The 72,089-nt window shown below is 31.8% G+C and overlaps 2 protein-coding genes across 2 annotated transcripts; both read right to left on the reverse strand.

The window, feature by feature from the left end:
• Positions 1–12,831: 12,831 nt before the first annotated feature.
• On the reverse strand, positions 12,832–15,608 carry LOC109819339 (V-type proton ATPase 16 kDa proteolipid subunit). Its single transcript, XM_020385045.3, has 3 exons — positions 15,396–15,608; positions 15,039–15,324; positions 12,832–13,366 (listed from the first exon to the last, which is right to left on the reverse strand). The coding sequence occupies exons 1-3, from the start codon at positions 15,469–15,471 to the stop codon at positions 13,234–13,236; spliced, it is 495 nt and encodes a 164-aa protein (XP_020240634.1). The 5' UTR covers positions 15,472–15,608; the 3' UTR covers positions 12,832–13,233.
• A 25,897-nt stretch (positions 15,609–41,505) lies between these two features.
• Positions 41,506–42,081, reverse strand: LOC145957936 (uncharacterized). The gene has a single exon (XM_083074367.1). The coding sequence runs from the start codon at positions 42,079–42,081 to the stop codon at positions 41,506–41,508; it is 576 nt and encodes a 191-aa protein (XP_082930493.1).
• Positions 42,082–72,089: the final 30,008 nt, after the last annotated feature.

The following is a 72,089-nucleotide window of genomic DNA, read 5'->3' on the forward strand; positions in this document are numbered from 1 at the left end:
AAAGAAATAAGATTCATTGGAAAAAAATTGACAACATTTACATGCTAGACTTAGAACATTCAATTACAATTTCTAACACCAAGTGTTTGATAACCAAAGAAGATAATATTTGGCTTTGGCATAGAAGAGTTGCACATATACACATGGATCACTTAAACAAACTTAGTAGAAAGGAGTTAGTAATTGGATTACCTAAACTCAAGTTTAGCAAGGACAAACTATGTGATGCTTGTCAAAAAGGCAAGCAAGTGAAGGCTAGCTTTAAAAGCAAAAATATGATTTCAACTTCTAGACCTTTACAATTAATTCACATGGATTTGTTTGGTCCTTCAAGAACCATGAGTCTAGGAGGGAATTACTATGGGCTGGTTATGGTAGATGACTATTCAAGATTCACATGGGTTATGTTTCTTGCAAATAAAAGTGAAGATTTCAATGCTTTTAAGAAATTTGCTAAGCTTGTTCAAAATGAGAAAAACACACATATCACCTCAATTAGAAGTGATCATGGAGGTGAATTCCAAAATGTTTTGTTCCAAAAATTCTGTGAAGAACATGACATTAATCATAATTTTTCAGCACTTAGGATACCTCAACAAAATGGGGTTGTGGAAAGGAAAAATAGGTCTCTTGAGGAATTAGCTAGAACTATGTTGAATGAGACTAAACTACCTAAATACTTTTGGGCTAATGCAATTAACACAACATGTCATGTGTTAAATAAGGTTCTAATTAGGCCTATTCTAAAAAGAACACCTTATGAGATTTATAATGGAAGGAAGCCTAATATCTCATACTTTAGAGTATTTGGGTGTAAATGTTTTGTGCTGAACAATGGTAAAGAAAAACTTGAAAAATTTGATGCTAAAGCTGATGAAGCAATTTTCTTAAGTTATTCTACAAATAGCAAAGCCTATAGAGTATATAACAAGAGAACTCTAGTAGTTGAAGAATCAGTACATGTTGTGTTTGATGAGACCAACAAGCAAGAAATAAAGCAAACTGAAATAGAGGGCATAACTGATTTGCTTGATCAACCTCCCATAGAAAATGAACAAAGTGAAATGCCTAAAGAGAGTGAATCAAATGAAACCATTGAAAAGTCAAGTGAACAATTGCCTAAGGAATGGAAAACTTCTAAGGACTTATCAATTGAAAATATAATTGGAAACATTGGTAAAGGAGAGTGACAACTAGAAAATCCATCAAGAATATTTGTAACACTATGGCTTTTGTTTCACAAGTTGAACCCAAAATAATAGATGAAGCACTACATGATGAACATTGGTTAATGGCTATGCAAGAGGAACTAAACCAATTTGAAAGGAATGAAGTTTGGGATTTAGTACCATTACCAAGTGATTATCCAATTATTGGAACTAAATGGGTTTTTAGGAATAAGCTTGATGAATCTGGAATCATTATAAGAAATAAGGCAAGGTTAGTGGCTAAGGGGTATAATCAAGAAGAGGGAACTGATTATGATGAGACTTTTGCCTTTGTAGCTAGGATAGAAGCCATTAGATTACTACTTGCTTATGCTTCAATAATGAACTTCAAGCTATACCAAATGGATGTAAAGAGTGCTTTTCTAAATGGTTTCATACAAGAAGAAGTTTATGTGGAGCAACCACCTGGTTTTATTGATTTTAAATATCCAAATCATGTGTATAAACTCAAAAAGGCACTCTATGGCTTGAAACAAGCTCCAAGATCATGGTATGATAAGCTGAGCAAATCTTTTTATTGAGAATGACTATGTTAGAGGTAAAGTAAATAATACATTGTTTGTGAAGAAATTCAAGAATGACACAATGTATGTTCAAATCTATGTGGATGACATTGTTTTTGGATCTATTAATCTCTCTCTATGTAAAGAATTTGCTAAGACCATGCAAGGTGAATTTGAGATGTCCATGATGGGAGAGCTTACATTCTTCTTGGGGTTACAAATCAAACAAATGAATGATGGAATCTTTATATGTCAAAGCAAGTATTGTAATGAATTATTGAAAAAGTTTGGTATGGAAGGGTGTAAGGAGGCTGCAACACCAATATCAAACTTATGCAATCTTGACTTGGATGAGAAAGGGACAGGCAAATCCAAAAGAGTCTCATATGAAATTTGTTAAAATAATTCTTAAATATCTAAGAGGAACAAAAAATGTAGGACTATGGTATCCAAAAAGAGTCTCACTAAGTCTGATAGGTTATTCAGATTCAGACTATGCTGGGTGTAGACTTGATAGAAAAAGTACAAGTGGTACTTGTCACCTACTTGGTAGTGCACTTGTCTCATGGCATAGCAAAAAGAAAGCATGTGTTGCTTTAAGTAAAGGTGAGGCTAAATACATAGCCACTGGCAGCTGTTGTGTACAAATCCTCTGGATGAAACAACAACAAAAAGACTATGGAACTGAGTTGAACAAAATTCCTTTAAGATGTGATAACACAAGTGCAATCAATCTAACCAAAAATCCAATCTTACACTCTAGGACAAAACATATAGAAATAAGACATCATTTTTTGAGAGATCATGTCCAAAAGAATGATTGTGTAGTAGAGTTTGTTGAAACAAATAAACAATTAGCTAATATATTTACAAAACCTCTACCAAAAGAAAGATTTAATCAATTTAGAATTGAACTTGGAATTATCAATGAGTTTTGTTTGAATTGATTGTGAATGTGCACTTGAGTGTGATTGTTTGAATAAAACTTGATTGATGTGTGTAAAAAACATTGAAATGTGGTGTATAAAAGACTGTTTTTAAAAGATGAAATGGATAAGGAATGGTTTAAAAGGTTTAAAGTAAGTGAAACAAAACTTCTCTGCAATAATCGATTATTGTAAAATTTAATCGATTATTGTAAGTAAGACTAGGCAAATAATCAATTATTCTAAAAATAATCCATTATCTGGGAAGAAGTAGAATTCCAAAAGTCTCTGGAATAATCGATTATTTGGCAAATAATCGATTATCTAGGAAGGATTGAAGGAATAAGCCTCTAGAATAATCGATTATTCTGGAAATAATCGATTATCTGGGAGCACAAATGAGACATGAGTCTCTGGAATAATCGATTATTTTTAGACTGATTTTACTGATACAAATAATCGATTATTTGTATAGATAATCGATTATTTACGCGACCCTTGTTTTCTAGACAGTTTTTGAACGGTTTTATTCGTGCCAACTCCCAACCTCCCACTTTCCTTCATAAGTTGCACCTCTCTTCTACCCAATTCAGTGTCTAGGGCTTTAAAATCACTTAACCCTCTTAGTCTCTATAAAACCCACACATTCTCTCAACTCTCACACACAAACCCTAACCCTTCTATCTTACATTCTTCTTCATCTTCTCTTCTCCAACCAAGAACCCATCTTTTACCACAAAATGGCCTCATCTTCCAAGAGAATCAAGAAGCTTGAAGTTAGGGGGAGAAAAAGACCTCTGCCCACAGGAGTTGAGCAACTGATCTCCAAATGGTTTGCTGACAAAGAGACCCAAGACTACTACTTTGAGTGGTATGCGAGTAGGAGAATCATTCCTCCAAAGACTTTGAAGTTGGAGTGGTTCAAGAGTGAGGGTTTTAGTTTTCCTCCTCTCTTGGAGCATCAAAAGCTTGGGAAGTTCTTGGAGCTGGAAGGTCCATATTACCTAGAGCTCATTAGGCTGTTCTTGTGTTTTGCCTCAAGCAATGATGGAATAATGCAATCAGTGGTGAAAGGAAAGCTCATAAATCTTGATGGACCAACTTTGAAAGAAGTGGCTAGGGTTAGTGGAATAGGAAGTATAAAGTCCCAACCCTTCAATTTTGGTGACTTTGAAGAGCTGACAACCTTTCAGGATTGTTAAAGGAACCCAGAGACCACACATTACAACAAATTTCTGGCTGGAGGTATGAAGAAAAACTCTAGGTTGATTTCTTTTATAATAGCTTGGATGCTTAAACCTAGGCTTCATAACCATGCTCAAATGTCTAGAGATGATATTTTGTTGATGCATGTAATTAAGAAAAAGGAAAAGATAGACTGGGTATCTGTTGTGAATGATTGTATCTGGAAGGCTAGGAGAAAGGAGGAATTTTTTATTGTTGTCTAGAATTTTTTAGAAAGCTGGTGTGGATCTTCAAGGGGAGAAAAAGATAATTCTCCATGCCTCAAATAAGATTGAAAAATATTCTTTGCATCATATGGGGATGCTAAAACAAGAAGATAAATGGGTGTTCAAAGGTGATGTTCCTCCAACACCAGAACCGGCGACGGACAAAGATGGAGTCCCATCTCATGATGAGGAACTGCCACCACAAGTGGAGCATGAACCAGTGCAAGAGCAAGAATCGAAACCTAAAGCATTTTCTCCGTTTGAACAGATTATGATCAATAAGCTTGATGCTGTCTTGGAAATGTCAAGGAAGCATGAGTCATATTTTCTAGCATTCTTGATCGGTTTGATAACCTTGATCATGAGATTTCAAGGATTAAGGCTCATCTTGGAATGCAAGAGGATTCGGAGTGATGCGTTTAGGAGTTTTAGAAGTTCTAGTTTTAGTTTTAAAATTTCTTGGTCAAAATTTCAATTTGGTTGTAATGATTTTAATTTCTAAACATTTGAATTTGGTTTTATTTTGGCTGTTTTGGTTTGAACAATTTTAATTCTGGTGCAATTTGAATTTAATTGTGTTGTTATATTGTGTTTGGTATGAATTTATCATGATTACATTGATTTGAATTTTGACATTACCATATTGTGGCTTGAACGTTAGTATGTATTTTTGATTGATTTGATGCACATTTGTTAATGTTTGCTGTGCATTAGAAATTATTCTTATAAGAATGTGGTTGATATAATGAAGAAACAATTGTGTTAATGTGGTATCAAATTCTCTGATACAAATTATGGTATTAATTTGGATTGATTGGAACAGTGCCTATGATAAAGATGCTTAATTGATTTCTTGTTATCAATTTAGTCTTGTGGCATTGATCTTGGGCAAGTGACTCTTGTGCATGGATCTATACATGTGCAATCTGCAAAATTTATTTCTCTATGTCTGGATATATATATACCTGTTTGTTTCTTATGTTGTCCAAAGGGGGAGAAAGGTTTGAGTTTGTTTTGCATGTCTAAATATGAACAAGGCATGATAAGCTACTCATATCTAAATAATGTGGCATACTGGTTTGCAAAACATAGTGGTTTATATGGTTTGTCATCATCAAAAAGGGGGAGATTGTTGAGATTCATAGTGTTGATGGGGGAGATTGTTGAGATTCATGGTGTAGTGAATCAACTCAGCCTTGGAGTATGAGAGTTTTGATGATAACAAAGGAGTTGAAGCTGACCAAGGACACAAACCAGTCAAGAAAGGAAGATATGAATATCATGATGTGTAATAGGGGTAGCTTATAATTTCTTATGTGTTGTATTGTTTTGAATAGCTTATTTTGCATGTGTTTGCTTTATGCATGAGTTAATCTTAATCTAAATCGACTGAGAGTGAGTGTGATGATGATTTAAAATACTTGGAAATATTTTTGAAGTATAAAACTGAGTTTTTGAAAGCTAACTCAGAATAATCAATTATCATTAAGTGTAATCGATTATTCCAGCAATAGGTGAAAAAAGTCTTGTTGTAATAATCGATTATCTGTGAAATAATTGATTATTCCAGGAAGTACTCTCTATAATAATTGATTATTCTGTTCTTGAGTGGTTTCTAGAAATTATGAAGAACAAAATAATCGACTATCCTTTAAAATAATCGATTATCTGGTTCTGAAAATATTATAAATAACTTTAACACTTTGAAACTTCATAACAGAGGATGAATTGAGAATCAAAAAGAGAAAAACTATATTGTGAAGTCTTTGTGACCTTCTTGGAGTGTTTTCTTTGTGAAACCAAGAAGAAAAACATTTTGTGAAATGCTTTGAAAAAGATCATCATCATCACTACATTCTTGGGAGAGAAAGATTAAGATTTGTCTTGGAATTCACAGTCTGATTTGTTCAGCTTCTAGGTAAATTCATTCATTTAATTCTTTGTGTAAAGTGTAAGGAAAATCTTGAGTAGGTGTCTCAAGTGGTAAGGAATTCTTGTAGTGGGTTTCTACAAGAAGTGTTTTATTGGGGGCAAGAAAGTGGTTATCTTGAATGAAAGAGTATATGCATGTGTGGTATGCTTGTAAAACTTCTTCATTGAGATAGTGGAACAAATCTTGATCAGGTTATGATTAAGGACTGGATGTAGGTCACATGTGGAGTGGCTAAACCAGGATAAAATACTTGTGCATTCTTCTCTCTTACTCTTATCTTTTACATTGAGCAAAATCTTGGTTAAGTGTTAAAGTGGATGATCTTGATTAATATGTTTGTATGCATAACATTGTGTTAAACTAAACCAAAGTATTGCATATTAGTTGTTCTTAACATTGAACTTAATCAAGATTAATTAAGAAAACATATAGGACTCATTCCCATTAGCAAGTCTTTCAAGGAACTTCTTTGAGAATTCATATTAGAAAAGTTTAAGTTGAAATAAAGATCCTTAGAACTCTGAAAAATCTTTTAAGTGTCATAGAATCCAATTCACCCCCCTCTTGGATTGAGCCATTCTTTTCTAACAAACTCAAGATTTACTGCTCTTCCTTCCTTAGAGGAGGTTAGAAATGCAATTTTTAATCTTTCTCCTAATAGTTCTCCTGGTCTAGATGGTTTTCTTGGATCCTTTTTTCAACATTTTTGGGATATAATTAGCATAGGTTTACAAATCAATTTTGCATTTTTTTCATCATTGATTAATCGGTCCAAATTATAACTCATCTCATGTTATTTTAATCCCTAAAGAGCCTGATGCTGATGAGATTGGAAACTTTCGTCCTATCGCTTTATCTAATTTTTAAATATAAAATCATTTCTAAAGTCCTCGCTGATAAACTTTCTTATATTATTGATAAAGTGGTTTCTCCTTATCAAAAAGGTTTTATTGATAAACTTGCATTACTGATTATATTGTTTTAACCTTTGAGACTATAAATTTTTTGGATAAGAACTTTTACTTTGGGAACATTACTTTGAAGATTGATATCCACAAAGCTTTTGATACATTGGATTGAAGTTTTTTAATAAATGTCTTAAAGGACTTTGGTTTTTGTGATATTTTTTGTCATTGGATTTCAATTATCCTCAAGTTAGCCAAGTTGTCTATCCTTGTTAATGGCTAGCCAATTGGTTTTCTCTCTTGTAATAGAGGTGTTAGGCAAGGGGGTCCCTTATCTTCTTTTCTTTTCTGTATTGTTGAGGAGGCTCCTAGTAGAGCATTATCGGCATTGGTAGATTCGGAGAAAATAGATAGGTTTGAAGGTGTTAATCAAGTTCTTTTACTTTCTCATGTTTTTTATGTCGATGATATTATGATACTTTGTAAATGCTCCCTTCAAAATCTTTCCAATATAATGGAATTGTTATGCTCTTATGGTAATATTGTTGGTCAGGAATTAAATTTATCCAAATCCAAATTCTATGTCAAAAGCTTTATGCCTTTAAAGGGGATTGAGCGCATTTATCTTTGTCTAGGTTTCTCAAAATGTGTCCTTCCTTTTAATTATCTGGGGGTGCCTATTTTTAAGAGCAAACCTAAAAAATAGTTTCTTTTACCTATTGTTGATAGAATAACATCCAAGCTAGCAATGTGAAAAGGGATCCTTCTCTCCTGTGTGGGACGTGTTTTACTTGTTAAATTTATCCTTCAGTGTATGTTAATTCATAGTTTTCTAGTTTATAAATGCCTATTTCCTTACTCAAATTGATTGAGTCTTGGTTCAGGAATTTTATATGGTCTGGATCAATTCATTGTTCAAAACCAAATATTGTTCCATGGCATATTATTTGTTAAAACTATGTTGGAATTTTGTTAAAGGAGAAAAGGATTGGGCTTCTATCTTATCCAGTAGAGTTTATAAGAGAAATGGTGAAGTTGTTCATTATTTGACATCTACTATCTGGGCTAGTATAAGAGATATGTATTCATCTGTTAAGATTAATTCTACCTAGCTTATAGGAAATGGTAAGAAGGTTAAGTTTTGGAAAGATCGATGGCTTTATACGCCTATTGTTAATATTCTGAATATTGATGCCTCCTTGCACTCCAAGTTGACATCCTCTATAGATTGTTTCATTTGTAATGGGTTTTGGCATCTACCTCCCTTTCTTTAAAGTAGGATTGGTGACCAGATCACTAGCATTGTCCTTCCCTTTGTTGAGGATGAAGACTCTCTTAAGTGATCTTTTTCCTCTAATGGAGATCTATCTTTTAAAGAGGCTTTCTCTTTTATTAGACAATCAAAGCCTAAGCTCAATTGGGCTAAGAAGATTTGGAATCTCCATCTTTCCCCCTCCAAATCTTTTGTTCTATGGAGGCTTATGCATGATAAACTCCCATTTAAGGATCTTCTTCGGAAAAAAGGGGTTGTTATCACCTCTACATGTTCACATTGTTAAAATGCCTATGAAATTACCGCTCATTTATTTTTTGAATGTCTTTTTGTCCTAAGTCTTTGGGACTAGTTATCTAGAATAGTATATAATAGTTTGAATATTGTAAATATTTTGGATATTCTTAATAAACCTTGGAGTAAATTAGCTAATTTTGTGTTATTGGCTACTATTACTTTTATTATTGATGAAATATGGCATAGTCGAAATCAAATAAAATTTAAAAACTCTTTTGTCAAAATTGATTTTATGAAAAATAAGATTTTATCTTTAGTGAATTCCTGTTATTCTTTTACTTCTTATTCTATGAAATTTAACATTAAGGAATTTAATCTTTTAAAAGCTTTCTTGTTGCCTTGTAGGTCAAGAAAAGTTATATCCACTACTGAAGTTTGTTGGATCCCTCCCCCCAGCTGGATCAAGTGCAATACAGATGGAGTTTTCTCTGCATACACTTTTTCAATTTCTTGTGAGATTATTTTTAGAGATAGCTCAAAAAATATGATTGGATGTTTAGATGATTCAGTTGTGGTCAGAGTAGTGTTGGAAGCGAAAGTTTTGGCAGTCATTCGTGCAATTCAGCTTGCTCATGATCTTGGTTGGATGTCTCTCTGGCTAGAGTTTGAATCTTTGCTTGTCATCAAGGCTTTCTATAGTCTTTCTTTAGTACCCTAGCATCTTAGTCTTCAGTGGTTTAATATGCTTGATTCTATTAGGAATATGAGATTTTGATTCTCTCATGTATATAGAGAGGGGAATGGATGTGCTAATAGCTTAGCGAGGTTTGATCTTAGACATCCTGGTTCTTCTTGGTGAACTACTATTCCTTTTTCATTGTTACTTCTTACTCTAGGGAAAGGTGTGGTCTTTCACACTTTAGGTTCTCATAGGGTGAGCAATGGATACCTTTTTGTATTTGTCTTTTATATATGTTTAGTGTTATGTAGTCTTTTTAATATGCTGCACATGATAGTTGTGATTTGAGGTGCTTAACCTTCAAAAATTTTAATTCACTTTTTGTTTGTAAATTTTAAAATTAATTTAAATTAAATTAGGAACAATTAATATATATATATATATATATATATATATAAGGAGGAATTCATTCACTTTATAGGAATATATCTATATAGACATACTTTATTCAATAACTCATGTTTTACATTAAATTTTAATGATCCAATCGTTGAATTTAAAGTTTTAAATTTTTAAAAAATTTGTAAACTTGATCTACGTAATAAAAAAACTTTAAATTTAACAATTAAATTATTAAAATTTGATGTATAAAAAAAATTATTGAATAAAATAAGTCTAGATAGATAAACACATATGCATGAGGGACCCTTGAGTTTATAAAACAGTGTCATCAATAGATAAACATCAATAAGCAATACAAAACTGGAACACATAAAAATTAACAATAAGAAAATAATAAATACAGCTTTTACCATAATATAATTGCATAATGTCTTTCATTCAGTTTATATAGTATAAAGTCTAAATTTTTATATTCTTTTTTTCATAATTTATAAATAGGTTTTTTTTATTGTATCTATTCAAATATTTTGATTTGATGTTAGTATGTTTGGTTTTATTACTTTCAGAATGGTTAAGCTAAATATTCGCATAATTCATCGGTGGACAATATCGGAATACAAATATTTTGATGAAATTAACTACATTGAAATATTTCTAATAGACAAAAAGGTAAGCTTGTTTACTGTATAATACAGTTTATATTGCATTTTAAAATATCAACCATTACATAAGAAAAAAAAAACTCAAGATTTTAGTTAAGAATAATAAAGATTAAGGTACTAAAATTTCTTCAAATGTGATTTATAAATAAGTGTATTGCAATATATGAATAGATATAATTCTACAATTAAATTAATCCTTTTCCTTTTGTCTTATATTCAAATGAATAATAATTTTACATTTAATTTATCAAATTTTGTTATAACAAAACACATGCTTACAACAATATTAATTATTAAGCATAGAAATTATATAATTTTCTAATTTGATGTTTTAAATTAAATAATTCACCAATTAAAAATAATAGATATTTTCCTTATCAAAGAATGAAACATAAACCTTATATTACATGTTGTAGTGTAGAAATTAATACATATTCATAGAGAATGTATGTAAATTAACTAATTTTCTATAACCTCATCATAATAGATTCTTCGATATCAAAGATTCATGTAGAAAATAACATTATTCAATAATTCTCTCAAATACCATATTAATTAGTTATATAAAGTCATTATTTTAGACATTAATTTATAAATGCTATATAATCAACTATTTCTATTAGTATTAAATAAAGATAAAAATAATTTTAAAATGTAAAAAATACACTTTAAAACTTAAAACTAATTAAAATAGTTCATTTTTTTTTATCATATCTACTATTATATAATATGTATTTTAAATCAATAACTTGTGAATTGCACGAATAGACATACTAATAAAGAATAAAACTAATAAGTTTATTGGAAGATAAATTTGTGTTTTATTTAAAACAATACATATTTTAAAATAAATCATAATCATAAATAAATGTCATATTAAACCTTTAAAATATATTCCTATCATATAAATAAAGTAAACTCAATTTTTATAAGATTTAACATTTATTTTGATATTAAATTATTACAAAGTAAACTCTTAAGTCAATTTATTGGCCAATACGAACTTAGTCCAGATGAAGTTCAAACCAGATATTTTTAATCAAAGCCTAAAAAAATCTAACCAATTTTCACACTAACCTTAAAACTCTAACGATGGTCGTTTACTGGAGTATGATATAGACGACAAAGGAATGAATTATACAACTAAGTAAGCCAATATAGCGTCACTTAAATGCAAAAATATAAAGTTCTTGAAATTTTTTTTGACCCTTTAGAGGCAGCCACATTCTATACAGCCAGATCAAATAAATGAGAACACATTTTCTAAAGGCCAAATTAATTAATACCTCGTATTTTTTTTTTTAATAAGAAACAAGTTATATATTTTCACACTAACCTTAAAAGACAAATGATGGTCGTTTACTAAAATATGATAAACAACTACAGAATGAATTCTACAATTTAGTAAGTAACCCAATATAGCGTAACTTATAAAAACAATGCAAAAATATGTTCTAGATAGAATAGGCCTTGAGAGGCTCAACCTGACTTAAAGATTATGTAGGATGATCTTAAAATGTTTTTGTTTTATTTATTAATATTAGTTTTATTTTAATTTTTTAAAATACTAGATGATGATGATGACACATGTAAAATTATCATTCATTAAGTTTGTTATTTAAAGTGAAGTTTGCGTTGCATTAAAAATGAATGAAAATCATGAATGTTAGTTTTTTTTATTTATTATAGCATTTTATTAAAGTGAAGTTTCCTATCAAATTCTTTCACCCTTTAGAGGGGGGCCACATTCTATGCAGCCAGATTATATAAATGAGAACGCAAATTTTCCAAAGGCCTAACTAACTACTACCTTCGGTACTTTTACCCTATAACTTGTTTCTCATAATACATTGGAGCCGAGTTAGAGCCATATTTGAAAAACGGAGGTTGAATATGAAAGGAGTAAAAGGAAGACGAAAACCTGATCTAGAAAATCAAGTTTTGTACATAAATAAAATAATAAAAAAAAAAGTCAATTCGTGATCTAATACATGTGCAAGGGCAGCATAAGAAAAAATTTTCGTGACCTGTATGAGATATGCAAATGGACTTCCTTAACCTCTTGATAGATGGCAAACTTAAATAGTCAGAAGCATATTAAAGAACCTCGCGTTTACCCTAGTATAATTCTTGAAGGATATTAGAGATTGGGATGGAATTATTATTTGGGAAAAATCCACCAGATCATTTGTGTCAATAAACCAGGAAGAAGGTTCTAAAGAAACAAAACTTAGTTTTTGAATAACATACAGGACTTTCCTCTAAAACCTTAACGGAACTACTTAAGGAACCCACTTAACTACACAAAATTGGTTCAGAAAAAGCACGAACCAAAATGTATGAACAAGGAGGGCATGAGACACGAGCAAGTAGAAAGTGATAAAAAGACGTAGGCAAAGGGAGAGGACCAAGCAAGAAGATAACAAGTTCCAAACAAGCAATGCAGCCATGCAGGTGACATAGGCGTGGAGTCAATACTATCACACTTCTGCTAATTTCACACCAATTGGCAGATCAATACTATCGCATATTATGCATTCCCCGTTGCAGTCAATTTAGCACATATCAAATTAAAAAAATTAATTTTTTAATCGCAAATCGCAATACTTATCTTATTTACTTCACATCAAATAGGAGCAAGAATACTATCTTGTTGATTAAAATGATATAAAGGAAGTCATATCGACAAATCATATCTCCATGAAATCAAATAAGAATAGATTTAGGGGTAGGTGGGGAGTGTTTTGAAGAGTAGAGAACAATACTAAAGAAATGGAATCTAAACATACATCTGCCTTATTATGCAGATCTCTACTCTAGTATGGACTGAGCAAATAATTAAAATAATGAGGGGCTAAGAAGAGTTTGACGGACTTTATTTCTGGATAGCCTCAATTTTATAACACGAACATAAATAGAATCACATGAGCAAGCCAAAGCAGCAGTCTGTGAGCTAACATTAACCACCTCGACTCTGCAGTAACATTCACAATCTGTGGCCGTGTACCACCACATCCGACAGGAAACTTTATATTAATCAGCCCTGGATTGACCAGCACGGGAAGAAAGGATGATGCCAACAATGAGACCGTATAATGCCAATGCCTCAGCAAAAATGAGAATGAGAATCATTCCAACAAAAAGCTTTGGCTGCTGAGCATTTGCTCTGCAAGTGTTATCAGCATGTCATATTCAAATCATTGAGCTATCAGTTATCACCATTAGTAAATTCTGAATCAACAGGAGTGAACCAAAAATGCATCATGGTGTGTTGTCACCTATAACTAACCAAATTGAACTTTTCCAAACTAGAGATACAATACACTCATTTGAAGATCTGAAGAAACCAACAATGTATCTTGCAGTGGAGTAAATTAGATTGATTACAGTTTTGTACTACATTTAGCTGGTCCTTGCATTTTATCACAAATAGACATGTAAACATTCAATCTTTATATCAGTAAACTTACATGAACTCTTCCATACTTCCCTGCTAACTTGGTAACCATTTCTTTTTCTAATTACACCAATTAGTCGATTAAACAAAATTTTCATAAATTGCTTAACCATATATTCCTTTGACAGTATCACGCCACATTCTTCATCTCTCCAAAAGTATTGCAATATTTTAAAGGCCATTATGATTTCTGATTCACAAATAATTCATTGATTGCAGCATATAGAAATGAAACACAGTTGACAATATATACAAGTTTTTAAACATCAAGAAAATTTGCTAAAAACTGAGTAGAAAGAAGCTATTTCAATGGGTATCAAAGCAGCGGTAAGTTGCACAAAGATGAGAATCAAAATATCACATCAAGTCATCCAAGTACCAAAGCTATTTGGATTCACATTAAATTATCCAAAATCACGTTGAAACACCAACTACCATGATTTTAGGCACATGTTTAGTTCTACATTGAGAAAATGATTCTAGTTCATAATTGATTTTAAGTTGAAGCAACCTGTATGGATATAGGTCGTATCCATTCCTAAACACTTCAAGACATAACCATACAAGTTCGAAATTGACTCCTAAACACCTCGCATTTATCCTAAGTTTTACTACTTGCTTTTAGAATAAAAACATCTAACATAAATCATCACTTCAAAATCAAATTTCCAACCGCTCACTCAAACACACTAAGCGAACAAAGTATTGAAAAATCACAAACAGCAGCAGTAACAATAGTAGTAACTACCAAGAAGTGGCACAAATAAGTTTGGGAATCATAGAAAAACAACAAGACATATCAATTCCTAAGCATTTTCGACAAGGTTAACCAGCTCTAGCCAGCATTTCTCAATTTCTTCACTCTAGTCCTGCAAATACAAACTTGCAACCACACAAAACACTCCTTAAAAAAAAAAGTGTACGAACTCCTCCTATGCAATACATGAATTCCCATTACCAATACCAATCACACCAACACAAAAACCACAACAAAATAAAACTGAAAACACACTCTCCCCATCACATGCCACTAAGGGTATATTTGTAAACCAGTGAAGTTAAAGTCCACTCAAAAAAAAAAAAACTAAACTTACAAACTTTTACTTTTTCTGCATCAGAACATGTGTTTTAAACAAATATCCATACATATCTATTAAACGTGGGTTTTTACTTTTTAGTCTCCACTTTCTTCTAGAACATTATACCCCTCATATGCTAAAAAAGATAATTTTGATCCTATCTGAATAACCACCCACAACGATTAGAGACTAAAGTGGCTAGAGGCCAGTAGTACAAAAATAATGAAAGCATAAAGCAGCAACCAAAACCTTGATTTGAAAAAGAGGAACGAAAGCGAAAGGTTGAGAAATGAAAGAAATACCTAACACCGGCATCGCCGACGATGCCGATGGCCATGCCAGCGGAGAGGCCAGCGAGGCCACAGGCGAGGCCCGAAGAGAGGTGCGCGTAACCGTCGAAGAGGTAATACGATTTGGCCTTAGGGTTAATCCCAGTGCTGATGATAACCGCAATGATCAAACCGTAGATACCCAACACACCAGCCATCACAACCGGCACGATCGACTTCATCACCAGCTCCGGCCTCATCACGCCCATCGACGCCACCCCGACGCCGCTCTTCGCCGTGCCGTACGCCGCTCCCATGCCTGAAACCACCCCAAATTTCAGCAAACCACAACGATTGAGGGAATTGAAAAGGGAAAGAGGAGTCGCGCACAGGAGAACACCAGGGCCGCCGCGGCTCCCAGGAACCCGAAGAAAGGAGCGGTTTCGTCGCCGCTGAAGGCAGCCATTTTTCGTTTGTTTGGTTGGTGGGAAACGGAGATCTGTGGCGGTTGCTCTCTGATCGCTACTTCCTCTCTCTCTCTCTCTCTTTTCTTTTTTACTTCTTTCTTCTTCTCTGCCTTTTCGCCTTTTGCCCAATGTTTGTTTTAATAAATAAATATTACTCCAATGGAATATGAATATGAATACATATGTGGGAATTTATTATAAATTAAATAAATTAAATTTCTAATTATTTTGTAAAATAGAATTAGATGAGACATAGAAAAAAAAATAAAATTAATTTTTTACTGTATTTAACTATTATTTTTGCAGAACGAGACAAAGAAAAATATAATTAATAAATCAATTTTTTTTATCTTTTTTTTTTCTTCCAAATTTCAACCAAATCTCCTATTTTTAGGAGGTGTGTTTTTTCTTTATAGGACTCATTTCTATTTATTTTTAAGTCTTTATAAATAACTTCTTTTTTTTTTTTGGATAATTCAACCTTTTTCAATTTATTGCAAATCATTCTTCTTCTTTTTGAATTCCCTCAAAATTACGATCTCTAAATGTCTCCAAACATATTACTAATGAATAAAAAAATTATTAATATTAACTTTTTATTAATTGTTGCTTTAAAATTGAATATCTAGAATTTGTTAAATATTTAGAAATTTATTAACTTTTATAGTTTTTTATTAATTATTAATTTTATATTCTTTTCAAACATGATTGTAATAAAGAAATGAAATAATAATCAGTTTTTTTATTAACTATAGCTTTAAAGTTGAGTGTTTATATATTGTTAAATATTTAGAAATTTATTAATTGTTATAATTTTTATTAATTTTTTTATAACATTATATTTTTTGTGACACTTTTTTTTATTAATTATTAATTACTAACATATAAAAGATAATTCGTGTCTCTGTAAATTATTTTTAAAAATAATAAAAATTATAGAATAATAGATAATTATTAAAAATCCAGATGTTTAAGGAGTGAAATTTAAAAAAAAAATATTATTTATAAAAGAGTTATTATAAGAGTAATATTATCCAAAAATGTGGATAGAGCAATTTTCCTTACTAATAGTATAGATTATTGATAGTATAGATAAGCTTTTGTTAAGTCTAATAAATAATTTTCTTGTAACATGTTTGGAAATCATTTCCAACCGCGTTTCAAAAAAAAAATCACTTATTGATTGAAATAACTAGGTGTTGTCTTCTTGAAATTTTTTTCAAAGACCCACTTATTTTGTTAAGGAGAAAAACCGGCATAAAGACATGAACATTAATAATTTTTATGTTTGTTAGAACACGAGAGTCTAAAGGCCGAAGTTAAAACATGAACTAGTGTGACAAAGTCAAGAGAAAATTTCTTTAGGTTAAAATACATTTTTTTAGTTCACATAATTTTTTATTTATTTTACTTTTTAGTTTCTATAGTTTAAAATAAATATTTTAGTTTTTATATTTTTTTTTCTATTTTTGTAATCCTTATAATTTAAGATGAATTTTTTTAATCTCTATATTTACTATTTTTTTTATTTTTTTTTGTTTTTGTGATTAATTTTATTTGTAATGTTGTCACTTTCATGTTGATGTATAAGAAATATTAATTTAATTTTGAATGTCTAATGTCAATTTATTTTGCTAGAATTATTCTAAGTTAGATTTTTCGATATTTTATATCTGTTTTTTACTTTCACATATGATACAGATTATTGAGATACATTTTTTTATTCTTACAAATTGAAAATCTCTATTACATCAATATAAAATAAGATAATGTTGCAAAAGAAATAATGATAGAAACTAAAACGATAAAGAAAAAACTACAAGTATAAAGACTAAAAATTCTTAAATTATGGGAACTAGAAGGGACTAAAAAAATATAAGCATAAGAACTAAAAAAATTTATCTTAAACTATAAGACTATAGGATAAAGTAAATGAAATTATAAGGACTAAAATAATAATTTAACAATTTTTTATTATTTGGACTAAAAATTAGAGTCAGTTTAGATATAAGTTTAATGGAAGTTTCTCTACTAAAAAAAGTTATTTATTTTTCGAAGAAAAACTCTTAAAAGAGTTTCTTGCTTGTACCCATACAAACTATTACTAATAGTTGAAATTATTAGTTTATTATGTAAAAATTATCGAAGTGAGTATTTTCTCTCACAATAACTTTTTTTTGTCTATACATAGAGAGAGGAATCGAACTTTTAACTACAAATTTAAAGAATTCAACTATCTACTAACTTTGTTATAACTTGGTTCCACATATGAGATTATTGAGATATATATTGTTCTATAAGACATTTTAAATAGTCATATGTGGTGTAATCAAACTAGACTTCAATTGATTAGATCGACCAGGGAACTAGAGTAGTGAGTGAGGAGAGTGACCAATAAGATTGAATGTGCAAATGAATCAATGATATGTCATCAATCTGACTTTAAATCGGATTAATTGGGTGAAACCGATACCGTGAAACCAAGTATAATGCACCCAAACTTCCAAAGGCATGTTACTATCGCTTAACACGTTTTTAGTATTGTCTAATCTGCATGCGTCAAGTGGCAAGGCGTGCTGCCCAAGGCTGGCTCAAGATATGCACATTTTGATACATGTAAAACAACCATTAAGTTATAAAATGAAATGTGCATTATGTAGGACTCAAACCTACTTTTTCACAATTTTTGACATTCTATTAAGGAAATATTAGGAATTACGACTACACTATAGAAAACTATAAAACAGGAAAGATAAAAATATTTTATTCATAACCATAGAACATTTTCGAAACTCACTTAAATAGTATTACCACTAGGTTTTGGGCCAAATAGACAAATAACTCATTTAGGGAAAATAACGACAAAGAAACAAAAGAGAATTATTTTAACCCTTAACATAATCTTTTACACAATATGAGCTTGATGTCAACTGCTTAGGCCTATCAATGTCTGACCTGTAAGGACTAACCTTATCCTTAATGTTAATTGGGCTCTCTATGACAAATGAAATTGGCAAGGGTAATATAAGGGGTTTTTGAAATGGGGTAGGTGGGGTGATATGTGGCCATCTAGGAGTAGAGAGTTTGGACAGTGGGTCATTATGAAATTGGCGGGAAGTGATAAGGTTGTGAAGAAGTGAAATGGGGGACAAGGAGCCATACATGGAATTAAGTGAGAAGTTTAATGGTTGATGTGTCATGGGTGGAGACCATGATAAAGCATTTGGTATTCCAAGTGAAGAAGTGTGAGGGGGTTGGATATGAAGAGAAGAAGTTGGGGGCTTCTAGCGGTGAGGAAGGTGAAGGGATGGGCTCATTGTCAGGAAATCAGGGCGATTGGGAAATACTAGATGGAGGTGTTGGACCATGATAGGGATGAAGGAAAGAGATATGGAATATTGGGTGAATGTGCGACATAGAGGGGATTTGCAACTCAAGCTACAACTCCAACTGTAGGATTACGAAGGGGCCAAAGTATCATTTGGCTAACTTGGTCAACAATTGGTGCACAAAAAACAACTTTTGGTAGGGGCGGAGGTGCAACCAAACCCAATCACATTCCTTAAAGGTATGATCTTGTCTCTTCTTGTTTTCTTGGGCAGCTATACTCTAGTGAGATCTCTGAAGATTATTTTTAACTTTTGTAACATATTTTGGCATTCTTGGAGGGTGAGTACCAAGGTAGATTCTGGAACGAGATCCAAGATACATGGAGGGGAATGTATGTAAAGAGCTTGAAACGGTGACATGCCTATGGTAGTGTGGTACGACATGTTGTGGCAAAACTTAGTAAGTTGGAAGAAACTATACTAGCATTGAGGGTAGTTAAAAATAAAACAATGTTCGATTCACAACTTCTAATTGACCATCAATTTTAGGATGATATGATGTACTATAACTCAGGGTAGTGCCTTACAAGTGGAAAAATTCCTAGTAGAATGTACTAATGAAGAAAGGGTCGCGATTTGAAGTGATAGATTTAGGCACTTTGTGAAGATGAAAATCTCAACAAAGAAATATCACGCCAAATCTTTTGTTGACACTACAAGAAAATTGATTATTATCTACGGAATATTATCTACGGAATTTTTTCCGTAGATAATGTTTAGTTATCTACGGAATATTATCTATGGAATTTTTTCCGTAAATAATTTTTAGTTATCTACGGAATTATTTCCGTAGATAATATTTATCTACGAAAATTTCCGTAGATAACTTCACCCATAGATAAATTTCGTAGGTAAAATATTTTATTTGAAATATCAATTAACATATTTTATTATCGTTTCATTTTAATTTATTGTAAAATAATTAAAATATTTAATTTAGCATCATTAAAAAAATAATCATTATAAGATTTAATTTTTTTAAAATTTAATTATTTATTATAATACTTTTAGTCACCGTATCGACCAAAAAATATATTTTTGATTAAAATATATTTTAAAATTTAGTTAATTCATTATAATATTTTAAAATAAATATTTTTAAAAATGTTATTCGATAAGTTATCTACAAAAATTTTCGTAGATAAGTTATCTACGGAAATTTTCGTAGATAAGTTATCTACGAAAATTTCCGTAGATAACTTATCTACGGAAATTTCTGTAGATAACTTTACTCGTAGATAAATTACGTGGGTAATACATTTTATTTGAAACATCAATTAACATATTTTATTATCTTTTCATTTTAATTTATTGTAAAATAATTAGAATATTTAATTTATTTTTCATTAAAAAAATAATCATTATAATATTTATTTTTTTAATTTAATTATTTATTATAATACTTTTAGTTACTGTATTGACCAAAAAATATATTTTAGATTAAAATATATTTTAAAATTAATTTTGATTAAAATATATTTTAAAATTTTAGTTAATTCATTATAATATTTTAAAATAAATATTATTAAAAATTGTCATTAGATAAGTTATCTACGGAAATTTCTGTAGATAAGTTATCTATAGAAATTTCCATAGATAATTTATCTATGGATTTTTCTGTAGATAAGTTATCTACGGAAATATCCGTAGGTAACTTATCTACAGATTATTCCGTAGATAAGTTATCTACGGAAATTTTCGTAGATAACTTCACCCGTAAATAAATTTCCTAAGTTACATATTTGAAACATCAATTAACATATTTTATTATCTTTTCATTTTAATTTATTGTAAAATAATTAGAATATTTAATTTAGCATCATTAAAAAAATAATCATTATAAGATTTAATTTTTTTAATTTAATTATTTATCATAATACTTTTAGTTATTGTATTGACCAAGAAATATATTTTTGATTAAAATATATTTTAAAATTATTTATGATTAAAATATATTTTAAAATTTTATTTAATTCATTATAATATTTTAAAATAAATATTATTAAAAATTTTCATCTTAAATTTTTTATTTTTATAAATTAATTGATGATAAAAAAAAATAACATACTAATATATGGTTTTAAATTTGATATGAAAATATTAGGATATAATTAGATAAGATTTTAAATTAGTATTTTATTAATGATTGATAATTAGAAAATAAAACAAGAGTAAATACATTTTTTGAATTTTATGTCTTAGATTGAAGATGAATAAATATATTAATTTAATTAATAATTTATTTAAAATGTTAAAATTTAATTTATAAAATAATATTTTAAAAGAGAAGGGTTATAATAATATCAATGTAACTTTTATTAAATGTGAATTTTATAAATTCAACCGTTAGATTAAAATTTTTCTACTCTTAGCTCATATATACAAAATTTTATAGTAATTTAAGATGATTTGATACTTCATTCTTGTAAAATAAAATTGACGTAATATATACATTTCAAAATATACTAAAATATGAACACTTTGATTACCTTCAAGTTGTGTTCAATTTTAACAAAATTTGATATAAAAACATATAAAGTGATATGAACTCTAAATCTAACGGTTGAATTTACAAAATTCACATTTAATATAACATTATTGAGCGGTGTAATAATTAGTAAAAGTTACACTAGTGTTATTTAAGCCCTTATCATTTTAAAATATATAAATTATTATTTAAACTTTTAAATTTATAATAATTAATTTAAATTGTATCATAATATTAATTTTAAATAGAAATAAGTAGATTGTTAATTATACAAGTAAGTATATTTATAAATAAATATTAATTAAATATAATATAATTGTTATTATTATTGGTAATATAATTATTATATATATTTTTATATTTTTATAACGGTCTGAACATACCAAAATAAGAGGGATCCAAAAATAGTATAAGTATGAGATTGTACTTAAATGAATTAATTTGTACTACTTATATTGATAACATGCATTAGCTCTTCTGTAGCCTATCTCATAAGAACTCCACAGTTAAGCGTGCTTGACCTGGAGTAGTATAGGGATGGGTGACCTTCTGGGAAGTTTCCCAGAAAATGTGCAATAAGGACAAAACATGTTGAAAAGTGAAGTGTAATGAAATAACATCATTGAGAGGCCAAATATGAGGGTTATTACATTAATAAATTTATTAAAATTAAATAAAAATTTCCTGAAAGTTATCTACGGATAAAATCCGTAGATAACAACTTTCGTGAGTTATCTACGGAAAATTCCGTAGATAACATTATCTACGGAAAATTCCGTAGATAACATTATCTACGAAAAATTTCGTAGATAATGTTCCGTAGATAACGTTATCTACGGAAAATTCCGTAGATAACGTTTTCTACGACCATTTTATCTACGGATTTTTTTCCGTAGATAATTGACATTTATCTACGGATTTTTATGTTTATCTACGGAGTTTTCCGTAGATAATCTTGATTTTTCTTGTAGTGTGAGAAGTGAGTAGGTAACCCCAAAAAATGCACATACTTGGTTAATCGATCATAGAGGACCAAATAATGGTATGGCCAAAAGAGCTCGACAAATAGGTGTGAAATCTATGGTAATATCCTCCCAGACCTTGCGTGGGACAAGTAAAGGTTGTAGCAACCCTTATTTCTTTTGAGTAACATTTTCGTTTTGTTAGCAAACGATGCAATTTTCGATGAACTGTTTGGTCTTTGTGTGTAGTCTTGTCTAGTGAAAATAAGTAACCAAACAAGCCACCATGGGTTTTACTCCCAAGTTGCCAATAAATGGGGTGGACTAGAATTCTTGAACCAAAGAAGCATGTATTTCATCTATGGTCGAAATGTACAAATAGTTGTGAAAATACACAAGGCCATGAGTAATATAAAAGAGCCCTACATATTGAGATCTACATCAATCGGTTATATAAAAAGCAATGCCATATAGAACTTTAGCAAAGTAGTGGTGCAAATGAGTGAGGATAGTGGGAACGGGTGAAGAAGTCACCAAAGGGATTTGTGAAATAGCACAGAATTGGTAAGATAGTAAATTTTCCATAATGTTAAGTTTGCAAGGTTTGTAAAAGATATCAAAACAATACCCTTATATTTTGCAAGTCCATTTTTATTGTTCTAGGGTTTGAATTGTTTGATGCATGAGGTTGCTTAAACTCTTTTGATTAATGTAAATGTAAAAATGCCTTCTAATAAGATATTGTCCCCATTTTTTGATGGCTTTTGTACTAGCGTAAAGTTCCCCAATGTAGGCAGATGAAGCTTGCAAGTGGAGGCTCATCTTTTTGCTTAAGAAGGCAATCAAGTGCCCTTTTTAGATGAGGATGACTCCAATAGCAACGTTGGAGGCATCAGTTTCAATTGCGAAAGTAGCAACAAAGTCTAAAAGTTGGAAAATCGGGGGTTGTAACAATTTTTTGTTTTCAATTTTGTAAAGGATAAAGTAGCCTCATGTGTCCAAAGGAAATTCTATAATGTAAGCAAATCGGTGAGAAGAAAGGCAAGAGTGGCATATTACCTAATGAACCTACGATAAAATTTGGTGAGCCCCAAAAAACTGTAAAGTGGCAAGAGAGGTCGTGGTTGTCGCCATTCATGAATTAACTATCCGAATCAAGAGTGACCTCATAGGTAGAGATAACATGGCCTAAATAGGACACTAAAGTAACAACAAAACACACAGAATTTAGCAAAAAATTGAATAGTGACCACTAATTCGAAAATCAATGTTAAGTGTTGTAAATGATTAGTATAAGTAAGACTAAAGATGAGTATGTCATAAGAGAAAACCAAAACAATTTTGCGAAGGTAAGGCCTAAGCAAATCATTCATGGCTAACTGAAAAGTGGATGGAGCATTAGTGAGCCTAAAAGGCATCACAAGGAACTCATAGTGTCAATGTGAAATAATGTTTTGTGAGTGTCGTCAAGTACAACCCAAATTTGATGGTACCCAGATTGAAGATCAAACTTATGTTGGTCCCAGTTTACTAGAATCTAAAAGAGGGTTGAATAGATTTTATCCTAAGATGACTCTAATTTCAAACTTCCTTGATCAAAACCTACCAAGATATCTAAAACTCGACCTTTACTCAATTTGATTTAACAAATAACAGTAGATTACAAGGTTTATTACCAAAGTATCAAAATATCAAAGTTAATGCAACGAAACATTCACTTGTAATCAAGGTTTACATTACCAATTTCTTAATCAATTTCAATTACAAGAATAATATTTGGAGTATATACAGAAATTGAAATATCATATCTCACAAATCTTTGAATTCTTTAATCAATAAATTAACAAGATTTTTAAAGAGATAAGGGTAAGAAGATTAAGAACACAGAAATTTATACTGGTTTAACCATCCACTTGGCCTACATCCAATTTTCTTTGATTTAGCACCCCACTAAATCAAAGATCATTCACTATAATATTGTTTACAAACACCTTGCACACACAATATTACAGGAATTCAAACAAACATCAATCTTGACACCACGAGATTGAAAACATACAAAAATTTTGTACCCCATAGAAATTACTTGAGAAATCCCACTCAAGATTTCAAGATCTCATATTGAGACACCTTATCTCAAGAGATACACCATTCAAAATGAAAATACAGGTTTAAAGATTAGAAAGATATCATCTAACTTCGTGTAGATATTGATCTTTCACAATTGAAAACACTTCTTAAATTTCTTTCTTCAAGAACTCATATTCTATCTTTGCACTTCTTGGTTTTTTAGAAAAATTCTTTGATCAGCCTTGATTCTTGTTTCTGAAAGTAATCCTTTTTTTTCTAATGTTCTTTTTCCAAAAGATTTTCTAATTGTTCTCTTTTAATTTCATGAAAGATAGTTATTTAAAGTGCAAGAGGTGATTCAGTTATAAAGAGTAATAATAGAGGTAATGTATTACCTGATATGGTAATATGTTACCAGCTCTTTAAAATTGAAACAAAAACATAAAACTACTAGGGTAATTGATTACGGGATATGGTAATCGATTATCCCGAGCTTTCTAAGACCCAGAATTGAGTTTCATTCTATGGTAATCGATTATCTCAAGTGGTAATCGATTATCCCAATGAAAACTTTGATTCTTTAGCCTTATTTCAAGCAAGAGAGTCTGTTTTAATCTATTGATGGAGGAGGCCCATGGGCTAAGGGCCCAACTACTAGGGCAATGGCAAGAAGGATGCATGAAGAGTGGGCCCAAGCCCAAGAAAGGCCCATCACTTTATTTTGTTGGGCTTTAGTTCAAGCCCAAGTAGCTTAGGGTAGTATAGGATTTGGGCCTTAGTGCCTTGTATTTTGTTTGGGCCTTGTATTTCCGGCCTTGTAGCATAGGATTTGCATTTAAAGGTCATTAGAATTTAGGGTTAATTAAGGTTGCATGTTCATTGTCATTAGCATGTAATTAGCTTTGCATTTGACTAGCATTTCGGCCATGTGCACACATGCACATGGTGTGACCTAAATGCAATTCAAATGAGAAGCTAATCACATGCCAAATGACAAGCACATGGGCGGATCCGGACTTGGCTCCCAAAATTTGAATTTGAATTCAAATTTTGGGCGCCTAAGGTTAAGTAACCATACCATGGTTTTACTTAACCTTAGGCTAACCCAAGTAATCCTTTAACCTAATTTTCCCTATATATATTTTAGATGGCCGAGAGTTTGTGGTCACTTTTGGAAATAATTGAATGAGTTTCTTCTCTCTAGAAAACTCCCTCCGAAAGTCACCTCTCCTAATCTCTACCCTACTTGAGCTCCTCTCTTTGTAGAGTTAGGATTCTCTAATCTTCTCCGGATTTAGCTAGAAGCACTCCTAGGTCACATTGGTTCTTCTTGGAGCTTCCGCCCTTGACAATCTTCCAAGGATCCAAGGAGAATTTGAAGGTGTTCATGAGGATTCACTAGGTGGAACCTCATCATCTATTACCAACTTTGGTAATCTGTTACCTCAGGAAGCACTTGAAAATCATTTTTCAGTAACAGACTTGGTAATCTATTAATATAGAGGACATTTGAATATCATTTTCCAGTAACAGACTTGGTAATTTATTACCCTGAATGGTAATTGATTCACAATGTTACCTTGAAAATGCTTGTTTGAATCAAGTCATATTTCTATGTTTAAACACTTGGTAGTAAATTATCTTTTCATGATAATCTATTACTTTATGTTTACACATGGAAATACTAAAAACCAAATTCTTAGTTTCTTAAAAAACAGTTCTTGAATAAGCATTCATCATCATCATCAAACATAAACAAACACACACACAAGCCTATATCTATTATAATGAATACAATATCCTTTTGTATAGGTTTAAGCAACATCTATATAATATATATCAAAACTAAAACAATCTTGAGGAGTCTTCAAGATGTCCCATCATCTTCATCATCTCAAAAACTTAGAGAATATTGTAGCATTGCCCAATTCATCTAATAGTTCCTCTATAGTAGGAATTAGAAAATGATCCTTTACCGTCACAAAGTAAAGAGCTCTATAATCCACAATAGGCATTAAGCACCATTTTTTTTTTGAACCAATAATGCAAGAGATGTAAAAGGGCTATGGTTAGGAATGATCATGCCATGGTTGAGGAGGTATTGGATGAGGTTGGTCATGTCCTTTTTTTTAGGAATGAGGTAGCAATAAGGTTTAACATTGACATAGGAGGTATTAGAGAGGAGGGTAATATGGTGATCATGGTGTCAAGTTGGAGGAAGGCTTATGGATGTATGGAAAATTGGTGAATATATGGAAGTAAAGTTTGGACTTTGGGGTTTAAGGACAACAGAATGGTTAATAAGGTGGGGGTGGGTTGGGTTCGACTAATTGGAAAATTAAAAGGTGGCAAGAGGCAATCGCTTTATGGTGCAACATGTGGCTAAATTGATGAATATGGATAATGTGGGTGGGTTATGTAGATCAATTTGAATAATAATGGGGGACTCATTATGAATAAAGGATAGACAAAAGGTGGATACTTCAACGGTGAGGGGTCCCAAAGTATGCAACCAATTCATGCCAAGCATGACATCAACATCTCCAATAGGCATTAGGTAAAAAAAGGTGTAGAATACATGACCTTGGATGAAAATTGGGACCTATTCACAAAGGCCTATACACTCAATATGTTGGCCATTTCCCACCATTAGAGAAAACTTTGGTGTTGAGGTTATGGGTAGTTGAAGGTGATCTACTAAATAGGGTTAGAGTATGTTATGGGAGCTACTGGTATCTAAGAGCACATGAATAATAATTTTATGGAGTTTTCCTTGAAATTGTATGGTCTATGGTGAAGGATGACCAATTAAGGCTTGGAAGGATAAATGAAAAAGGTTAGTGTCAAGGTCTGGTGAAGGGGAAAAACTAGGTTTAGCTGAGAGAAACAATGGCCTCATCCAAGTCATCCTCAACCAATAATAGGAAACAAGAGGTGGTGCATTTGTGTCTCGACAAAAACTTATCACATTTATAGTAGAGTCTTTAAGCCCTTTGTTCTTGCATTTGAGCTGACAATAACTATTTAAAGAGGTATATGACCTATTTGCATCTTTAAACTAATTATCTATCAAATATTTAATATTCCGAAAACCTTACCCTTAAAATAAAATAAAAATGAGATTGTTTGAGATTACCCCACATTTTTCCACCATGATACATTCATAGAATAAAGTAAAAAGGTAAAATAACTTGGGCCTTAGACAAGTTTGTAAATCCTAAATTGATTTAAGACATGAGGTTAATGTGGTTCAACACATGACATGATTTATGGTAGAGAAGTATATAATGACCACTAAATTTATGATTACAATAATGAATGGTGCAAATGATTTCTCTGGAACCTTTTGAACCAGTGATTATAAATTAAAATTATTTTTTTATATCATGTTTATTTTACATATTTACCCTTCCTTATAGTTATGAGTAGTGTTATATCATGTATACATTTTAATTAAAGTGTCATCATCATAAGATCAAAGAAGGTGGGTCAATTGATGTGTCAACAATGGGGGCAAGGAACAAATGGGAGGGCATAAGGGACTAAAGAGGGTAGGGTTGAAAACGAGGTAGGACGAGAATAGGTTTCAATATCTTCATCCTCATGTTCAAGTTCGTACCCTATATTCATCCTCATTCTCATATTCGATGGGTATGAAATTTGTATCTCATCTTTGTCCCTATCAAGTATTTGAGTATCATATCTGTCTCATACTTGTCAAAAATTAATTATATGTTTTTGTAAAAAATATATAAATAAATAATTTCAACATAGAATAGCAATTACAAAATCACATTGATTAAGTTTCATCTAATATAAATTTAAAATAAAGTACGAATTACATAAATCATAAGTAAATTAAAAAGAAAGTAAATTAAATTTTTAGAAATTTAAAGTGGGGACAAGTATAGGGTCCATAAGTATATATCCATCCTCATCCTTGTGCACAATTTAATAAATCGGTTACGAGTATAGTAATTTTCTTCCTTATCCTCGTACCTTTACTAAATCGGATATTACGAGTATGGTAATGTTCATCCTTGTCCTCGTACGTAATTTAATAAATTAGGTATTATTCGTACCCATACTTATACTCAATCGAATTGAATATTCACTGTTAAAGTTAGAATGAATTTAAACATTACTTGTGAGTACGAATTTATTTATCATCTCTGCAAAAGGGTGTAATTATTTGAGCATGTGGACAATGAAGGTGTAGATAGAGTTTTAGAATAGGTGTTCAACAATTACATGGAAAAGGTGAAAGGCTTGTTGCTCACCAATAATAGGAAATTGACATCGAAGCTTGAAACCTAATGGGGTTGGTATTGCCTCTTAACATTTTCTTTATCGAATTCCCCACTGAGGTGGGAAGAACCATGTGTTAATGGTAGTTGTGCTTTAGGAAGAAAGACAAGAGGAAAAGAAAGGAAAAGAGAGTAAAAATAAAAATCATTTAGAATTAACAAAAGCGTCAACAAAGAATTATAAAAAGAAACATTTTGCAACACCACCTTCAAGCTATTCCACACAAGCATTGTCATTTTTGTACTTGTGAAACTCAACCTCCCTATTTATGATTTCATATTGTTAAGTCAGACGAAACAATTCCCAGCAAGGTTTTGAATGAGACAAATATAATACATGTTGTTATTTCTAACAAGTGTGTTATTGTTTCAGAAAAACATAAGTACAGGCAAGTTGAAGAATAAAACAGGTGCAACTTCTCATGCTGGAACTAAGATAAAGGAAGGATCAACAAGTGTGTCAGTGTGTCATGTGAAGCATCAGACGGAAAGATCAAAAGAAACCAAGACAAGCCCAAGAAGGAAAAGTCAACGAAGCCAAGTCTAGCACAAAAAGGCAAATGATCAAGCTTCAGACGATACAGACCATAGATGTAGACGAAAGCCTCAAGCATCAGATGAAAAGGTCAAACGAAGCCAAGCATAACACAAGAAGAAAAATAATCAAAACATCATACGATCAAAAGATAGACGAAAACACAACACATACAAGACAAATCATACTACCAAGTATCAGACGATGGAAAATACAAGACGAAGAAACGTTCCATACGGAATTAAAGTCTTCCATCTTCACGACTAAAAAGATGAAAGAAAAGGTCAACCTAGATGAAAGGAAAAGTCAAAGTTTATCTCTTAGATAGAGACTCAAATTCAAGACGCAAGCGAAGAATATTGAAAATCATCTAAAGTCCACTATTCACAATGAGAGAAATCATATATCGTCTACACTCATAAGAAGAGCACACGAAGTCATCAATAGTGTGAAAAGAAAAAAAGAAAAATAGACAAGCGTGAATCCATAAGTCAAAGCAAAGCATATCACGAGAATCAGACAAAGCAAGTCAAATGATAGATAAAGTAAGACATAAGCGCCAGACGATGATAAATCAAGAATCGGATGAAGATGAGTCAAGACAAATCTCAGCATAAGGACCACACGAAGAGTAAAACAAAGCTGAATGATAGATGGAATATGAAATGTGCGCCAGACGATGATAAATCAAATATCAGACGAAGGTGTGTCAAGGACAACCTAAAGCGGAACATAAAGACTCAGACGAAGGTTGGTCAAAGGATCAGAAGAAAGTCAACTACACATCAGACGAAGGACAACACAGACTGAAAAGTATTCCATACGGAAACAAAGCCTGTCCATCTACAATGTTGACCAGACCAAAAAAGGTCAAATCATTAATGACTAATGCTCAGACAAAGATCAAGAATTGAGATGCATATGGACTACCAAACACAAGCGAAGACTGTCATGCAAGTATTTGAAGAATCAAGTCTCAAAGGAAAAATCAGGCATCGTCTACGATCATATAAAAGCTCTCAACATGATCATGTGATTAAAGGAATATAAAAAGAAGAAGAAAAGCATGCCAAAAGTAAAAGCATGCATGTGTTAGAAAAAGTACATCACTTTTTTAGATAAGGACAACACTCTACAGCTATGCGACCGAAAAAGGACAAAAAGTTCCTAGGTCTCAGCTAAAGTTAGACACTTTTGCTAACAAAACGAAGAAGACTTCACACAATGTCTATAAATAGGAAGCAACATTTAATGCAAGATCTAGTGGATGAAATGAGAAGATCGAACTAGTCATGAACGACTACATCCTGCTTCAACGGACACTTGCAACGAGAAAATTTTTACAAGGCTATATATATGTCACAACTTCAAACCTGGAAAGGTTAGCTTTGGTGAAGATGAGCGAAGAGTGATATCAAGCCCATGAAGTAACGAAACTAGAGACAGAGCTTATAGAGTCAAATGTACCATAGTGTATTTATCTCTATAGACTAAGGAGTTCTAAGTTTAACTTAGGAACATGCACCTTAGTGAGTGTAGAAAATATTTGTATCCTCTTTGTGAAAGTAAACCAAATCAAACTATCTATCATTTGTAAAGCCTGAAGAGGCTAGGGAAAGAATACTTATAAAAGTCTGGAGAGGCTTGCCAAAGAATACTCACTACGAGTCAGAAGTGGCTGAATAAAGAATACTAGCGCTAATGAGTGAAGTTAGCGGGCCAAGAGTGGTTGACAAACCTAATTGAGAGCCTAAAGAGACTAAACAAAGAATACTAGTACTAATAGCCAACTAGGAGTGGTTGATAATACTTGGGACCAAGAGTGGTCGAGAATACTCACTGAGAGCCTGAAGAGGCTAAACAAAGAATACTAGAGCTAGTGAGTGAAGCTAACCAACTAGGAATGGTTGAGAATACTTGGGACCAGGAGTGGTTGAGAATACTCACTAAGAGCTTGAAGAGGCTGAACAAAGAATACTAGTGCTATTGGTCAACCAGGAGTGGTTGAAAATACTTGGGACCAGGAGTGGTCGAGAATACTCACTAAGAGCTTGAAGAGGCTGAACAAAGAATACTAGTGCTATTGGCCAACCAGGAGTGGTTGAGAATACTTGGGACCAGGAGTGGTCGAGAATACTCACTACGAGCCTGAAGAGGCTGAACAAAGAATACTAGAGCTAGTGAGTGAAGCTAGCCAACCAGGAGTAGTTGAAAATACTCAAGACCAGGAGTGGTCGAGAATACTCACTACGAGCTTGAAGAGGCTGAACAAATAATACTTGTACTTCATTGAATATCTAGTGGAACCCTTCAATTGAAGGAGACTGGACATAGCTCAGTTTGAGTGAACCAGTATAAAAATACTTGCACTATTTCTCTATGTTTTAGACGCAATTTTGTTTAGTTGATTTATCATACTGAAAACTTCGTCTAATGCTTATCGTTCATTACAACTATCTTCAGACGAAAACCACTCTTGTTTTATTTAGTATTTTAAAGAACGATTTTCGTTTAAGGAGCATTTTCTTTGTGCAGATGATAAACTCTCAGACGCAAAATTTTTTTTGTTGAACCAATCCTGCACAGTTTCTGTTAAGCATTCAAAATAACATTTTTACTGGACGAAAAAGAGCTTCTTTGCAAAAATGTTTTTAAAATTCCTTTGTTCACACACACATATTCAACCTCCTTCTATGTGTTTTTCCGCTAACTTCACATATTCTATTAGTAAAGGCCTTACCATACTTTCCTTATATTTAAAAATAATTTATGATGTAAAAAATTGATACAACTTAATATATTCATTTAAAATAAGTCACTACTAAAAAATATTAGTAAATTATTTATAAATATTTTATTAAAATTAATTTTAATTAAAAATATTAGTAATTTAAACATTTTATTTTAATTAAATATATAAATTAATTATAATAAGTTTTATTTTAGTGATAATTTTCAAAATAAAATTATTTAATACAAAAACAATTTGTTTTAGAATGTTGAATATTTTAAGAGTTAATATGATTTATAATAATATAATTTTGTAGTTTTAATATAATGAATTGATTTTTTTCTAAGGACTTAGTCTAATTAATATTTAGAAAAATTTAGTCCCAGAACGATAATAAATAAGATAATTAAAGTCTATATATGTGAGAGGTAACCCTCACCTTACAAGTTGATTTTGTAGAGTTAAATTAAACTCATAATCCACATTCTAAGGGTTCAAGAGGTTTATGAATCAGATGTTAGCGGCTTAGAAGCATATTTCTGATACTTTGGATGAATTCTAAAGAAAGTTTTGCATGGAAGCATATTTTCTATAATCCACATTCTAAGGATCCAAGAGGTTTATGAACTAAACTCATACTTTTTATGTTTAGATAATTTCTATAAGAAATTTTCCTAGAAAATCTCATGTTGGTTTTAAAATTTGCAAAACAAATTACCTGAGAAGCATGTTTCTTGTGAATTTTTATGCAAAATCAGCATGAAAATTCGTGTATAATAAGAGAAATGCTAATAATGTGTGTTATACTATAGACCACATGAATGAATGTTCACCGTAGAATTCATCCTATTTTAAAGATAAAAGTAATAAGCAAAAATATCAATAAAACTAAATGAGGAATTCATCCTATTTTAAAGATAAAAGTAATAAGCAAAAATATCAATAAAACTAAATGAGGAAGTGAGAGAATAACTATTCACACCTTAATTTTTTTATGAAAACTGCAAGAAAATTAGTTTCCATAACATAAGTTTATAAAAAAATATTTTTTTATAAAAGAAAAGAATACGCTTAAGAAGTTCAATAAATTATCTCTATTTTTTAGAGCTACTTATTTGATCTATAAAATATAATTAAGCTCATGATCGGTAAAAGATTCTTAGAATGGTGGATTTAAGTAGGGATGACAAATATATCCGTACCCGCGAGTAATACCCGAACCCGTCCCGACTTTGACGGGAAATACCCGGTTTGACTGGGTACGGGTACGGGTACGGGTAAAACCCGATATATTAAATCGGGTACGGGTACGGGTACGAGTATGTACTTACCTGCCCCGTACTCGTACCCATACTCGTCCCCGTTCCCATTTTTAATTAAATACTCACTTTTAATTTAATTATATTAAAGAATTTTAGTATTTTTTATGTATAATTATTTATTATAATATGAGATAGAGAAATAATCTAATTATAATTATAATATAATTAAAAAATAATTTAAAAATATTATATTTTAAAAAAATAATAATAAAATAAAAAATTTGACGGGTACGGGTACGGGTACGGGTATACCCGATACCCGACGGGGACGAGGATGGGGATGAAAATCACATACCCGACGGGTACAGATACGGGGACGGGTATGAGTTTGACTCGTGGGGACGGGGACGGGTATCATGAAACCCGTACCCGCCCCGCCCCGTTGCCATCCCTAGATTTAAGCCTAATTCATCCCTACAAAACTGACTTGTAAGGTGATGATTGTTTTCTACTTATATACTATTCAATTGCCTAAAGATTCATACGTATAATGATATAAAGCAGCTCATTCGATAAACTTGAAAACAAAAATCAATGTATTAAAATAAAATCAAATACAAAATACCAATCAAAATATCTAAAATGGTGCATAGAAATGAGGATGGACCCGCGAAAAACTGAAAAAGACATTAAATTGCCTTTAATAAAAAAAGAAAAAAGTTGAAAGAAAACTACAAAGTAACACGCAGCAAAGGAAAACCTTCAATTATACAGTTATTGATGATTGATATTGATTGATGGATACATTTCGAAAACTAAATTTCAAAACTTCTGTTAATATTCACAATTTTTTTTAAAAAAATTATAGAAAAATATTTTTTGACCAAAAAGATTATAAAAAAAAAACATAGAGGAGACATATGAAATAAAAAGAAGATTGCATAGCAATTGTCCTATACTGTTCTGCCTTATTTGGTGTTCCTCCTACATAAAAGTTCATTTTGTGGCCCAAGTTGTGATTGAAAATGTGCTTGCAATACTAAAAAAAAATTCTAACAAAACTTATATTTTGATTTTTAAGTGCGATGACCCTCTTGATCTCTAAAGTGACGTTAGGATATTCATAGGATTTATAATGCTTCTTATCTTTCTTAGTTTCTTACCATTAATTAAAAGTAGTAAAATATAAGATTTAAGATATGATCAGAATATACAAGCAACATTAAAACGAAATAATGTCCAAGCCCAATATATTGAAAACGAACTAATGTTAAACTCAATCTGGCCCAATTATTTGAATGAAGGCTAGGCCTATTCAATATTGCTGAAAACAGAATTGAAAGATACATAAGTCTAAAAGTTGTAATGTTTTTTTTAATATCTATATTTATATCTATATCTACTATATAGATATATGTGTATATAAAATCCAATTTGTTAACATGGGATAAATCTAAAACTTTACATAAATTTTCATACTTTCAATAGCTTTATAAATAATATAAATTTTGATTAATTTAATCATTAAATTATGTGATATTATACTTAAGATATATATCAAGTTTTACATGTTTTCAAAATCATTTAATAGTTTATCACATTATTTTTTTTTAATGTATAATATAATATTTAAAATATATGTAAATATTTATTGTTGGATGACAAATTTAGAAAAATCTAAATCATGTGAAACTTGACATATATGATCTTAAATATAATATCACACACGTACAAGCGCACACACACGCACACACACAAACGCGAACACACACGAAACTTTTCTTTCATCATTGAATTTATAAAAACTTGCTGCTGCAAATTAAACATTTACAGCATAAAATAACATTGAATTTATATAAACTTGCAAATTAAAATAAAAAATAATATTTTTGTTTCTAAGGTCAAAATATGGTTACCATTACATTGAAGAACTAGCATTTAAAATTTGGTATGGGGCCTGAAGGATGTATGATAAAAGTGCAACAGAAACATCCACAAAATATTGATTATAATGGGGACTATTATTTTCTTGTTGCAGAATAATTATTCTTTCATTGTGCTTTTACAATTGGGCCAGCTCTACATTTATTTAAGTATAAATGAATTTTAAAATATACTTTTAAATTAATAAAAATATCTTTTAAGTGATACCAAAGATCGATATTAAGTTTTTCCATGCCTACTATTCTAAGTAGGTAATAGGATTAATAAACAAGTAAAAATATTATTAATATTCTTTATAGACAGCAAAATGCTGAATTAAATTGATTATGAATTATTGAAAAAGTGTTGCAAAAATGTTGATACAGGAAATAAAAATTTGCAAAAGAAGTTTTGATTTAAAAATAATTCTTTTAGAGTATAAAATTTGAAAGAATTTTTTTATAGAACTATTAAAATAGTATAAAAGATATAATTAAAAAACAATCAAGCTAAGAAAATAGAAACGAGAACCAAATTCAATGGCTTTGGTTATGAACTTATAAAATGAGATTACCAAATTGATTTTTCTTCATCGAAAATGTTTAGAATGGTTATAAATCGGCTTAAATATGTTTAAACTACCTCGAATTAGCTCGATTTTTAAATTATTACTTTTTAATTTTTTTTTTTAAATTACCTGACAAATTTTTTTTTTAATTTAATACCTGACGTTAGTTTTCTCTATTAAATGATGACGTGGCAAACAGACTGCCACGTCATCCAAGAGACTGCCACGTGGACATGGTGATGACGTGGCAAACACTGTTGGGTGATGATGTGGCAATCTGTCTGCCACATCATCACTTGACAGAAGGGGACCAACGTTAGGTTCTAAATTGAAGAAAAAAAATTAGTCAGGTATTTAAAACAAAAAATAATAAATTAATAGGTAATAATTTGAAAATCGACCTAATTGGAGGTAGTAATCTGAAAAATCAACCTAATTGAAGGTAGATTGAACATATTTAAGCCGCACTTGAAATTTTTTCTGAAAGTATCTTAATTCATGGCACAATATAAAGCATTTTTTACTTTTGTTTCTAGTTACAGGTGTTTTATGTCTTCTTCATCTTATTAGTCTTCACTTTTCTCCACTTCTTCATTGTCCACTATCTTTGTTGAAATTTTTGGTCCATTTTTTATGACAAACCAAAGTTTGAAGTCGATGGATTGTATGAATATTCGCATATGCTCCTTTTACTTAGTTCAATTTATGCAATCGAAATATGGTGACCTCAAAATAGGTTGTCCTTTAGTGACAATTTTCAAATTACTACCTTTAATTAGGTCAATTTTTCAGATTACTACCTGTAATTAGGTCGGTCTTCAGATTACTGCCTATTAATTTATTATTTTTTGTTTGAAATACCTAACTAATTTTTTTCTTCAATTTAGTACTGACATTGGTCCCTCTCTGTCAAGTGATGACGTGGCAATCCTTCTACCACGTCATCACCCAACAGTGTTTGCTATGTCATCACCATGTCCACGTGGCAGTCCCTTGGATGACATGGCAAACACTGTTGGGTGATGATGTGACAGTCCGTTTACCACGCCATCATTTAATAGAGGAAACTAACGTCAAGTACTAAATTGAAAAAAAATGTCAAGTAATTTTAACAAAAAAAAAATTAAAAATAGTAATTTGAAAATCGAACTAATTCAAAGTAGTTTAAATATATTTAAGCCTTATAAATTACAACATTGTCACTTTTACGAAAAAAAAAATAGTCAAGCCATAAAAAAGACAAACTACCTAATATAGATAATTGACAAAATTTTCAAATTTCTGCACTTTTAAAAAAACGTGAATGTCAATGGTAATTTTGATTCATGTATGTACGTAACTATTTTTTTTTTCCTCAAAATATTCTATGGAGGATGATACAAACAAGGGTAAAAAAAATTAATTTTGTGATATTTAATATTTTTTCTATATTGTATCAGTAACATTGTTATAAAAAAAAATAACGTTGTTACAATAAAATAATATTTAGCGATTTTATTTCAAAGTTCATGCAAAAAAAAATTGAAATTGAAAATGAATATAAAAATAAAAATAAAATGTGATACAACTTATTATTTATATAGTTTTCGAATAATTAACGGAAAATTTCAATTTTACAAAAATCAAATATCTTTAAAATAAAATAAAATGTAATAAATATTATATAAGTTATCGTTAAAATAATTTTATCAAATAAATTAATTACTTATTTTAAAAAAAAGTATAAAACATCCAATACCTAAACTTTTGATAACTTAAAGCTTTTTCTTATAAAAATATGATTACCAAAATACATCTTAATTTACTTTTAAATTTATATACACAAATGAAGATAATATTTAAAATCAGATTCATTAAAACTTATTACTTAAAAAAATAGCCATACATATTAAATTTGCATATTTTTTTAGTATATACTATTTAAGCTAGAGAAAATTGTCTTACTAGGCTTTTCATAGGTAGATGAAGAAAAAAAATACAAAGAAACATTGAAAAACAAACTGTCAAATATTTAAAAGTACAATGTTACATGTACTGTTGGTGAATTTTGCAGAAAAAGATTTCAGTTTTATTATTGAATGAGAAAGTCTTATATAAAGACTCTAATTACAGAAAATATAACTACCTACTATAACAGAAAGATATATTCTTAATATAAGAAAAACTAACTATTTTAATAGCCCCCTCAAATTGGAACATACAAATCTGTCATGCCTAGCTTGGATATGAAAGATTGGAAAACAAATGGAGAAAGGGCTTTAGTATGTATATCAACAAGTTATGCAGCAGAAGGTATAAGAATCAAATTAATGATACCCAATTGTACTTTGTCCCGAACCAAATGACAATTAAGTTCTATGTGCTTGGTTCTTTCATGAAAAGTTGGATTTTGTGCAATTTGAATGGCCGATTTGTTGTCACAATACAATGGAACAACCTTGGTGATGGGAAAATGCAGGTCCTGCAACAAGTAAATGAACCATTGAAGCTCACAAATAGTAGTAGCTAGAGCTTGGTATTGTGCTTCAAAGGAGGAACGTGACACAGTTTGTTGTTTCTTGGATTTCCATGAAATGAGAGACGAGCCAAAGAAGATAGAGAATCCGGTGATAGATTTCCTTGAATCTGGGCAAGATGCCCAATCAGAGTCACTAAAAGCCGATAGTTGCAGATCAAAACTGGAGGAAAAGAAAAGGCCTCGACCAGGAGCTCCTTTGACGTAATGTAAGACGCGAATAACAACATCATAGTGGTCCTTCATAGGATTGGAAACAAATTGGCTTAACTTGCTAACAAAGAAACTTAAGTCAGGTCATGTGTTAGTTAGATAAATGAGACGATTGATTAACCTATGATAAGACATAGGATTAGAATATGGAACACCATTGTCTTTGACCAATTTGAGATTGGGAATCATAGGAGAAGTTACTGGTTTGCATCCCAAAAGGCCAGCATCATCGAGTAATTCCAATGCATACTTTCTTTGTGTGAGGTAGATGCCTTTGGAAGATCTTGCTACTTCTAAACCGAGAAAGAACCTTAATGGTCCAAGGTCTTTGATTTTAAATTTTGCATCCAAAATTGACTTGATAGCATTGATTTCATTGAGATCATCACTTGCAAGAACTAAATCGTCCACATAGACTAACAAAACAGTAATGAGTGAATTAACAAATTTAACAAATAGAGAATATTCAGATTTTGACTGTTGATAACCCATTTCAAAAAGGGCAGAAGTAAGCTTGTGATTCCATTGGCGGCTAGCTTGCTTAATGCCATAAAGAGATTTAGTTAGCTTACAAACTTGATTTGGTTTTTTAGATTTAAAACCTTGAGGAATAGTCATGTAGACCTCTTCTTTCAAGTCCCCATGGAGAAAAGCATTATTTACGTCTAATTAATGTAGATGCCATTGTTTGACAGCAGCTATGGCTAAGATTAATCTAATTGTGGTGTGCTTAACAACAGGTGAAAAAGTGTCAAAGAAATCTACTCCCACTTGTTGATTGTATCCCTTGGCAACAAGTCGGGCTTTATACCTTTCAATAGAACCACCAGCCTTATGTTTAATTTTATAAATCCATTTGCAACCAATAAGGTGTTTTCCTTGAGGCAAGTCAGTTAAAATCCAAGAATGATTTTGTTCAAGAGCTACAATTTCTTTATCCATGGCATCTTTCCAACTTGCATGTCAAATGGCTTGGTTATAGGATTGAGGTTCAGCAGAGGAAGTCAAAGATAATACAAATGATTTATAAGAAAGAGACAGTTGGTTATAAGAAAGAAAAGCAGATAAGCTATGAGGAACAAAAGTAGAATGAGTTAAAGGGGCATGATGATTTACTATATTACAATGATAGTCTCGTAGAAAGTTGGGAGGATATCTTTGTCTGATGGAAACCCGAAGGGGAAGAATTGTTTGTGGGTTTTCAGCTACATTGAAAGATGCGAGAATATGTTATTGTTGAGCAGGATGCTGACTTGAAGCTTCAGGAGTGAGATCAGCATGATTGGTGGTACATGGGAGACAAGGACTGCAAAGATCATTATTAGAAGCAAGGGGTGTGCATGATGGAGAGTAGGGAAATATGGTTTCATAGAAAACCATATTTATGGAAATGAAGATTTCCTTAGTATTTAAGTTCATCAATAAATATCCCTTGACACCATCTTTGTGGCTAAGAAGGAGGCATCTTTTTTCTCTTGGCGCAAACTTTGTTCTATGAGCAGTAAGGGTGGAAGCAAAACATAAAGATCCAAACACTCATAGATGTGAAATGTCAGCTTCCTTGTTGTAAAAAATATTAGAAGGAGAGAGATTGTGCAATTTATAGGAAGGCAAAATGTTTATTATCATGACAACATGTTTAATAGCAAAACACCAGTACGAAAGAGGTAAATGTGATTGTAAAAGTAGATCTAGCAATGTTGAGAATGTGTTGATGTTTCCTCTCAACAACTCCATTTTGTTGAGGGGTTTTAAAACAAGACAATTGATGAATAATACCTTTACTAGCATATAATTGAGGCATGTTAAACTCTTGACCATTATCAGATCTAATTATTTTTTAGTTTTATGAAATTGTGTTTCAGTGAAAGTTATGAAATGGAGAAGATGCTGTCTTGTTTCATGTTTATTTTGCATCAATCTAATCCATGTGAAGCGATATTTATCAACAACAATGATTAGAAACTATTTGTGACCTAGAACAGAAGGGGTAGCATAAGGTCCCCATATGTCAACATGTATCAAATCAAGAACATTAGTAGAAATAGTAGTGTTATTGTTAAAAGGAAATTTCTTTTGTTTAGAGAAATGGCAAAAATCACATGTATTAAAAGAAGACACAAAAGGGTATTGTTTTTGTATATGTGAATAACATTGTCCTGATGGGTGTCCCAACCTAAAATGCCATAAAGATGATGTATCAATCTTAGAAGTAAATGTTACAGATGCAGTATTTAAAGTGGCTAAAGAGGAAGAATCCTTGTGTGTAAGGGAGTCCATGACATAAAGTCCATTTTGTGCTTTAGCAATCCCAATCTTCCTCAAAGTTTTGTGATCCTAGATAACACAATTATCAGAAGAAAAACACAAAGTTCAAGATAGAGAGGAGGTGAGTTTATTAATAGATATTAAATTGATAGAAAAGTTGGGAATATAAAGAACATTATAAAGAGAAATATTAGGAGATAATACTACAGTACCAGAAAATTTTGCTATAGAATGTTGACAATTTGGAAGAGAAACATGTATAGGTTGAATAAATTTGTAACAAGAAAAAGAAGATAAAGATGATATTTATTATATGGTCAGTTGCTCCTGAGTCCAAAATCCATGGACTAGGAAGGGTACCTAAAGATTGAGGTGAAGTGCTAACACCATGTCTGCTGACCAAGTTGGAAACGAATGTTGTAGCCTTAGGTGCAGTTGAAGGAAGAAGCACAAGCAATGCTTGAATTTGATCATCACTAAGACTTGGTGTAGTAGGGTCAATGGAGGAAGATGCAGCCACATTGGAGGATGATTTGATAGCTCTATATCCTGGGGGAAAACCATGCTTAAAGAAACATGTTTCAACAATATGGTTGTTCCTTTTTCAATAAGTGCAGTGCTTATTTGATTGTTTCTTGCCATTGAATCGAACTTTTCCTTGAGAATTTGAAGGAAGTTGTGTTTGGGTAGCCAAGACTAAAGGTTCAGGTAATATTCCAATATTCAATTGGCGTTCTTGTTGGACTACCATTGAAAAAACCTTGGTAATAGAAGGTAAGGGATTAAGAAGTAATATTTGGGATCAAACAGTAGAGTAATTATCATTAAGCCCTTGAAGGAAACACAAAATAGAATCATTGTCCCTATATTCTTTGATAGTTTTATGTGTTTTGCAAGAATTAGAATCGCATGGAGTGAGTGGGCGGAAGTTACAATATTCTTCCCAAAGAATCTTGTATTTGGTGAAGTAAGTGGTAACAGAGGAGTCTCCTTGTTTGAGAGAATGAATATCAGTTAAAAGTTGGGATATTCGAACATGGTCACCTTGAGAAAATCGTTGCTTGAGTTCTTTCCATGCATCAAATGCAGTATCAATGTAGATGATATTGTGAGCAATTTCTAGGGAAACCAAATGGATGAGCCATGAAAGAACAAGTGTATTGCAGCATTTCCACATCGGAAATTCAGGGTCATCTGAAACAGGTTTCTTGAGAGTTCCATCTACAAAAGATGCTTTATTTTTCATCTCTAATGCCATGGCCATTGAGTGAGACCAGTTATAATAATTGGGTCCATCAAGAACAGGGGAAACAAGAATGAGTGATGGATTTTCATTGGGATGTATGTAATACTCACTAGAAGTGTCAATGGCTATCATTGTTGTGAAATAAACAAGAAAGAAAAGAAAAGAAAGAGATGATGAAAAGAAATGGAAGAAGAAGAAGGGTATTTTAAACTGATACCATGGTGAATTTTGCAGAAAAAGATTTCAGTTTTATTATTGAATGAGAAAGTCTTATATAAAGACTCTAATTGCAGAAAATATAACTACCTACTGTAACAGAAAGATATTTTCCTAATATAAGAAAAACTAACTATTTTAATATGTACTTCCTCTACTAACTCATGTACTCTCCTTTAACTATGAGGACGTACTCTTTTAAAAGAATATTGGTTTGATTAATTGAAATTAATGGATAATTATAAAAATATTTATATGTTGACTTAAATTTATATAATGAATATTAAATAATTTTTAATTTTTTACAAAATATAGACTTAATTTATATATTAAAAATTTTAATTCAATAATTAGATCATTAAAATTTAATGTAAAATATGAATTATTAAGTAGAGCAAATCTATCAATACTTACGCTTAGTTCTCAAGAGAGATCCATTCGCTCAAACCGAATGATGGAAAGAGTAAGAAGAAGTGAAGAACTAGCTTCTCCTAAGCTCCTCCTAGGCACGGATCAACTTCAATGGAGATAAACCGAATGTAGAACACCTCTAGAAGATGTAGAACCTGCGGATTAGGATTCCTAATCCATAGAAGGAAGCATCCAAGCTCAAGCCTCAAGGGATTGCACACTTCAAAGAGAAGGAAAATAGGTTTTCCTAGGGTATTTTGAAGGCACTCTCTAAGACTTTCTCTCTTGGAATTTCGGTGACTTTGAGGGAGAAACTTGGCTCAATGGCTCTCAAATTTCTGAATATTCAAAGTGAATACAAATGGTGAAGGAAAACCTTAAGTAAGCACGGTTTTGCACACTTTGGGCGCCTAAATCAAAAGGTGACATGTGGGGCCCAAAATTTGAATTCAAATTTGAAATTTGAATTCAAATTTTGGCTCCCATGTGCTACTCCGAAAATTCAGGTACCTAAGGTGCATCTAAGTGTAATTTGGAGTGTCATTTAGGGTTAATTTGAGGTCACATGTTCAGCCACCAAAGGTGCAAAACATGTGACTCAAATGTAACTTAAATGGCTTCCAAATTAAACCTAATTTAACCTAATTAGCCTACTTTAGTATTCCTTGTATTTTTCTATTCTAATGACCTAATTACATTGGTCAAACAAATACAATGGAAAGGAAAAATTACAAGAATGAAAATGAGCCCAATATTGGGTACCAAAAGCCCAAAGGCCCATGAAGCCCAAAACTAGGCCCAACAAGCCTAAAACCTAAAATGCTACTCTATGTGGTCTAAAATACAAGACCAAAATATATGATACCTATACTAACATGATGTATACAAAACATATGAAAATAGCTATAATAAAATATGGCCCATGAAAAGTTCAACTTGGGCCTTCCCAGGCCCATCAAGCCCATTGGGCCCTGACTGGCCCAAACCTTCATGTCTAGCCAACTCCTCTTGGCTCCTTCAATATGTCACCTCTTGCCTTCCTAGGCATGATTCCATCAAAAAATAAGTCTTGGTAAGTTTATTCACTCAATAAATCATATTCTACATAAAATTTCAATGATCTGACTGTTTAATTAAAAATTCTTAATACATATGTCAATTTTAATTAGTTCAAATTAATTGATAATCATAAAAGCATTTTATACGTTAATTTTTTTAACGAAATATCATATGATTTTTAAATTTTGAAAAAGCTTGTTGACTTGATCTATAATTAAAATTTTTAAATTTAATAATTAAATTATTAAAATTTGATATAAAATATGAGTTATTAAATAAATTACGTCTACTAATATTTATTTTTAATATTAATAAATCTTTTCTCTATTAGTATATTGACATAAACCTATGATTCTATAAAATAATAATAGAGTGAAATAGTAGGAAGACTATTCTTATTCTTACTTGTATAAGTTATATATTATTAGTATATTGATATAAAACATATGACTCAATAAAATAATAATAAAAAGAATTAACTAGTAAGAAGGCTATTCTTACTTGTTGTATAAGTTATAAATGTTTATTCAATTGACCCCACAAGCTTTTGTGTCTCCTTTGTGATATGTCCTTTTTGCAAGTTAGGTATGAATCTTCATTGTGAATCCATACTAATACCTAATTTTATTTCTTTTTCAAGATTTTTTGTTTGCATTCATCTTTTTATTGAAGAAATATATGTATTATCCTTATTACGATTATCTCGCATCGTATATATTTGACTGAAATTGTTCTACTATTTTGGCTTTTTAGCCGATATAAATAAAATAAATAAATAAATAAAAATACAAATAAAATTTTAAAAATTTATTTATTGAAATAAATAGTTTCTGTCAGAAAACAAAAAACGCATAGGGGATGTGCATTTTTCATTTACACAAATTTTGAATTGAAAATGCACACACTTTGTGTGTTTTCTATTCAAAATTTATTTAAACAGAAAACACACACCTCTTATGCGTTTCTGTTTGAGAATTTTTTGAAATTGAAAAAAAATAAATTAAATAATATTTATTTTTATTATTTTATTATTATTTTTTTTTTACAAAATATGTGTTGTAATTTTTTTATTGTTTTATGAAATTATGTGTGAAAAAACTATAATGTTGATTTTATAATATTACACAAATAGAAAATTGACATAACACTTTAACAATTTACGTTTAGTTATTTAGCTATGCATGGACAATTTGATTTATTGTGGCCTTCAATACGACAATGTCCACAACGTTATCTATGTTGTGACTCTGTCCAATCCATTTTGTTACGTATACGAGTTAATTTTAATCATCTTTTTGCACGCAACTTGGAGCGATAAGGAATAATATGAGGGCTTTGACTTGGTTATATGTTGGCATCATTAGTAATTGGATACCATTATCCTGAATAGGCTTGAGCTATGTATTGATTTGAATACACCGGATCAACATAATTGTTTGAATTGACACGTTCATAGGCACAAGTAGCGATGACATGTGAACAAGGATATTTGTATGCTTGGAAAGCACCACATTCACAAGTTCAATCATTAAGCATTACTATCCAAGTTTGTCCACCCCATTGAGTTAGTGGATTGAATGCTTTTTCAACCTCAAATCTTGTGACTTCATAATCAAATCTATGAACAATACGAAAGGTTGCATCTTCTTGATTTTTTTGCATTGTCTCCATTAACTTACGATAATATTGTTCTCCCTTTTCACACGTTGCCACCGCTTCACCACATTTTTGATAGAAGTACTTTACTAGTCTAGAATATGTGCACTTAACTAGAGTAGTGATAGACAAATTTTGAGCCTCTTTTAATATCTTATTTATGACCTTTGACAAGTTTGTTGTCATGTGCCCGTATCTGCGATCCTGCTCATCATTTGTAATGCTTCATTTCTCTAGTGAAATTCCATCAATCCATTGACATATTTCTGGACTTACCTCCCGAAACTTTTGTAGTCTCATTTTGAAATGGTGTTTGCAGGTAGTGTACCCTGTGTACAATATGACGATAAAGTATATTTGTTAAAAAAAATAGAGTAAAATTTGTGTTTAAGTTCAATGTAATTAAATAATAAATAACAAATAACAATGTACCTATGTTAGTTAACTCTTCATTTAGCGTGACATTCTTGAAATGGTGGTTGAAGTTTCTAACAATGTGATGAATGCAATAAACATGGTATGCATTAGGTGGTTGCCAACCCAAACTTGCATTCCCTACGACAGACTTAATACTTTGATGACGATCTGACATCAAGCAAATGCCCTATTTTTGAATTACATATTGATGAATTTTGGCCAAAAACCAAGACCAATCGCTTAATGTCTCACCCTCAACAATTGCAAAATGCAATTGGAAGCACTCAAGAATTACCATTCTAAGTGATTGCAATTAGAAGAGTGCCTCGATATTTTCTATAAAAGAATGTCCCATCAATTTGGATAATGGGTTTAGTAAAATTGTATGCATCACATGCTTGTTTGAATGTCCAAAACACACGTCTAAAAATTGTCAAAAATTTTCATGTAGTGCACCGTTTAAGACATAATCAGTTGTCTCAAGAATGGATATTGATCCTGGACAAACTTGAACCATTTTATCCATCCATCTTAGTAATAAATCATATGAAGATTCTCAGTCTCCAAAAACTCTTGATATTGCTTTTTGTTTGGCCTTCCATACCTTCCTGTATGATATCTTGTAATTAAAATAACAACTAATGTTTTCTTGTATTAATGAAATGGAGATTGAAACATCTTCTCTGACGATACCTACAAATGATATGCAATATAGTTAATTATGTTTCATATAAATAACATCTAAAATATTTGTACAATTATTGATTAAAATAATAAATCTCACTCAAAATACAACCACATATGAATTCAGAATCCAATTTGTTGTGATCTTGAGATAACCTTGCATTAATGCATGTGTGTCGGACATCCCATTTCTTGAGGACCCATTTATTATTCAACCTAATTGACATTATTGCTCTCATCATCCAAAGACAACCATCATTGTTGTTTGGACAATTTAAAGACAATACTTTCAAACCACAGATTCAATGACACAAAAAGTCTGATGTGTATTCATTGAATAATGTTTTACAGCCATTTGCACATCAACCTTATTATGAAATCTCAACCCAACATAGAGTCCGTCCTCTACACGCCATGAACTAGGAACATCTAAACCAACAAACCATATTTTTTGATCAGGGTGAGACCAATCAATGTACGTGTAATGTGGCATGGAATTCCAAAATGGTGTTTGAATTTTCCCTACAACATAAATAATGCATGTTAAATGATATTTTTTTTAAAATATATAGTACAAAATAAGAATGAGAAAAATTCATTACCTTGTTCATTATTAGTAGGAGGTTCCGTGTCAAATGGCGATGGAACATTTGTCATAGGGTTAAAGTTTGCATCAAAATCACCTCCAACATCTGTGTTGGATGAGCTAGCATCAAGAGTATTGGCTTCTTCAAGCCCATCCCCATCATCATCACTTAAATTTGTTGTAAATTCAACATTTGAATCAGGATGATTTGGAAGGGGAGAAATAATTTCATGTGCTTGTTCTTCAATAATATGGACATCATGTGTCTCGCATTGATTTATTGTTAACATGTGGATTAGTCTCATTTGTAATTACATTAGTCAAAGAAGTTGAAGGACCAACAATATCAAGTTCAACATATAACTAGATCATGGTGTTATTAAATTAGCTTTGAAAAGTGTCAAACATGACCTCAATAACTTCATCGTTTGAAATATCATGACCTTTGTACTTTGGTGGATTAATGGAATGAAGATACCTAAAATTGATAGAATTAATCACTTGATGGTAATGTAATTTGAGTTTATCGTGAATTTTTCTTTCTAAGTAAGAAAAATTACGTCCACAACTAAGGCAAATAATTTTTGTTTGACCGACAAATGATAAACCTTGATCAACATGATATTTTTTTTCTGTTAAAATACAACACACAAATGAAAGACATTTTCAATGAAATAGCAAATAACTCTAGATTTCAAACAACCTACAACACAAAATGATAAGTTTAATTAAAATTAGAACAAGAAATTTCACTTTGAAGAAAATTAATCAACCTAACATATTCACTGATAACACTGTGTGTGGGAAGTTTGAAGAGGGTGTATAACTTTGAAGAGGTAATAATGGAGAAGTCTGAAGCGGGTGTGTAAATTCGAAGAAGTAATGAAATAAAAGTCTGAAGAGAGTGTGTGACTTTGTTGAAGAGGTACTAAATAAATACAAGAAGCCTAACGCATGAACAGTGACGATGACCAACTAGTGAAATTTGAGTTGTTGATTTTGTGGGTGAGATCTTAGTCGTTGTTTTTTTTCTAAAACATTTGAATACATGCTGCGACAAGCCTAATGTGTGAACAGTGACGATGACCAACCGGTGAGATCTCTCACCCATTAATTTTGTCGGTGAGATCTTAGCCATTATTTTTTTTGCAACATCTGAATACATCCTGCAACAAGCCTGGCGCGTGAATAATGAAAATGAACAACCAGTGAGATCTGACCCATTGATTTTGTCGGTGAGATCTTAGTCTTTGCTTCTTCTACAACATCTGAATACATCTTGCAACAAGCCTAACGCGTGAATAGTGACGATGGCCAACTAATGAAATCTCACTCTTGATTTTGTTGGTAAGATATTAGCCGTTGCTTTCTTTGCAACATCTGAATACATCCTGCAACAAGCCTAACGCGTGAACAGTGACGATGACCAATTGGTGAGATCTCACTCATTGATTTTGTTAGTGGGATCTTAGCCGTTACTTTTAAATAATAGGAACTAATTTACACAATTACAAAGTATTCATAAAAATCAACTCATGTTTTTGAAACATATAGACCGCATACATTGTCAAACACCAAACAATTACAACAAACTTTGAAATAATACATTTAGAACAACAAACACATTAAAACATACTTAACGTAAAACATAAACACATTAAACAATAAATCATAATGAACAAAAACACCATCACTTTGAAATGATACATTTTCATTTCTTGGTTTCAACTATAGTATGTTCAGCTGACGATCAAAATAAGTTGCCATTAAATTTGATATCATGTATGCTAGCATTTGAATATCCTCAATAACAACGAAAATATCAATAACTAACAACTTTGGATCTTGAGCAAAACTATTGAACATAAACTTGACGTCGTCATCTTGAATTAACTTGAATGGTGTATATTGTTAGCAACCATTTTCAATTGATACAGGACATCGATAATAAATTTCAGAAACTTGTTTGCAATCAACTTTGATTATCCTTTGTTGTATGGCATGCCATAACTCATGAAGTGTCATGTCGACCTATAGCTTGATTAATTTTCCGTTCAAATTTTCATTCTTAACATAGTCAATACCGACCTCTGTTTGAATGATCTCCACATCGCTATAAACAGCTCCAAAAACTATTGAGGAATTCATTTTAAAGAAGGTTTGTCAATTATATTTGAAAGAGACAAATATATGTGTGTGAGATGAACCAACAAGACCCATACATATATAGGCAATAGTCATGGAAATAATTTGTTAAATTTGCTACTAAGTCCTCATAAAACCAAACATTTAAAATTTTATTCTTCAATAACAAAAATATTGCATGATGTTCAACAAAATACATAAAAAACAAAAACAAAAAACTTCATCTTCATGGTCTCCACATTGGATCATGCTCATCATGGGGAGTAAGAATACATCGCCTCTACCTATGTCTAGCTCCACGATTTGGATTCCTCCTAACATCATGCTTATCGTCTACATCATCTCCATCATCTCCAATGATTTGTATAGGGGTGTGACTATTCTCCTACAAATGTTGCATTTAGGTCATGACCTAAACTTGGACGCTGAAAAAAATTACCACCATAAAAAAAATCACATGATGGTCCTGCATTCATGAATGATGTACCCTGCCATGGTTCACCAAAGCAATAAGGAAAATATGGTGCAGATAGAGTTATCATGTTTCCTTGATATGTAGAAGGAGTAAATGATGATTGTATACTTGGAATGTATTCACCAAACATTGTGGCATAGGGATATCAGGTACATCAGATGTTGAAGGTGTGAAAAATGCACCACTACCACCAACATCATCTTTAGATACAGTATTAGTAGAAGAGTAAACATATTTCATATAATCTCTAGATGGTGACATAGGAGTTGCGTAATAAGTCCCTACAAGGGTCTGACTCGACAGTGTTAACAACTTTAATGATTAATGATCAACCCACCTATGTTGATGACTAAGACCTCGACCTTCACGTTGACTTGCCCCAATATGCTTGCAACCACCGGATCTGGCTCTTGTTGTGATGGAGGTGGAGCTGGTGTAGAAGGGTAACTAACCTTATGCACCTTGTGATGAACCTCCAAACAACTTGTGATGTTCTTCCTCATGGTAGCAAAATCAAAAGCATCTTTATGCTCTAGACTACTATAGTGGTGAATGTGCTTTAACACATCAACTTGAAAGAAGGAGTAAAAAAATTATTATTTTTAATAATTAATACAAATTCATAAAATAAATCATTCATTTAATAGTTAAAGAAAATTATACTAACCACATATGCATTCTTCATGGTACAATGTGTCATCCATTATCGAGTATGCTTTTTATATCAAATCATGTACTCAGAGTTAGAACTTAACTCTGGCGTATCATATATGTGTTGTGTCCATACATAGTCTCATCGCGATTGCCACTCCTGAATAAACTGAAAGTGTGTAACACTCTAGTCAATATCATCCTTTCCTTGTAAAGTAAGATCATGCATTTTATCAGGATGACTTGGATCATGACAAATGTGTTGGACCATGCCAAATTTCCGCATTACACGATTCAGATAATGATACTCAACGATGTGAAAATCATTAAGAGGTACTACAACCCTCCAAAATGTAGAGTCTTGTAAACAATTAGGAGGTAATGTAGACAACAACTGAATATATGGTTGTCATACAACCTACGTTAAACAAAAATGATTACTATATCAATATCAAATAAATTTAATTATAAATAATATTTAAGCTTAATAAATAAATTCTTACATCCTATTACCTAATTGGTCAAAATCTTTTTAATATTTGACTATTTTATTTTTTCTGCCTTCTCCAGGTTTATGCAAGTCATTGTTCCACCTATTAGGTTGGTAAAAACATTGTTCGTATAACATACTAATTAAATTTTTAAGCTTAATATGTTCAATATACCAAAAATTATATAGTTACTAACCTTGCACCTAGAGGAACATCAGTAACACAGTGTTGGATGTGGTGGTGCAACTATTAGAAATTGATACCATGCCCATACTTGCAACAACGTACATGCACCACCTATTTCCCTATGGTCATAATTGGTGGATACGCACAACTCTCTATACATATTTGCTAACACAGCTGATCTCCAACTCATATGACCACAATAATCCAAGTCTGCAAGCATAGCCAAATATCTCAAAGGTACATATGTACCTAAATGGTCAACAAATAGGAAATCGTCAATGATTCGTAGAATAAACACTATAGTAAAGTGTTCTAATTGCTCTTGGCTATGCAAATGCTTAGATATATCATAAAAGTAGCTATCGATCCAATTCATCTTCAACCTGCCACCACTCAACATATTAGATGGGGTGAAACTCCTAATAATTTTCGCAACCCGAAAATTTTTGATCTCGCGACCTATGGTTTAAACATCCTTTTAAAGATTTCATCAATTAAGGAATGTCCGGACACTAGACTAATCCTTAATTAATGGTTTTGAAAATAGGTTCTATGGAGTCGCCACCAATGTTTTACTCAAAACATTGGAAAAAGAAAAGGTTTTTTAAAGTCCAATGATGGCCTTGATAACCAGAATTGGGTTTGGGCGTCGGTTACGTGTAGGGAAGGTATTAAGCACCCCTAAAACGCCCTCAATCGGTACCCTATGATGAAGTTAATGTGATAAGAAATAATAAATTAAATATTAGATCCCCTTTATAAATTACTATTTACATGCTTGAAATTTAAATTACACGGTTGACCCTAAAACGTCTACATGATTGCTCTTGTTATAATAAAAAATAAGAAGTAAAAGAAAGAGAAGAAGATTAAATGAAATACGTCGTGACAAGCTTTGTTAGATCTTCAAATATGAGAAATATAGGTGCTTTGTGGCAACCTTTCACACTACAATGCCTCACAAAATCTCAAGAAATACAAAAGAGAGGGGGAGAGAGAAAAGAAAGAAATTTCGTGCTCTAAGGAGTCTGGACGAAATTCTGGAGTCCCTTAGAAATGTGCCCAAGCTGTCTATTTATAGGCTTCAGACAGGGTCCAGAACGGCCTGTTCCGAAATTGGAAAGGTCCGTTCTGGATCTAGCCGTTACGTGTTAATTTAGTGTATTGGAACGGGCCGTTCTGAAATCGGAACGGCCCGTTCCAGAGGCGCGTTTAACACATAAATGCCATTTTGGAACGACCCGTTCCAAATTAAGGATTTAAGCCTTTTTTGTTATTTGGAACGACCCGTTCCAATTTGGGAACGGCCTGTTCCAAATGTATGTTTTAGCCTTTTTTAAAGAGCCTGGAACGGCCCGTTCGAATTTTGGAACGGCCCGTTCCAGTTTAGGATTTTAGGCTCCTTTTGTAAATTGGAACGGCCCGTTCCAATTTTGGAACAGCCCGTTCCGGGCTACTAAAACTAGCTTTTTTGGACTTTTAGCCTTCTGATGTCATGTCCTGTTATTTCCATGATTGGGAGCTCCTTTTCTTGATAATAGACGTCCATTTCTTCATTTGTATGCCCCCGGACGAAATTGGGTGTCTACAATAATTATTTCACCAAATGAACCCAATGTCTTGTAGAAAATCTAGTCACAGGCTCCCCATCAACCTTCAACCCAAATATAATGACAACATTCTCTAACATAATAGTACACTCGCTGAAGGTCATGTGAAATGTATGGGTTTCTGGTCTCCAACGTTCAACTAGTGTAGATATTAGGTGATGGTCAATCGACAATACATTATATGTGCCACCCCTAAAAATCCAACTCGATATAATAAAGGTCAGATTTCATTCGGAATTGCCCCATCATGCAATTCACTCTTTATTGCTTTTCTAACCTTTAAAACTCTGTCTTCTGCACCATTCCATATATGCTTAGGCACATGACATGGTTGTAACTTTAGTAACTGTTAAGTCAGACGAAGTAATTTTTAACAAGGTTTTGAACATGACAAATATAATACATATTTTTATTTCTAACATGTGTGTTAGTGTTTCAGATAAATATAAGAACAGGCAAAACTGAAAAACGAAGTACGTGTTATTACACATGGTCAAACCAAACGAAGCCTGGTTGAGTTGTACAAAGTATCAGACGATGGATAACTCAAGACGAAGAAATGTTCCAGGGAATTAAAGTCTTCCATCTTCATAACTGACCAGACGGAAAGCATCAAGACTAAGCCTGATCAAAAGCTAGACGAAAATACAACAAATACAAGACAAGGTGTACTACCAATTGAAGTTCAACAAAGTATCAGATGATGGATAACACAAGACGAAGAAACGTTCTAGACGGGATTAAAATCTTCTATCTTCACAACTGACCAGACAGAAGGAAAAGTCAAAGTCTACTTCTCACACGGAGACTCAAATTTGAGATGCATTACCAGATGTAGACGAAGAATACTGAAAAGCGTCTAAGGTCCACCATTCACAACAAACGATATCAAATATCGTCTACACTCAAAAAAACACACGAAGTCATCAAATTTGTGAGAATAAAGAAGAAAGATAGACAAGTGCATATCCACAAGTCAAAGCATGCGTGTGTCAGAGAAAAGTACACCTGCTTTTCAAAAAAAGACAACGCCTCTGCAGCTACATGATGAAGAGAGAACAGAAATACCTAGGTTATGATTGAAGTTAGACATAGAAGTGAACGAACTACACAAAAGACTTCACGTAACACAGATTCAGTAAGTAAACATTTAATGCAAGATCAAATGCATTAAATGAAAGATTTATATGGCCATGAACGAACTACTATCTGCGCCAACGGGAAGCTCCGCTCCAACGGACATGTTCAAATTTAAGCAACAGGCAGATTTATCATGAGGCTATAAATATCAAGATCTAACGAGAGAAGGAATGAGAAGAGAAGCAACGAGCAATAAGCAAAAGCGAACGTAAAAGCGAACTTTCATCTCTTGCTGTACAGTCTTGTATATTTGTGTAAATCTAAAATAGCTTATCTTAGCGAGTGTTGAGACTATCCTATCCTCTCTATGAGAGTAATACACACACTCAAAACAAATATCTCTGTAAAACTAAGGTTGCATACCTTAGCAAGTGTAGAAACCATCCTATCCTCTCTATGAGAGTAATACACACACTCAAAACATCTATCTACTGTAAAGCCTGAAGAGGCTAGTTGAAAGAATACTTGGGGAACCAGAAGTGGTTTAAGAATACTAGTGCTAACGAGTGAAGTTGGCGAGCCAAGAGTGGTTGATAATACTTGGGGAACCAGAAGTGGTTTAAGAATACTAGCGTTGACAAGTGAAGTTCGTTGTGATTAGTGGAACCCTTCGATTGAAAGAGACTGGACGTAGCTTAGTTCGAGCGAATTAGTAAAAATCCTTTGCACTTTTTTTATCTATTTCTCATACGCAATTTTGTTTAGCTGATACATCATACTGAAAATTTCGTCCACTGCTTATTTTTCACTACAACTATCTTCAGACGAAAAATACACTTGCTTAACTTATTATTTTAAGAAACATTTTCCTTGTGTAGATGATAAAATCTCAAACGCAAAATCTTTTACTAAGCCAACCTTGCACAGTTTTCAAGTGTTCAAAATAATATTTTAAAAAAAAGTCTCTTTGCGAAAACGGTTTTAAAATTCCTTTGTTCACACACATTCAACTCCCTTTCTGTATGTTTTTCCGCTAACTTCAGTAATGAGTTGTCCATGGATCTAGGATGAACAATTTGTCGAAACATGCTAAAATAATAAATAAATTTAATTAAATTAATTTATTATAAATATATTATTAAATCATAACAAATATAAATAATCAAATAAAATTTATAAAACAATTGATGTTTCTTAACATTTACTTTAACAACTATCATAAATAAAAAGTATACAATTAAATACAATAATACTAATTAAATGCATCAATGTCTATTTTAAACAATTTATATACTAATAAAATGCATGCACATATATTTAAAAATTCTTTACAATACTTTTAAATTATAAATAACAAATTTAACTCTCAAAAAATTATACACATTATAAACTAAATATAAATATCTATAATTTATATAATGTTTTGTACTATAATTTATATAAATATTAATTAAATTAGTATAATATTAAACTTTATATATACTTAACATTTAAAATATCAAAATAATATATTTTAAATCAAATTAACTTTAAATATATTTAATGATAAAAATAATTTACTTTAAATATATATGATTCAGTTTTATAATTATTTTATACATTTATAATCTTATATAATATACAATTTTAAATCTAAAGAAATTTAAATTTCACTTTAATAATAATTAACTTTTATTTTTAATTCTAACATAATCTAAAAAAAATACAACTTTAACAAATTTACTTATTTTAAAATTTTCTTCATAAAAAATGTAGTAATATAATTTATCTAATTAATTTTATTCAACTTTATAATATTTCATATTTTTATAAACTAAATTATTAAATATATATGTGAACATTTCTTTCATTTCTACAAATTACTTTATTAAATATTAAATGTCATGAATTTTTATTCATAAAAAATTTAAATATAAATTAAAATTTATAACTAACAAACATATATTTCTTTATTTATTTATACATGTTAAGTAATTAACATAATTTATAATACTTCACGACATAATTTTAACATAATAAAATAATCACTATCACAAATATTATAAAATTAATTATATTTTTAAATTTAAAACTTGTAACTAATCTTTTGTGAAAATATAAATTCAGATACAACAAGTTATGAGATTAGATGAACATCATCCTGCAAGATAAATTTACAATATATATATATATATAAATTAAAAATAAATAAAACCACATACATATTAATAAAAAATAAAACCACATATATATTAAAAATAAATAAAACCACACATAATTAATCATATTTTAACAAAGTAAATTATTAAGTTTTGTTAACAATAATTTTTTTTGGTCATATATTTTTAAATTAAACAAATATACAATATTTTTCATACAAATTTACTCAATAATAAAATAATGAATGTCACAAATATTTAATTCATAACATATAAACTATAAAATAACAAATATAACTAAAAAACATATATCATAATTAATTTTTCATTTAAATAGTAAAAATATACATAACATATAAATAATTACAACATTTCATTATTTCTACACATTAACTATTTAACTATACATATAATATTTAATAAAATGATTAAAAACTCACATACATATAATATTTATACAAAATAAATATTATCACTAACCTTATGCAAAGAAAAATGCTCCAATGAATGAGATAAGAACAATGAAACAATAACAACAAGAATGATCTTTTTAACAAAGAGAAGAGGAGTATGAATGAGAGAATTTAGAATGAGATGAAATTGTGGGATGAAAAAAATGAGGGGGTGAATGATGTATGTAAAAAACGTAGTTCTAAAAATTCAATTTTTGAATTGGGGGAGCATGAAACAATATGCGTAGCCCCCCACCCCCCATCACATTCTCATCAACCTTCATCGGAAATAGGCACACAAGGTGCCCTGGGCCATCTGCACATCAGGATTAGGTGACAAAGAACGGAATGTGCACCCCCTCCTCTTTCTATTCTATCATGCACAGACATGGGAGACCACACCACAACAGAAAACATATCCCCCTCCTCTTTTTGTTCTGTCACGCGCACAAAACTGAATGAGCTCCCCCCTACATTTTCTTTAAACATGTACCACGTTGGCACAAATTATTTATTTTGATAAATAATTTTTTATCTTTTTATTTTACGTATTTTTTTTTTATTAAAAAGCCCTACTATTTTTATTTACCATTATTGAAAGGCATATGTTAGCACATTTACACCTTAAACTACTAACTGCACACATTTACATATCTCCTTTGGAAGGGATTTTGCTTCCTAAAAGACTAAAATTGTGACTCTGAGGCACTTTCTGCCTAAAATAGAAGTTTTTCCTTCATCTAAAGATTCCAAACACTAGTGAAAGAAAATAAATCTTAGACGTCACTACAAAAAAACACTTATTACTGGCGGACTTTTTCCCACGGATAAATATTCGTCTGAAAAATGACAATACCAACGGATTTTTCTGACGGATATTACCCATAGATTTTTTTCGTATGAAATTTCATATGGATGTTATCCATGGATTTTTTCTGTGGGAAAATTATGATATTTCAGACAGATATTTCCCACAGATTATCTATCTAAAACATTGTTCGTAGAAAATGAAAAAAAATCGTCAGTAACTTTACAAAATTTAATAATAAAAGATTAACAAATTAAATTCTTAAATACTTAACTAATTTTCTCATGCTAATATATACTTAATAATTAAATGATAGTATAAAATAATAATTTACTATCAATATATTTTAATATTATATAGTTAATTTTATTTAAATTGAGAAATATATAATTAGTGAAATGATATTGATGCATGATAGTCTAAAATTAAAAGATAATTTCTTAGCATTTATAATAATTTTACCAATTTTGAACTAAATTATTTTTAATAAAACAAGATTATTATTTAATATAATTTTAAAATTCTTTTTTAAAAATATTATCAATAATACTCATGAAATTACCGACGTTATTATCGACGGATGTATCCGTGAGTAATTATTTTTTATTAATAATTTATTTTAAAAATAATAAAATTAATTTATAAGTAATCATGATAAATAAAAATTAAATTAGATAATTACCCACGGAATTACTCACAGATACTTCCATGGGTAATTACTGACGGATAAATCCGTGGGTAATTACCGACGGATAAATCCGTGGGTGATTACCGATGGATAATTACCCACAGATTTATCCGTCGGTAATTATTTTTTTATTAATAATTTATGTTAAAAATAATAAAATTAATTTATAAGTAATTATAATAAATAAAAATTAAATTAGATAATTATCCATGGATATATCCGTGGGTAATTACCAACAAAATTATTCGTGGGTAATTATCGATGGATAAATCCTTGGGTAATTATTTTTTATTAATAATTTATGTTAAAAATAATAAAATTAATTTATAAGTAATAATGATAAATAAAAACTAAATTAGATAAAAAATTAAAAAATATATAAAATTATTCTAGTTAAAGAAAAGTCTTTAAAAACGCTATGACACAAGAAAAACATTTGTGCTTTATATATAGAAGTTAATTATTTTTTGATTAGTTACTAATTTTTATTTAATATATGTTTATACAAATTTTAAATATATTTTATTGATTTAACTATAATATTTATTTTTATATATAATTTATTATAAATTTTTAATTATATATAATAAAAAATAACTTGTGAAATACACAGACTAAAATATTAATATTTTTTAATTTAGATAAAAATTATAGTATTATATTATATTGTAATTCTTGAAATATACTGGAACGAGAGGATCCAAAGATTGTACAAGTATGACATTGTATAGTTGAAGATGACTTAAAGGAATTAATTTGTACTATTTATACCAATGAGATGCATCTACTCTTTGGTAGCTTATTCTTTAAGAACTTCACAGTTAAGCATGCTTGACATGGAGTAATTTAGGGATGAGTGACTTTCTAGGAAGTTTTCTAGAAAAATGCGCAAGTGACGACAAGGCATGCTGAAAAGTCTTGTGTTGATTTGTGGGGTTTGTGGGGTCAATCTTTGATCCTAAAAGCGAACGAATATCTCAAAAAGGGTTACCCATACAAGATTCTAATTGGTGAAGGGTTCTGACCAACAAGGAGTTTGTGTGAAGTGTTGTGGAGTGGAACTGCTGAACGGTCAGATATGAGGGATATTGCCCTAAATAAGGATGTTATTTAATATAAATTTGAAATGATTTTTTTAAAATATTATCAACAATACCCACGGATGAAATCCGTGGGTAATTCCGTCGGAAAGTTAATTACCCACGGATTATAATCCGTCGATAAATGTTTCAGATGAGCAATTTACCAACGGATTATTGTCCGTCTGTAGTCCTTGAAAATGAAGTGTTACCCACAGATTTTTTGGATTACCCGCAGATTTTGGTCATCTGTAATTTTAAAATTTCTTGCAATGTATTGACAAAGCTAGCTGAATGAGCATGTCATAGCAAAATTGCCAAAGCAAGTTGGTGTTAATTGTTATTCGGTAAAGATGAGAGTTTATTATCAAAATTTGATAGTATAATTAATTCACCACCTATATTTCTTAACCAATAATAAAAATTAGATATTTAACTTAGACATGAAGTCACATAAGAAAGAATTATTTTTTTTCCATATAGAGATAGATGAGAAATAGTTATACTTTCTAATTAAATAAAAATGAATTAAATATGTTTTTAGTCCTTTAAATTTAGGATAAATTTATTTTTTATTCTCAAATTTAAAACTAATATTTTTAATCTCAATAATTTTAAACCATCTTGTTTTAAGTCCCTCAAGTTATCAATAATATATTTGAAAGTGATAAATCGAGACAATTATGTAGTGTCAGTTAGATTTAATATGATGTTTTTATTAACTAGGACACCAATAGGTGATTTTATGCATTAATATTTAACAAATTATTTAACAAAATTTGAGTATAAGAATCAAAACAAGATTTTTTGAAATTATAAGGACTAAAAAGATCCGTTTTAAATTTAAGAGATTGAAAACGAATTTATTTTAAATTTGAGAGACTAAAAACATATTTAAACCAAAAAAAGTTTATTAGCAAGAACAAGAAGTGTTAAAATTGGAACCTTTGAGTTAAAAAAGAGGTATATATAAATTGATATTTTTTTTATGCGTAGAAATATTATAATGAAGGGCAGTTCATGAATCGGATTTTTGAAATATCTAAACCGAACCGAATCAACCCGTTTTATAAAAGTAGATCGGTTAATCAATCTATTTTTTTTTATAAAGTGGACTTGTTTTGTGACACCCTCTACCCCATTATTAATATACAACAAATGTAACAATAAAATATTTCTTTTCTTCTTTTTGGGTAAATAAAATCTTTCATAGTTGACAAATATTTCAAATATCACAAGGTAGAAGATTCACATTCGTAACTCATAAATCATAACTCCAGTGTAGAAATTATAAAAGAAAAGAAGTTAAGATTTTCAATACAATTTAGTGTAAAACAAGAAATCATATATATACAAATAATAATAAAGGAAATATAAATTAACTCCAGTAAAGGTGGCAGTGCCTCCTAGTTAGGAATCAATTTATATTTTCCAAATCATGTAATAAAATATAACAAGGATATTCATTCTGGTTTTTTATCAAGAACGTTCAAATTACAATTCTTAACATACATTTTCCTTGAATTATAAACTTTATCTACGTTATCTCTTCGTTAGAAATTACAAAGAAGAGAACTAAAGTTATTAAAACAATAACATATTAAACTAAAAATAACTATGCCCCGATGTCACATCCTATCAGAGCATGCCCAATTGAAGCCTTTAAGCCTCATCACCAACATCCTCATGATGCTGATCATCTGCAACACAATTTAAAACATATACAAAAACAACAAGGGAGTGAGAAACATCTCACTCAGTTTCAGGTGCAGAAATAACTGCTAGATAGCACACACACACACAACATATATAAGTCACATGTAAATAATACATAAATAGTCAATATCACATATATATACTCATTTATCATGCTTATGATGTCATGGACTCAACTCATAAATGCATGCATGTGGCGCCATACGGAAGATTCACAATTCATCGTTGGTGACCCTAAGGTACACCTGGTTACATCACTGGTGACCCTAAGGTACACCTTGTTAGCATGTTACATCGTGGGTGACCCTAAGGTACACCTTGTTAGTCGTGGGTGACCATAAGGTACACCTTGTTAGCATGTTACATCGTGGGTGACCATAAAGTACACCTTGTTAGTCGTGGGTATGCGGCCTCAGCGGCACACCTGGAGTAATATATGCATATGATGCATGTCATACATTTATAATCTCATTAACTCAACATTTAACTTATTACATAATTTCATTTAGTACATCATATCATTATTTGTCATAGTATCATAATCATAGTTTGTCTCAATAGTCCATTCTTAGGTCTCATGTCATTTGTCCATATTTCACATGGTCATGTCATCAATACTCCTCATAAGGTCCGCATAGGTATTCACAGAGATCCAGAGAGCATTCTTGTTCATATTAAACCTCATTTATTATTAACATTAATTTCATATTCATTTATTACTTTCAACAAAGAACAAAGTAGAATAAATAGAAAATCGGACAGAACAACGGCACCTTCAACAAAAACAAAGTAGAGTAAATAGAAAATCAAACAGAACAACGGCACCTTCAACAAAGAACAAAGTAAAGTAAATAGAAAATCAAACAGAACAACGACATCTTCAACAAAGAACAAAGTAGAGTAAATAGAAAATCAGACAGAACAACGGCAAGGGATTGGGGGCCAATCCGACAAACAACTATCCAACAATTATCCCCACACCCCTGAGCGAGGTTCTCACTCCCCCCTTACCTGGATAAGCAGGAGCTGGAACTTGGGCAGGGCCTCCTCTGGATTCTCTCTTTCTTCCCTCTCTTTCTCTCTTTCTTTCTTTCTCTCTCTCTCTCTCTCTCTCTCTCTCCTCTTTCTCTCTCTAAGATTATCACTTTCTTCCTCTGTATAAAAATTTTCACCCCCCTGGCCCTATTTATAGGCAAACTGGTGTACCCGGAACGGCCCGTATTGAATTCGGAACGGCCCGTTCCGGATCCTTCGAATTTGTGCAAATTTCTCAACTGGAACGGCCCGTTCCAAAATCGGAACGGCCCGTTCCCAAAAAGCAGAACGGCCCGTTCTAAAACCAGAACGGCCCGTTCTTAATCTCAGCAGAACGGCTCGTTCTCCCTCCGGAACGGCCCGTTCTCCATACCAGAACGGCCCGTTCCAGGCCCGTTCTGGGACTACAAAAACCTCACATTTTCAACATTTGGAACGGCTCGTTCCACTTTTGGAACGTCCCGTTCCGGAACCCAAAATACCCCTATAACTTTATTAAAATTACGAAAATGCCATTAAAATAATAATAATAAAAATTTGGGTGTTACAATTCTCCCCTCCTTTTAGAAATTTCGTCCCCGAAATTTACCTGAAAACAGAAATGGATGAGCTTCTCGCATCTTGCTTTCTAATTCCCATGTAGCACTTTCTTCAATATTTCCTCCCCAAACGACCTTAACCAAAGGGATTTCCTTTCCTCTTAGTTGTTTCACTCTCGTGTCATCAATCCTTAGAGGAACCGTTTCATAAGTAAGATTATCCTTCAACTGAATGTTGTCAGACTCAATGATATGGGAAGGATCATGGACATACTTTCTGAGTTGGGAAACATGAAAGACACTATGGAGATTTGAAAGAGATGGAGGCAAAGCAATTTGATAGGCCACTTCACCGATTCTTTTAAGAATTTGATAAGGACCAATGAAACGTGGAGTAAGCTTACGGGATTTCAGTGCTCTGCCTACTCCTGTCCAAGGAGTGACTTTAAGGAATACATGATCACCTTCTTTAAACTTAAGATCTTTTCTCCTCTTGTCATTATAACTCTTTTGCCTACTCTGGGTTGCTCTCATCTTCTCTTGGATCATCTTAACCTGTTCAGTAGTTTGTTGAACTATCTCAGGTCCTAACATGACATTCTCTCCAGGTTCTACCCAACATAAAGGTGTTCTACATCTCCTACCATACAGAGCCTCATATGGTGCCATCCCAATACTAGAATGGTAGCTATTATTGTAGGTAAATTCTATCAAAGGTAGGAAACTATCCCAACTACCCCCACGTTCTAAGATGCAAGCCCTCAACAAGTCTTCCAAAGATTGTATGGTTCTCTCAGTTTGGCCATCTGTTTGGGGATGGTAAGCTGAACTCAATCTAAGCTTAGTGCCTAAAGCCTTATGCAAACTCTCCCAAAATCTAGAGGTGAACCTAGGATCTCTATCAGACACAATACTAGTAGGAACTCCATGCAACCTCACGATCTCACTGATGTACAACTTGGTTAACCTCTCCAAAGAGTACCTAATATTAATGGGAATAAAATGGGCAGACTTAGTCAATCTATCCACAATGACCCATATAGCATCCAAGTTCTTCACAGTCTTAGGTAACCCAACTACAAAATCCATAGAGATGTTATCCCACTTCCACACAGGCACATCTAAAGGTTGCATCAAACCTGAAGGTTTTTGGTGTTCTACCTTAGCTTTCTGACATACTAAGCAAGCATACACAAATTCCTCCACTTCCCTCTTCATCTTAGGCCACCAAAACATCTTCTTAAGGTCTTGGTACATCTTAGTGGCTCCTGGATGGATACTAAGGATACTCTTATGACCTTCTTCCAGGATTGCTCTCTTAAGTTCTGGCACACTAGGAATGCACAACCTATCCTTAAATCTTAAAACTCCATCCACTCCAATTCTAAACTCACTTTTCACACCTTGATTCAACTTCTCTACCTGACTCAATAAGAAAGGATCCATCTTCTGACCTTCTCTAATCTCATCTATCAAGCTATTAGTCACTCTTAAAGCTCCCAACTTAATACTCTTAGAGGTCAACTCACACCCTAAGCTCATATCCCTAAACTCCTCAATCATTTGCATTTCCCTAATCATCAAGGAAGACATTCTCAAAGATTTTCTACTCAAAGCATCAGCTACAACATTAGCCTTGCCAGGGTGATAATTCAATTGAAAGTCATAATCCTTAAGAAACTCTAACCATCTCCTCTGCCTCATATTCAATTCCTTTTGGTCAAACAAGTACTTAAGGCTTTTATGGTCACTAAAAACCTCAAATATAGACCCAAACAAGTAATGTCTCCATAACTTAAGCACAAATACTATTGCAGCTAACTCAAGGTCATGGGTAGGATAGTTTTGCTCATGAATTTTAAGTTGTCTTGAAGCATAGGCTACTACCTTACCCTCTTGCATAAGCACTCCTCCTAAACCCAATTTAGAAGCATCACAAAATACCTCAAAAGTCTTACTAGGATCAGGTAACACTAACACAGGAGCACTAGTTAATCTCCTCTTAAGCTCTTGAAAACTTTCCTGACACCTAGAATCCCACACAAAAAGTTGGTCTTTCTTCGTCAGCTTAGTCAAAGGAAGAGCTAACCTAGAGAAATTCTCTATAAACCTTCTGTAATAACCGGCTAGTCCTAAGAAACTCCTAATCTCAAATACTGATTTAGGTGTTCTCCACTCTAACACAGCTTCTACCTTAGCAGGATCTACAGCTATCCCACCCTTGGATATCACATGTCCTAGAAAGTTCACACTATCCAACCAAAATTCACATTTTGACAATTTTGCATACAACTGCCTCTCCTTAAGGGTTTGAAGAACGATCCTAAGGTGCTCAACATGCTCCTCCCTAGTCTTGGAATACACTAGGATATCATCTATGAAGACCACTACAAATCTATCCAAGTAAGGGTGAAAGATCCTATTCATGTAGTCCATAAAAACACCAGGTGCATTAGTCACACCAAAAGGCATAACTAAATACTCATAGTGCCCATAGCGGGTCCTAAAGGCAGTCTTAGGAACATCCTCAGTTCTCACTCTAATCTGATGGTATCCTGACCTTAAATCTATCTTACTGAACACACAAGCTCCAACTAGTTGATCCATAAGGTCATCTATCCTAGGCAAAGGATACTTATTCTTAATGGTCACTTTATTCAGTTGCCTATAGTCTACGCACAACCTCATGCTCCCATCTTTCTTCTTAACCAATAAAACAGGCGCTCCCCAAGGCGAAACACTAGGCCTAATGAATTGTTTTCCTTGTAATTCCTCTATTTGTTTCTTAAGTTCAACTAACTCTTTAGGGGACATCCTATAGGGTGCTATAGATATAGGTGGGGTACCTGGTACTAAGTCTATGCTAAACTCAATCTCTCTCTCAGGTGGTAAACTAGACACATCCTTAGGAAATACTTCTGGAAATTCTCTCACTAAGGGAATCTCATCTAGCTTACTATCAGTCTCAAGTGTTAAAGAAGCTAAGATCATGTACACTCTTTCATTGTCTTTTAAACAAGTTTTAATGTCAGCAGCACTAAGAAATTCCGTACTCTTACATTCACCAAAGGAAATAGATTTCTCAAAGCAGTTTAAAAGGACATGGTGAGAAGATAACCAATCCATGCCAAGAATTACATCTAATTGACTAAGAGGCAAACAAATTAAGTCAACTAGAAACTGCTTATCAGAAACTGTCAAAGGACATTTCAAACACACTAGGGATGTAGTCACAGGACCATTAGTAGGGGTTTCAACAACTAGATCAAAATCTAACAAAGACACAGGCAAATTCAATTTTTGGACACAAGAGACAGAAATAAAGGAATGAGTTGCACCAGAATCAAATAGTACAACAAAAGGAGTCTCAGCTATGAAACAAGTACCTTGTATCAAATTTTCTGACCGAGAAGCTTCAGTACCACTAAGAGCAAATACTCTCCCCACAGTCTTTGGACGCTCAGTTTGCGAACCCGATCCAATAACACGTGTTCTTCGTGGTTCAGGACATTGGGTGCTGATGTGACCCTTGCCACTGCAATTGAAGCAGGTAATCTCCTTGTCAAGACACTCAGACTGATTATGACCAACACGTCCACACTTCCCACATCTTCCTGAAGGAGTGGACACAGACCCTCCAACACTTCCAGTAGCACTAACAGTGGATCCTCTAGTAAACAACTTACTTTTATTAGCAGCAGCTTTACTCCCTTGAAATCTATTAGAAGCGAAGTAAGGCTTACTCCTTCCCGAAGTACTAGAACTCACAGCACGGATAGGACCTCCAACTCCTTTATAAAAAGCAGCACGATCACGGTTGTCCCGATCATAAATACTGCACTTATTGACCAGAGTGGGAAAGTGATATATCTCCTGATAGTTAATTGCAGTTTTCACTTCAGGACGCAGACCATTTAAAAATTTTATGCATTTAGCTCTTTCACCACCCTCATCATGGTAGTGTGTGCAATAACGAACCAAAGCATCAAATTTGGCAGCATACACAGCCACTGTGTCGTTCCCTTGATTCAACTCAAGGAATTCCATTTCTTTCCGACTTCTCACATCATCCGGGAAATACTTCTCAAGAAAGATCTTCTTGAAGTTGTCCCAATTCAAGTGCACCCCTCCATCAATCATCCTCTGAAGTGCTCCTTCCCACCAAAAGTGAGCATCAGCAGTCAACATGAAGGTGGCCAACTTCACCTTCTGAGTGAGGGGACAATCCATGACATTGAAGATCTTCTCAATCTCTGTTAGCCAATTCATAGCAGCATCTGGGTCATATCCTCCTTTAAAGGTAGGTGGGTGATTTCGTTGAAATTGCTCCAACCAGTTAGGAGTAACTTCAGTCCTATTGTTATTATTCATAGCTTGTGCTAATGCTTGAAGAGCATCGGCAATCGCACGATCATTTCTACCAGCCATAGTCTAAGAAAATAATACAATCAATAAACATAATCAATCATCATACTAGCATACCAACAAGTTTAACAATCAGTTTAGTCCATCATTCATGTACCAAATAAACATAGTAAATCAAGTAAGCATAGTAAACTCATAACTCACGGTCGATTAGATCAACCTGCTCTGATACCACTAAATGTGACACCCTCTACCCCATTATTAATATACAACAAATGTAACAATAAAATATTTCTTTTCTTCTTTTTGGGTAAATAAAATCTTTCATAGTTGACAAATATTTCAAATATCACAAGGTAGAAGATTCACATTCGTAACTCATAAATCATAACTCCAGTGTAGAAATTATAAAAGAAAAGAAGTTAAGATTTTCAATACAATTTAGTGTAAAACAAGAAATCATATATATACAAATAATAATAAAGGAAATATAAATTAACTCCAGTAAAGGTGGCAGTGCCTCCTAGTTAGGAATCAATTTATATTTTCCAAATCATGTAATAAAATATAACAAGGATATTCATTCTGGTCTTTTATCAAGAACGTTCAAATTACAATTCTTAACATACATTTTCCTTGAATTATAAACTTTATCTACGTTATCTCTTCGTTAGAAATTACAAAGAAGAGAACTAAAGTTATTAAAACAATAACATATTAAACTAAAAATAACTATGCCCCGATGTCACATCCTATCAGAGCATGCCCAATTGAAGCCTTTAAGCCTCATCACCAACATCCTCATGATGCTGATCATCTGCAACACAATTTAAAACATATACAAAAACAACAAGGGAGTGAGAAACATCTCACTCAGTTTCAGGTGCAGAAATAACTGCTAGATAGCACACACACACACAACATATATAAGTCACATGTAAACAATACATAAATAGTCAATATCACATATATATACTCATTTATCATGCTTATGATGTCATGGACTCAACTCATAAATGCATGCATGTGGCGCCATACGGAAGATTCACAATTCATCGTTGGTGACCCTAAGGTACACCTGGTTACATCACTGGTGACCCTAAGGTACACCTTGTTAGCATGTTACATCGTGGGTGACCTTAAGGTACACCTTGTTAGTCGTGGGTGACCATAAGGTACACCTTGTTAGCATGTTACATCGTGGGTGACCATAAAGTACACCTTGTTAGTCGTGGGTATGCGGCCTCAGCGGCACACCTGGAGTAATATATGCATATGATGCATGTCATACATTTATAATCTCATTAACTCAACATTTAACTTATTACATAATTTCATTTAGTACATCATATCATTATTTGTCATAGTATCATAATCATAGTTTGTCTCAATAGTCCATTCTTAGGTCTCATGTCATTTGTCCATATTTCACATGGTCATGTCATCAATACTCCTCATAAGGTCCACATAGGTATTCACAGAGATCCAGAGAGCATTCTTGTTCATATTAAACCTCATTTATTATTAACATTAATTTCATATTCATTTATTACTTTCAACAAAGAACAAAGTAGAATAAATAGAAAATCGGACAGAACAACGGCACCTTCAACAAAAACAAAGTAGAGTAAATAGAAAATCAAACAGAACAACGGCACCTTCAACAAAGAACAAAGTAAAGTAAATAGAAAATCAAACAGAACAACGACATCTTCAACAAAGAACAAAGTAGAGTAAATAGAAAATCAGACAGAACAACGGCAAGGGATTGGGGGCCAATCCGACAAACAACTATCCAACAATTATCCCCACACCCCTGAGCGAGGTTCTCACTCCCCCCCTTACCTGGATAAGCAGGAGCTGGAACTTGGGCAGGGCCTCCTCTGGATTCTCTCTTTCTTCCCTCTCTTTCTCTCTTTCTTTCTCTCTCTCTCTCTCTCTCTCTCTCTCTCTCTCTCTCTCCTCTTTCTCTCTCTAAGATTATCACTTTCTTCCTCTGTATAAAAATTTTCACCCCCCTGGCCCTATTTATAGGCAAACTGGTGTACCCGGAACGGCCCGTATTGAATTCGGAACGGCCCGTTCCGGATCCTTCGAATTTGTGCAAATTTCTCAACTGGAACGGCCCGTTCCAAAATCGGAACGGCCCGTTCCCAAAAAGCAGAACGGCCCGTTCTAAAACCAGAACGGCCCGTTCTTAATCTCAGCAGAACGGCTCGTTCTCCCTCCGGAACGGCCCGTTCTCCATACCAGAACGGCCCGTTCCAGGCCCGTTCTGGGACTACAAAAACCTCACATTTTCAACATTTGGAACGGCCCGTTCCACTTTTGGAACGGCCCGTTCCGGAACCCAAAATACCCCTATAACTTTATTAAAATTACGAAAATGCCATTAAAATAATAATAATAAAAATTTGGGTGTTACATGTTTGATTTTTTAAAAATATGGATCAATTTTTTTTAAAATTGGATCGATTCAGTGCGATATAGTTATCCATTTTTTACTCATATATGGATCGATTTTTTAAAAAAACCAAACCAAACTAAACTGAACCACTTTGTAAAAATGGATCGGATAACTGAACTGATTTTGTAAAGTGGATCGGTTCAAACTTTTTCTCAAAACGGATCAAACTTTTTAATATGGATCGGATTGGTTATGGATCGGTTCAGATTAATTTGGATTTTTTGCAAACCCCTATGACAATGCCAACAAGAATCAAATTTTAAATTCTCATGTTCTTACTTCAACTTTCTAATACTAAGGCGATCTAGTGATTCATATATAAATTGATTGAATTATTGATAAAAAAAATTATATTTAAAATTTTCAACTTTTAAGTTTACCCCCACAATTAGTTTGACTCGAATCACAATGAAATCATATTTTCATCTCTATTGTATTGCATTATTGTAATGGCATAATTGTCGAGCCCTTTTGAAATTTGATCTACATAAACATGGCCTGGCTAGGTACATGAACATATGTTATTGCAAGATTGCTGATGACAATCAAATAGCACATGTTCCATATTCCATTCTTTCTTTATTGATTACCATGCATTCACTTTGTCATCTTGCAATAGAAACACTCTTTCTGCAGTTAAGCTATCGACCTCATGAAGCAGTAAATGTTCTTCACTAATTATGAGTGACAAGACTTGGCACGAAAGTTCGTTGACTACATTAAATTTATCACGATGTATGTAGAAAAATAAAGGTAACTCAAGGCGAATCATATCTTTATAAGAGAAAATTTCCTAATCAATGGAACAAAATGTATCCATGTGTGTACAGGAGAAGCAACTAGTCAATTCCCAACGCGTTGTGATCGATTTGAGTTGGACCCTCCACTTAAACCTTAGAAAATTCTACTGAACACCTGGCAGAGTAGGAGCTTCTTCTTCATTGAAAATCAATCACTTTCACCTATGAAGCAGGACCCTTGTGACCATCATATTTTGTCATGTATTTTCCCTTTTTTCTCAATCAAAGACCACTATTCTGCCCCATTTATACTACATGCCTGGAAAGTTCTTTCGTTCAAATGAATTACTTAACTTCCCATCACTTTCGATTCATGTACTTCTCTGTTTTCCTATACCAAATTGTTGTTTAGGACAAACCAAATCAAATATGAAATTTGGTAGAACATGTGTGTTTGTATTTCTGGTTGCTGATTTGTAAATGGTATTAGAGATTCACATAATCAATCAATAAAGTTATAATAATGTATTTTAATGAGAAACGATTTATATTTTTTAAATTGATTTTATATGATTGAATTAAGTTTTAATTTACTTTCTTAAGATAATATTAAATCATATTAAAATCTATATTTTAACAATTATCAATTATTAGTGAGTTTATCATGTCACCAATTATTAGATTATTTACATATATCTAATCTTTCTATGAGTATATCCTCAATGACAAACATTGAAAACATTACTAGGAATATGTAAAGAGAGACACAACACATATAAAAGAATACAACACATATATAAGAACCATATTGCATACATGTAGTTTTAGCATATAACTAGACTGTTTCATGTGTTATAATTAATGAGTCAACTCATTCATTTTGTTAAATAATCTTAATAATCATCAATGAAAAGACTAATTTGTAATAAATTTTGTACATAAAAAAGATTAAATTGTATAATACACCTATCATGTTGACTAAATACTCATTTTAATTTAGAGAGCGTTGTCATATTACTTTTTACAACTAGAAAATTGTGAAATTAGTCTTTAAAAATATAAATTAACAATCACATAAATTTAAAACTTAAAAATAAGTTATTAAAGTATTAATCTTGATATATATATATATATAAAGACTAATATGATAACACTTTCTGCATTCGTAGATGAAAGTGAGGGTTATTTCAATTTGGTTTCACGTAATTTACGCATGACTTCACTCAAATTGAATAGATTCAACGTTTTACACCAAATTATCATGGAGGATTAAATAGTTTATTCTTAAAAAGTATATATGGAATCTATCCTTGCACCATAATTTAACACGTCTTATATCACCTTTTAACTCCATTGGTAAACGCTGGTCCCGAAGTTCTACCCCTAATACTATCTCTTTCCATAATCATTCTTAATATCCAGAACAAACCTCGATCGGTAGAGCATGATGTCTCGATTTGCCATAACATTGGTAGAATTTTCAATCAATCCAACTTTTAAGAACTGACTCTAATAGACATTCGAAACAGGAATGCCCACTCTTGATAAACATGATGATCAATCATCACCTCATTGAATGAAAAATCACAAGGTGATTAATGGTTATAATTTCACTCCCACAAATAGTGTGGAAAAGGGCACAGAGAAATCCCATCAAGGGGGTCTGAAAATTCGTTTTAATGATAGTGTATTGAGTAACATGTTAGGGTCTGGGCTCTAGAAAGTGGACACACACATTTTTATAGCTATTTCAGTGAAATGAAAGAATTAACAACTATAAATAAGGGATGCAATATTGCAATCATGGTTCATGCCCCCCTTTAATGAGGCTTGTGGCTCACACCTAGATACGAACAGGGAGTGAAGTTGAAGGCTTTTGGTGAACCCCATTTGGCACTTTCTTTTTTTCCTTATAATCTTGCTTTTCATGTAAAGCTACAGAATTGGAATTGAATATGGTGATTTCTCTTCACCAACCACCGTCAAGCATAATTAAAATTCCAGAAGTAATTAACATAAACAATAAAAGGGTGAAGTGTAATTACTTGATAGGGATACAAGGGGTTTGGAGCCGTGTCCATGTCAAAAGGGTGAAGATCCTTATAGGACCCATCAAGGATCTCCTTTAGCCGGTTACGCTATGTGTTTCTGTCCACCTTTTTCTCATGCCTTTTGTAATAATATACATAAATGTTTTATTTTTAAATTTTATTTGTATCAAAGATAGCTCTCGAATAATAACTAAAGACAAATTTATTCACATCTCATTAAAGATTTTATATCATTTAAAGATAAGCTCATAATAACATATATAAATAGAGAACAATCTTTATCTTAATAATTTTTTTTTATAATTATTTTAAATTTAAATTTATTTTTTAAAACATGTAAGGATTAATAAAGTGGGTATTGTTCTTTTAAGCCAAAAAATGTTTTTTATACACAC

The sequence above is a fragment of the Cajanus cajan genome, chromosome 5 (genome assembly GCF_000230855.2).
Source record: "Cajanus cajan strain Asha chromosome 5, NIPB_CcT2T_4, whole genome shotgun sequence".
In the NCBI taxonomy this organism is placed as follows: Eukaryota; Viridiplantae; Streptophyta; class Magnoliopsida; order Fabales; family Fabaceae; genus Cajanus; species Cajanus cajan.

Coding starts and splice junctions, on each gene's coding strand:
- LOC109819339 (XM_020385045.3), bottom strand. CDS start 15,471: ATGGCTGCCTTCAGCGGCGACGAAACCGCTCCTTTCTTCGGGTTCCTG. Junction 15,325..15,395: donor GGCGGCCCTGGTGTTCTCCT/GTGCGCGACTCC, acceptor GGGTGGTTTCAG/GCATGGGAGCGGCGTACGGC. Junction 13,367..15,038: donor GTCGGCGATGCCGGTGTTAG/GTATTTCTTTCA, acceptor TAACACTTGCAG/AGCAAATGCTCAGCAGCCAA.
- LOC145957936 (XM_083074367.1), bottom strand. CDS start 42,081: ATGATAGCCATTGACACTTCTAGTGAGTATTACATACATCCCAATGAA.